Source organism: Mya arenaria, chromosome 17 (genome assembly GCF_026914265.1).
Source record: "Mya arenaria isolate MELC-2E11 chromosome 17, ASM2691426v1".
NCBI classification, from domain to species: domain Eukaryota; kingdom Metazoa; phylum Mollusca; class Bivalvia; order Myida; family Myidae; genus Mya; species Mya arenaria.
Genome location: NC_069138.1, coordinates 25,756,705 through 25,820,466, shown reverse-complemented (window position 1 = coordinate 25,820,466; position 63,762 = coordinate 25,756,705). Strand labels below are relative to the sequence as shown.

The 63,762-nt window shown below is 35.7% G+C and overlaps 2 protein-coding genes across 2 annotated transcripts; both read left to right on the top strand.

Annotated features, from left to right (window-relative positions):
• The first annotated feature begins 17,299 nt into the window (after positions 1-17,299).
• LOC128223310 (neuronal acetylcholine receptor subunit alpha-9-like) lies at positions 17,300-31,832 on the top strand. Its single transcript, XM_052932588.1, has 6 exons — positions 17,300-17,734; positions 23,614-23,770; positions 25,710-25,867; positions 26,814-26,936; positions 29,391-29,489; positions 31,128-31,832. Exons 1-6 carry the CDS (start codon positions 17,300-17,302, stop codon positions 31,830-31,832), a joined length of 1,677 nt encoding a protein of 558 aa, XP_052788548.1.
• A 6,939-nt stretch (positions 31,833-38,771) lies between these two features.
• On the top strand, positions 38,772-46,818 carry LOC128223060 (neuronal acetylcholine receptor subunit alpha-6-like). Its single transcript, XM_052932298.1, has 6 exons — positions 38,772-38,929; positions 41,830-41,986; positions 42,477-42,628; positions 43,039-43,167; positions 44,155-44,253; positions 45,987-46,818. The coding sequence occupies exons 1-6, from the start codon at positions 38,918-38,920 to the stop codon at positions 46,689-46,691; spliced, it is 1,254 nt and encodes a 417-aa protein (XP_052788258.1). The 5' UTR covers positions 38,772-38,917; the 3' UTR covers positions 46,692-46,818.
• Positions 46,819-63,762: the final 16,944 nt, after the last annotated feature.

Here is a 63,762-nt window from a genome sequence, read left to right as displayed (position 1 = left end):
TACATAATTAACTGTTTTGTCGTACAAAGTGTATACTGAGTTTAAATCTGAACAAGAATTCACCAAACACGACTGGCATGTATACAGACGGTATATTTGATTACACTAGCATTACATGTGAGGTTGAGCTCTTGTGAGCCTATTCAACTCTGAGATCTTACTTAGTTTTGACTGACCGTTCCAAGACGGTTACCCCAACACTTTCAAATGGCGATATGTTAATGTTGGTCAATAAGTGTTGTCTCTTACTGTAAAGTTTCTTGTTTGATGTTTGTTTGGTCTTGATACATATCCTTATAGACAATATTTCTGTTAAACTTTAGGTGACTCGGCTTCTCAGGCATGCAGAGGTGGCAGTTTCGACCAAAGATGGCCAAACATATTATGTATAATTATGGTAGTCTCGACCAGAGATGGCCAAACATATTATGTATAATTAAAACAGTTTCGACTAGAGGCGGTGAAATATTTTCATGTATTTGGGGGATTTTTTAACAGAGATGGTGAAACGAAACTGCAATGAATGTATACAAAATAGTATCTTCACCATCTTCTTAACCATCTCTGGTTTTGGTTTTATCGACAAACTTGAGGCAAACACACGAAATCAGTCTGTTTATACACGATTACTGAACAAAAACTCATCAGTGGCGGGTCAAGTATTTGACTTCAACTAGAGTAGGTGTACTTTCATATTCGTGTAGTTGAATATTGTATCTACCATATATACATAAAAGTTATCGTGGACACTTAAAGGAAGGAGGGTGCGCACCGTATGCCGCCTCCCTGCTCCAAATCCGTTTCGACATATACATTGCAAAGAATGGTCCTGGCATTTAAAGAAAAGATGATCGAATATACCATAAACATTATTTTAAAGACATATAACAAATATTAAAAAACAACTTTGACAACCCAAATAATTTGTATTATGTTTGGCGGGAATTTAAAAGATAATATATGGAGAAATATTTGATAATTAGCAGCCATCTAAAACCATTTTCGTGAATATTTTTGTTTTTATTTTGAACAAAATGTGTACATTGTCTCATTCTCATGTTCAATATCAATTATTAAACTGAGTCTAATTGCCCCCCTCAACGGGTCAGTAATTACAATAATAATCAATAAATACCGATTTGCTATCGAAATTTAACTGTTAAAATAAAAGATAAGTTACGAAAGTTAATACACTGTTATAATTGTATTTCTATCATTATTTTTATTATTATCATTTTGGACATGTTTCCCTTTCCCCGAGAGACTAGAAAATTACATAACTAAAATGCATTTGGTGTAATCCCGTGTTACGACGTACAGAAACAACTACCATAAATAGAACCATTCTGAAAGTAAAAACAACAACGTGTGTCGCACTGTTTTGGTATATTTTGCAGTTGCTGATTGATTGGTATCCATGGTTTCATAAAAGGTAAGAAACATAATTAAAACAAGACTTATGCAATCGTCGCTGTCCCATCGAATTAATGTTTTATCAACTTCTATCAACTTTTATGTCACTTATATTCTGTCTGCTGCTGGTAGGGGCCGTTTCAAAAGAGATATTAGTTGATTTTAGTCGTAAATTGAAATTATCTTAGTGTCATAGTTTCATTATTTTGCTATATGTCTTAGTGCATAGAAACTTAACCAGTATTAAGATGGACACAGTTTAGACAATATAAACATCAATTTGTAGCCATTTGTGACGTGCACAGTACAGCTTGTACATACATATTTAAGATGACGGAAGTAACGTTGAAACGCCCCCCTATGTCTTCCCTTATAAGGGTGGGTTCCTCGGACCTGTCTCCCCCTTGTGTATTTTCTATTCTATCAATTATATCTAAAATATATTGGATGATAACCTTTGGCTCAACTTGTGGCTACCCCAGGAAGTGTAAGTAACTAAGCATTTTAACATAACTGTACTAGTTGACTTGTTAAGATTTGAGATTTTCTTTGGAATGTGAAGTTTGAGTCTATTGTTTTTCGGAAAAGGTATACCATGTACTTTTGGGATTGTGAATGTGGCCGAATTTCGGCCCAACTTTCAGTAAATCAACCAGTGTTTTTTTGTGTGTGTTAAGAATGTTCATTTGACTCAATATTCTGACACATGTTGGTAAGTTGCGGTCCCAGAAGACATATTGTCAGAAACATATACATGTCATACCACAACAGACCGTCGCACTTTAGCGGTATTTCCCTTTGTACATGTCGCTCCAACAGAATTCGGCACACATATTTTTGGTGGAAATCAGCGAATGTTTGATCATATTTAATTTACATTCGACCGAAATTGTTAAAACGAAGGCCGCATACTGGTTTAGCATAGTCATACTATGCACAAGTACCCATGCATCTATTTACGGAATTGTATACACATTTCATTTCTAAAATATAGAATAGTTAATACACATATATGATAAATATGTATACGATTGTGTTTACGATAAGTTTATAGCTCGACTATTCTTAGTATAAGGAGGCTTCATGCCCCGGCGTGTGCTTCGTCGTTAGCGTCGGCGTCTGTTTAAACTTTTCGGGCAAGTTTGCATTTTCACTTATAACTCAAATTTCCTTCATACAATTCACGTAATATCTCACAAAATGGTAAGCACATAATAAAAGGAGGTTATATGTATAACTCCATATTATCCTAAATACAAGTTATGACCCGTGAATGACTTAAGGACTTCGGTTTAAGTTAAGGGCACATTGTGTATGGGTAGAAAGAGTTTCTGGAAACCTTTCATGAGGTTGCGTTTGGGGACCCGGTGGCCAATGTCACTGTTACTAAAAATAGAAAGGTTGTGTGAACTAAATTACTTTAGTAAGGGTTGATATATTGCAATCAAATTTGGTATATAGGAACAGTTTATAGAGACCTTTGATGAGATTGTGTTTGAGCCCCTAGGGTCAAGGTCACTGTTACTCAAAATGGAGTAGTACTGAATAACTTAAGTAAAGGTTGACATTTTGCCTCAATATTTGGTATATAGGAAGAGTTTATGGATAACTTTTATGGAATTGCATTTGTTGTCCCGAGGCTCAAGGTTACTATTACTAAATAGTAAAGAATTAAAGTTTGGTACTGAGCAACTTAAGTAATGATTGACATATCGTGACCCAACTTGGTATGTAGGAAATGTTTATAAACGACTTCCATGGTATTGCATTTTTTACCCAAAAGCTCAAGGTCAAGGTCAATGTTAATTAAATGTAAAGAAATTCAGTTAAAAAAGAATCTCACAACGGAGGCTGAAGTTCTTTAGTCAATCATTGAAAACCTGGCTTGATCTCACTGCTGCATTAATTGTTGACTCTTGATTTGTCTTTTTTATTTACTTTTGACAAGCACATATTTCATGATTATTGAATTCATTTCAAAGACAAAGCGGCGTATAGTCGAGTGCGCTGTCCTTCGACAGCTCTTGTTATAATAATTTTACAACTTTGGTAAAGACATATGATTTTTTTTAACATTTATATCCACTTTTACTAATACGATTTAATTTAACGATTTTCATAAATATATTTAGTTCCTGCTTCGTCAAGGATATTGCTTTGTAACGCCGCATAGCAGCATCGCCGCACGAACGTGTTTTCTTTCGTTTATGCGGTGATTTTCAACGCATAAACAGGGCGACCACGTTTATGCGGCGACGCTCAACGCATAAAGCAGAAATTGACTATATGGCGCGCAACTGTGCCTTTTTGCCACATAAAGAGGATTAACTTAACCATTTATTATAAAGCTAAAAAATAGAGTTCTGACATTTCAACAAAAAGATGTTGATGCCGTTGATGATGATGATGATGATGATGATGATGATGGTGGTTGTGGGGATGATGAAGGTGGTGGTGGTTGTGATTGTGTTGATGATGACAGTTCTGATACGGGAAAATTAGGCAGACAAATTGGTCAAATTTTAGGTCATATTTTACAGTTGAGACAAAATTAAAAGTTGAAAATAATTTATTACTTTCTTTTGAGTGTTCACGTCTACATTTTCTTGGTTACAAATGACTAGTGCATAAAACACAATCAATGAAAGAAAGACGTTCATCATGACCCTATATCAGTGATCTGAGTCCTCTTGTTCAAGTGCCCAAAACCAACGTTGTGTTGACACCCCGGTTACAATATAAACTTCAAAAACTTTCATTTCGTTGCCCTGGTGACCAGAGATATAAGCTGATGCCCTGGACGTGCATAAATTTCACAACCTCACAATTAATAGTGGTTCTTGACAAGAAAATAATTTAAAGCTCATCTGAGCACATAGAGCACAAGTGGAGCTCTGAGGATTGTTGGATTTCTGTGGTTTGACTTTTCTAGAAACGTTTGGAATGGTGTTGAAAGTGCGCATTGTCAAGGGTACATACCCATCAGTCTGACAAAAAGGCGAGTATATATATGTTACGTCATACGACGATTCAATTTTCTGATTGTCCAAAATGACGGAGTTGTTCGTTGTCGTAACATATATTCCCGCCTTTAGTCGGGCCAAACGTCATTTCAAACATTTTCGCAGAAAGATCAATTGGTTTGGTTCACATCAAAGATGCACTCTTACTCCCAAATAAGATTTACCAAAATTAATAATATATTTTTAGTATTCCAAAAAGGATGAATAAATGTCGAAAAAACAATGGTTCTTATGAAGGATACCGAGTTAAATTTGAAAGAAATGAGCATAAAACACGCTATCTCTACCTTATGAGACTATAGTAGACCACAGTAAATCTTTTAGCATTCACCAATCATTTAATAATCATTGCGCTTTCTGCTATTAAATTCACGGTTACAATATTGTTATCAGTAGGTAATATTTTCCATAAATGAATTATTTAGTTAGTAGTTAATGGTTTATCAGTAATATTTTATGTTTGTTATACATGTGTATTTATTGATTTTGAATAAGAGTGTCACTTTAAAACCGATCGTAATAATTTTTTGTCAGAGTTTTAGTCTCTAAAAGTCTAGTTCAAAGCTTGGTTAAGTGGACATAAAAAACTTAGTCCGAACTTGATGCAACTTTATCAACCACTACTGTACTAGTATGTGTTTTAATTGTTTTTTACGCTGCGAAAGTGTGCCTTTTTGCCACATGAGAAAGTCGTGTTTATACGTTGAAAATCACCGCATAAACGTCGTCGATTTCGTTTATGCGACAATGCTGTTACAGTGTGTGTATACCACGTGATAAATTACGTCATATATGCTACGTCGGCAGGCAATATTTTGCTTCAAATGAAGACTTAAATCAAAGATAACTTTTCTTTTACTACACCTTTTAAAATGAAACAAAGGGCAGTTTATGCCGTTTAAAGAGCCACGCCATCGTTTCATTACTGGAGTTTGTTAAGGTGATTAGTTTCATCAAACACTTCGACAAACCTGTTTCCAAAATAATATGTTGGCAGTGCTCCGTCAGTCTGCCGTATTGTGAAAAGGTTTGTCGAAGAAGCTAAACTTTCAATCAATCTCTGGTAAAGATCGAAGGCGTGGCTCCGTAAGAGGCGTAGACTGCGCTTTGTTTCATTTAAAATAGTGAAGAAATAGCTAAGTTATCTTTGTTTCAATGTTTCATTCGAAGCAAAATGTTGCCTTTCGACGTAGCATTTATGACGCAATTTATCACGTGGTATACACTCACTGTGTTATGCGGCGTTACATATCTTCATTGTTCCGACTCTCGGCGTCTTCAGTGAGGGTGTACAATTATTTGCTTATAAACTGTGAAATATGCTTGTCTTATCAACAAATTGCAATTATTGATTTTGCGGTCAATATGAATTGCATATCTGATAGTAAATCTGTGAAATATGCCTTTTATGTCATATTCACCAACAAATCCTTATTGACCAAGGTCAAACAGGACTGTGCGGTCAATATGAGTAAATATTCACATTCGCCTAGTCCTTTGTATAGATAAAACTTGATGATCATATTGTATAACATGCAAGGAGTTATGAAGTCATTGTTTACTTCAATATTGCGCTCCGATTGGATAAGTGCGAATTCATTTAACCAATTAAATACGGCGTTACAAAAGCAGCATTCTTTTATACAAACGTATGTGGTCGGTTACACTTCTTAAAGAACAAATAATCAATTGCAGAAGATATTGCTTTTTTTCTAATCGCAATTATTTTTTTGTAAATGTAAATAAGAGTATTGATCTCAGGTTTTTTGCGTTTATGCTATATGAACGCAGTAGGGCAAGCGAGCTAATGATTAAGAAGCCCAATCGCACTTCATGTAATTTGCTCGCGTGACCTACTGCGTTCATACAGCATAAACGCAAGAAACGATGTGATCAGTCCTTAAATGAATGTCTTCTTTAATGATACCGCATAATATATAATGACGTCATATGCTTATCTGTTTCCGGTCTTTAAGCAGACAGGGCCGTATTGGGAGAAGGCCGTAACTGATCTGGCATAACTCATGGCCCAATCCCATTGTCTGCTTGATTTTATAATGTCGGTTTAAATATTGTGCTGAAACTTGCATTGATATTCTCATTGTCAAATGTGATCTCATGCAATTAAATATTATTAAATCAAACAGGTTACTTTGCGGTTTTGAAGCGATTTTTCCAGCGGTATTTTGACTTTATATGACTATCTATTAAAGACAGGCAAACATTGATTTTCGTTCAATCATGGACAGTTTATTTACAGAGCATCAAAAATTACTTGTTACCAGTTACCACACAGAAATGGTTAATTATTATAATCTGTATTTAGCATTTAAAAAACAACAACCGATCTCATGTTGTCAAACAGAACAGCTCTGCATAGCTATTATAGCATTATATTATTTGCAACATGAACCAATGTGTACCTGTTCCTTTATTAATGTCTATTAATTAGGCTGGTATGACGACACAAGTATGTGAAACAGTTTGGATGTATTATATAAAGGTCATGAAAATTCATGAAATGTTTCTTTTTTCCAGAATTGCCGAACATGGGTTGTCACTCGTCCAAGGTTTTTAGCAGACAAGGAAAAAGGGTGTTCAAAGTCCAAAACGTCAATGACTTGGGAGCTGAGATAAGCGCTGGCAAGATTGAAGTCACGGAAGCAGATCTGATCTTTTTCCAAAGAGGATCAGAACCGGTTAAATGGCCTTTGAAATGTCTGAGACGTTATGGGTTTGACGAGGAAATCTTTTCTTTTGAATGTGGTAGAAATGTTCCTACTGGGGCAGGGATTTACGCATTTAGGTGTCGTCGGGCTGAAAAATTGTCTATGCTAGTCCAAAAAACTATTAATAATGTTGGTGCAAGCTTGTGGGGGAGTCAGACTATGCCTGATCATGATGTCAGCCGACCTACATCATTGGAAGATCTTCATGAGCCGAATGTTGTACGTCTTCCAAACACTGGCCGTGTGAATGCGGTACCATCTGATCAACAATCGTCCATAAACGATAGTTTAATCACGCCAGTGAACGCTCCTTCCTATGTGAACACAGGTTCAAACAATCCAGCTAGAACGACTGTGACGCTGGATGCTGCTGTTGCACTTTTTGACTTTTTACACGACCCTCCAACTACACCCGCACCTCAAAGACCAGATCTTGTGAATTCTGCAGTCTTGGACCTGCTTAGGACAAGAGAGAATATATTTGAGGCATGTGAAGGAGCATCAGCCAAGTCAGGGAATCAACATGTCTCAAAACGATGTGCAAAAGCGACTGCAAGTTGTTCTGGCTCGAGTGATGCTCATGGGTTGGAACTTTTGAGCTTGAACAAAGCTAACTTGGATGTTCTTCAACATATGTATGATGACACAGAGCCGCAATACATTGATATGGACTGCGCTGGGAAAATAAAAAAGAAGGATAAAACTAGAAGATGTGAAAAAGTGGTTGCAAGTTGTTCTGGTTCGAGTGGTCTTCATGGGTTGGACGTTTTGATCTCGAGTTATGCTTCCTTGGATGATGAAACAGAGTCGGAATACGTTGAAATGGATGCCAACTGGAACTTGAAAGAAAAGGATGAAACTAGAAGTGGAAGTGGTGACGGAATAATCAGACTTCCGGAGAGGAAAATAAGTATTGGACAAAATTATGGCAATGTGGATGCTGCACGTTTTACAAACAACCCAGAGAACTCAGTTGCATCCAATCTGAGTATGGGATCAAATGACGGGAATATGAATGACAGTGCTAGTAGTTCTGCAAACTGTTCGTCAAATCCATGTGAGCTGAATTACATTGAAGTCGATTTCAACATGACTGAAAGGTATAGCGCTCAAAGGAGAACAGGCTCCTCTTTGTCTCTTCACGATTTGTCAAGAACGAAGACGGAGGTTGGGTACGCAGACATTGATTTCCTCAGGACAAAAGCGCTTTCCAACTGTGCTCGACCACAATTCCATAATGATGAAGGGACGAGAAAGACACGGCACAACAGTTGTTTTTAACTAACAAACCCTAAGCACAACATGTCAATGTTGTTTAAGCACCTTAAAGTGTTGTTGTTATTTTGTTTATTTGTTTTGGTATATATCTTTCAACCATGGGATCGAACAGAGCCAAGGCAGAAATTGTATGTTGTTTTAGCACTACGAATAGTTCTGTTTGTTTTGTTTTATTTAAATATGTTCACCCCTAGGCTGGGCTTTGCAATAATTGTTAATGAACCTTGAGCCGCCGTTGTAAATATTTTTAATGCTCAAGGTTATAGCGGTATTGTTGTTGACTGTTATATGTTTGTAAGTAAAGAGAAATGTCGTGTTTTTTTCATTGGACTTAAATATTTTTTCTACTATGCAAAACATTTGTTATGTCGGAGGGTAAAAATAAGTTTCTGATGTTCCAAGTAAAAAAAAGGGGTTGGGGAAAGCAGAGAGTGATTCCAGTCGGACACTGGCGCTGCCCAACTGTACTCGACCACCCGCCGGGAATGACGAAGAGCTCAGAAAGACTTTGCTCAACAGCTGTTATAAATAAACTACCAGGGACAAAGCATACTTTGTAAATATTGTTTTAGCACTAAGAAGTTGTTTTGTTTTCTTTTGTTTACTTCATATACTTTTGAACTAAGTATTGAAACTGCACTAATTGTTAATGATCTTGTCATCGCCGGTGTTACTGTATAGTTAATGCCTTTGGAAATAGACATTTGTTGCTGGCTCTGATATTTTAGTACGCTGTCAACCTGTAATCGACCACCCGCCGGGAATGACGTAGAGCTTAGAGAGACTTTGCTCAACAGATGATATAAACATCCAGGGTCAAAACTCAACTTGTAAATGTTGTTTTAGCACATAGACATTTGTTGCTGGCTCTGATATTTTAGTACGCTGTCAACCTGTACTCGACCACCCGCCGGGAATGACGTAGAGCTTAGAGAGACTTTGCTCAACAGATGGTATAAACTTCCAGGGTCAAAACTCAACATGTAAATGTTGTTTTAGCACTATGAAGTTCTTTTCTTTTTTTGTCTGTTTGTTTCGTTTTTATTTTATTTTTCAACCAAAGAATGGGAACTGCAATAATTGTTTATGATCTAGTCATCGCCGTTGTTACCGTGTAGTTAATGCCCATGGAAATGAACAATTTTCATTGGCACTGATATTTTTGTACGCAAAAAGAAATATCGTTCATTATCTCATTGGACTGAAATATTCTTTGTACTATGCAAAACATTTGTAATGTGGTGGTGGGGGGGGGGGGGGGGGGGTGCTACTCGACCACCCGCCGGGAATTACGAAGGGCTTAGAGACACTTTGCTCAACAGATGTTATAAACTTTCAGGGACGATACAGAACTTGTAAATGTTGTTTAAACACTATGAAGTTCTTTTATTTTTTGTCTATTTGTTTTGATTTATTTTATTTTTGAACCAAAGTATGGAAATTGAAATAATTGTTAATGATCTTGTCATCGTTGTTGTTACTGCATAGTTAATACCTTTGGAAATAGACATTTGTGGTTGGCTCTGGTAATTGTGTACCCTTTAAGAAATTTCTTTGTTTTTCATTGGACTGTAGTACATTTAGTTCTGTTTCACCAATTATGAAAACGGGGTTGAGCTTAGCAGAGAGTGATTTATTTCGGACGCTGTCAATCTGTACTCGACTACTCGCCAGGCTAAGACAGACTTTGCTCAACAGCTGTTATAAACGAATAGAGCCGAAGCAAAACTTGTAAACGCTGTTTTAACGCTAAAGATGTTTTTGTTTTGTTTTTGTATTGTTTTTTATTTATGTATAATTTTCACCCATAGGATGGGAAACGCAATAATTGTTAATGAACCTCGCACCACCGTTGTTACTGTTTAGTTAATACACATAGAAAAGGGAGTGTTTTTGTTGTTTCTGAATTTCTTTGTGCGCATACTTAAATAATATCGTTGTTTTTCTTAGCTCTGAAATACATTTTGTACCATGCAAAATGAAGTGTAATGATGGGGTGTTTAAAATATGGTCTGTCTGGTTACTGCAACACACGTTTATGTTTCGGCCGTAGACAGGGCTACCTTACGTTACATGTACGTACCTAATGTAGCTTTCATGTAATTTAGACCTGTTGTTTAAAGAACAGCAAACACCCGTTTTTTTCTTTTCTTCCATTCTTCTGTGAAATGATCATTCATTCAGGAACGCATCTATCGAGCGCGAACATCTGTACATTTGTAATTTATACATGGAATTTTGCATGTGTATTGTAGTCACATGTACTAATAAAAGGCGGATCCACAATTTGACGTTAAAGGGGACGTAACTTTGGGGCGTTTTCTATTGACTTGCGCCCGAAACTATAAGGTTAAAGTTTTGGCAGGAGTTATGGTGAACCCCAAGAAAGTCTTAACATCTAGTCCGTTTGGCGATCTGCCAGTGCTAATGTTGAATAAGTATACTATAACATGTAGTCATGGTCCTGACCTCCAGTGTCACATAATAGCAATATTAATGTCATTTTTGGAGTCTAAACTATTTTTAATATGTTATGTATTTAAGTGGAAACACGAGCTATCACACACAGCTCTTTCACAACCTTAGCCAGAATTTCTATGGCTAATACTGAAGGGCCATAATTTGAATTACATGCTAAACATTTATCTTACTAGTTGATTAAGAAGGTAAGATGGTTGAGAACCATTTACAAAGATTCAATAAAGTTATCAAGCAATTGCTGAGATATTGACTTAAGGACGCTTACATACTAAACCTAAACAATATTTTTTTAGTAAAAATAACGGTCATAATTTGCATAATATGTAAAACGATGTATGCTTAATTGAAACATTCAGTAAGTTATGGCCCTTGTTTAAATTGTCAAGGCAATACGTCCAGAAGATGCATAAATACTGACTTGTGTGTGCTTACACGCAAAAAGGTAACTTAATTAATCATGTCGAAAAAACAAAGGTTAATGATTTGCATTATATATAAAATAAAGAGATATTAATTGAATAATTAAGTAGATTTAATCACAGTGAAACCATTGCATGAAATTTCATGGCAATACAGTCGAAACTCGCTATGTCGAACTCTGATATCTCGATGTTCTGGTTATATCGAAAATCCCGAGATCAAGACGACGGATCCGTGCGTAGTGAAAGTTATTCGCGTATAGATATGTGATAATGTGTGGGGTTCTCATAGTAATAAGTGCAGTGATTCAAAATAGTCCAATCGTTCTTTAAATAGGTCTGAGGAGAATGCAACATTATTGGTGCCATATGAAGCCAGAAGTAATTTATTTCGATTTTAAATATTGCGTCGAGACAAATTTTCCATGGTGCTACCGATGTCGGTCTTCAACAAGGGAGATAATTGCGTGATGACAATAAAGAGGAGTTCATACGGGTAGTTTACCTTAGCCTGTGGGCAAGATAAGGATTTCAAGCATGACCAAATACTTTGGGTGGGGGGGGGGGGAAACCTTTTTTGCATACCGGCCGTGTGTTTTCGGTCATGTAGACAGTGCTTACATCCCCATCTAAGATAAGTCACGCGCAACAACGCGCCTCTTCTTATATCATTTAGTGTATGGTTTATGAAAAGTACTTTATGCCATTTAAATTGATCGCAATCATATATATATATATATATATATATATATATATATATATATATATATATATATATATATATAAGTATGCAAGACTATTAATTAATATTGGAAAAACAATAATAATCAAACACGTGATTTTAGAGGAATTATTTGACGTCAATAGTTATGTAAAATTACAACAAGACATCAGAAAACAATGTCTCAAGCGATTTTTGATAAAATGAACAAAAAAATAAAAGTTGTTCCAAGGGTGAGGCCAGGACTTGACTACCGTGGGGGCGTAACAGAGGGGTGCAACCGTTTGGCATGCACTCCTCCCACCTTACCGAAATGTATATGGTTTGAAAAGATGGTAGGGGATTTTGGGTGTGACCCCCCAAAAAATTGAACACTTCAAGTATGAAATAGTGCTCTGTGAGTGATTTTATAACTTATTCTCCGATATTGACAAAATGAATTTGGCGGGAGGATGGTGTACATCCCCGCCCACGACTCCGCTAGTGGTTCTATGCAAAAAATCACAAAACTGTTCCTTAAATAGAGGACCCTGTATAAAATTCCTTCACCCCATGGTGTTTCGTAAAAATAATTTCATAATATTCCTTATGTGGGCATATATTAAAGTCATTCACCCTTTTTCATTAAAAAACACGGTCGTCTAGTTTTCACTATATGTCTGTATGGAAAATATTGAAAATCTTCTCTACAGAAATCGTTGGCCCGATTTCAAAATATTTTCACAGAATTATAATTAAGATGACCTGTCTGTCTTTTTTAACTGTTTAATAATTATTGTCTTTTACATTCATTGAAGTTATCAACTTCATGAACTTATTCACAGTAACAACATCGTCGGCAACCACGATACTTTCTTCCGTTACACTTCATACTTACACAACGAAGCATAGCCTAGTGTGTATCGGGGGTAAGCGACGATGAATATCAATATGCTCTTTTGTGACAAGTTATATAAATCCAAGTTAAAAATTGTTAAAGTTAAGTCCCTTTGGAACGTTTTAAACAAATATATGTCTTTATGTTTTAGGTGGACGGGCGGGCGTGCGGGTGGGCGGCATCCAGTATGTTGTCCGATCAATAACTAAAGACCCTTTGTCCAATCATGACCAAACTATGTGAATGGGCATTATACCCCGTATTAATTGGATAATAACTAATAAGCCAAATGGCTGAGGTCACCCGAGAGCAATTGCCCTTCTATTACAGACATTCCTAGAGCACCATTCAAGTTTGACTCAGGTGAGCGATGTAGGGTCATATTAGCCCTCTTGTTAAGAAGAGTGATAACATTTATGAAAATTAAAATACAGATCAAGCTTCAATTTGATTACAATGTACTCAACTATGAAGGAGTTATGGCCCATTTTGTATAAAGGTATTTATCGTGTAAGTCTTAGTTTACTTTAGAATATAGATACTACTTTTTCACAGTACTAACACAGCTTGACTTATTTTGTATGTCCATTTGATGTTTACCTCCTTTCACATCCCATTTAGGTGCGTGAGAGTGTACAATAAACTCTAGCATCCATTGGCTTTCAACAATGGAGTAGTCATACTGTAAAAATATCCATTTGTCAATTCAAAAGAAATTTTAACAGAATTTAAAAGATTTTTCCAAAATATTTCCATTGAATCATGTGACTGCCTAAGGCCCATAAGGCAAAACGCTTAGAGTAAAACCGCATCAAATTCAATGTAAGATTTAATTCTAGTATACCTAAAGACTTTTAAAATAAAGTTCATTTATTTTTATAAATAGTTCATTTGATTCTACATTTTTCTTACATTTACAGTCAAAATATGCTATGTCGAAGTCGTTTGTACCTCGGGAGTTACTTCGAGATAACGATTGTTCAATATAACCGAATACAAAATAAGACAGTTTTCGACATTTTTTCCTTTTTTTTTCGCTGTTTTATCATACGGAGTACAGTCCCTTTAAAGCGTTTCATCAGCGAATAAAATGGATAACATAATTATGCCATGTTATTTCATAACCTTCAAAGGGTTATTTTGCTTAGGGATTTATGGCTAAAATAATTGTGCAAATATAACCCAGTCAATATTTACTTATCGTTGACCAATTTCCAATTATTGTAACTGACCTGCCCTAACATATGCTTTTGTAACTGTCAGATATAGATTTGGAATATTTAATGGACTAATATTATGATAACCTTGTTCAATGCCTTATACGAACAATAACGGTTTACCATTCATATCATGTCCATCGACCAAATCTAAAATATGAGATCGGAAGTTTTCTTATCCCTTATTTATTATTGTACTTGTTTTTCAAATGCGATTTTACCAAATAAATATGCTTAAAGCTGCACTCTCACAGATTGAACGCTTTGACAACTTTATTTTATTTTTTATCTTGGAGCGAGCCAATTTTTGCGAAAATCCATGGAAACAAGTTGTATAAGACTTCTGACAAAAATAAGATGGCAGATTTTAATATTTAAGTTCAAAAATGATGTTTTATGCATTTTTCTTAAACCGTTAGTAACGGCTTAAGCCATAAAAATTGATTTTCAAACGGAAATATGAAAATCTACGATCTGATTTTTTGTCAGCAATCTAATACCATTAAGTTGGAGATATAACCGCAAAAAAATGCTCTTTCAATGACAAAAAATAAAAAAAAAGTGGTACATCTGTGAGAGTGCAGCTTTAAATTTATAATAAGATACATGGGAAATATTTTGTCAGTATTTTAACTAGAGCTATCTCAAACACGATATATAACCCCAGAAGCCGCCTGTCATGGGAACAGGGTTAGTTAAAACTTAAAAGTTGGGATTTCGAAATAACAAAATGAGCCGGTGCAATGCCAATGCATTATCAATCTAGCTTTTGGTGAAACCATCAGCATAGCATACCACTTTATAAAATGTTAAATGTCCGTGCACTTTATCAACTTTGATTTTGCTCATTTTCCCCTTCGAAGTAACTATTAGAAATACAACCATAGCAGTATAAACCTTCCAAATGCATAAAATTTTCTAAAATATATAATTATCGTATGAATTACTTACGGGTAACCCCAACTTTAGTGTCAGGAGCCGTGTACTTTGCCGAAATTTTCAACTCCAAGAAATCAGTTGGTCAAGAATTTCGAAAAATGTTTAGCATTTTAGAGCAAGTTCTGTATAACCGTGGACGTGTACTTTATAATTGCGGGTTTTATTGTCGTTATATGACAAAACTCTCCCAGTATTAAGAAAGTTATCTTAAAAAACTACCTGAATCCAGATCGTTTGTTTAAAAATTTTGCCATGCACTTGACCAATAAGTCACATGGGTTCTCCACCGTGGCATATACTTTATACAGAATGCTGCCAAATACTAAACTTATTATGACTATTACACCCTGACATTGGTACGGAATGGTTTCCACGTGCGTTGTGAATACATAAAGGTGAATATTGGTGGCCAATGAGAGTTCATTGAGATTTGAAAAGGAATGGTTGAAATGTGCAGTTGCAAAACCATTTCAAAATAAAAGTCCATGTACGAGTTACTCTCACAAGGAATGATTGTCACTTGAGTGGTGAAGAAAAAAAAAACAAGAAATTTTCGCTGTTTGTGTTTGTTGTGAGACTAAGACTGATTGGTTGCGGTTTGCGGGTTGCAAAACATAGACAATGTTCGCTGTGTGGGCTTGTGACGAGACTGACACAGAATCGTTGCGGTTCGCGGGTTGCAAATCATAGACAAATAATGTTCGCTGTGTGGGTTTGTGACGAGACTGACACAGAATCGTTGCGGTTCGCGGGTTGCAAATCATAGACAAATAATGTTCGCTGTGTGGGTTTGTGGCGAGAATTACATGGAATGGTTGTGGTTTACCGGTTTCAAATCATAGACAAATAATGTTTGCTGTGCGGGTTTGTAACGAAATTGACACAGAATGGTAGCGGGTTGCCGGTTGCAAAGCAAAGACGAATACTGTTCGCTGTGTTGGTTTGTGACGAGACTGGCACAGAATGGTTGCGGGTTGCATAGCAAATACGAATATTGTTCGCTGTGTGGGTTTGTGGAGAGACTGACACAGAATGGTTGCGAGTCGCGGGTTGCAGAACATAGACGAATAATGTTCGCTGTGTGGGTTTGTGACGAGACTGACACAGAATGATTGGCGGTTGCCGGTTACAAAGCAAAGACGAATAAAGTTCGCTGTGTGGATTTGAGGCCAGCCTGACACAGAATGGTTGCGGGTTGCGGGTTGCAGAACATAGACTAATAATGTTCGTTGTGTGGGTTTGGGGCGAGACTGACATAGAATGGTTGCGAGTTGCGGGTTGCAGAATATGGACAAATAATGTTCGATATGTGGGTTTGTGGCGAAAATGACATGGAATGGTTGGGAGTTGCGGGTTTCAAAGCAAAGACGAATAATGTCCGCTGTTTTTGTTTGTAGCAGGAATGACAAGGAAGGTTGGGAGTTGCTTTTTGCAAAGCAAAGACAAATAATGTTCGCTGTGTGTGTTTGTGGCGAGAATGACATGGAAGATTGGGAGTTGCTTTTTGCAAAGCATAGACTTATAATGTTCGCTGTGTGGGATTGTGGCGAGAATGACATGGAATGGTTGGGAGTTGCGGGTTGCAAAGCAAAAACAAATTATGTTCGCTATGTGGGTTTGTGGCGAGAATGACATGGAATGGTTGCGGGTCGCGGGTTGCAAATCATAGACAAATAATGTTCTCTGTGTGGTTTTGTGGTGAGAATGACATGGAATGGTAGCAGGTTGCCGGTTGCAAAGCAAAGAAATATAATGTTCGCTGTGTGGGGTTTGTGGCGATAATGACATATAATGGTTGTGGGTTGCCGGTTGCAAATCATAGACAAATAATGTTCGCTGTGTTGGTTTGTGACGAAATTGACACAGAATGGTTGTGGGTTGTGAGTTGCAAAGCACAGACGAATAATGTTCGCTGTGTGGGTTTGTGACGAGACTGACACAGAATGGTTGCGGGTTGCGGGTTGCAGAACATAAACGAATAAAGTTCGCTGCAAGGGGTTTGTGACGAGACTGGCGCAGAATTATTGTGTTTTGACGGTTGTAAAGCAAAGACGAATAATGTTCGCTGTGAGGGTTTGTTGAGAGACTAACACAGAATGATTGCGGGTTGTGGGTTGCAGAACATAGACGAATAATGTTCGCTGTAGTGTTTGTGACGAGACTGACACAAAATGATTGCGAGTTGCTAAGCAAAGACGAATAATGTTCGCTGTGTGGGTTTGGGAAGAGACTGACACAGAATGGTTGCAGGTTGCAGAACATAGACGAATAATGTTCGCTGTGGTGTTTGTGACGAGACTTACACAGAATGATTGCGAGTTGCAAAGCATAGACAAATACTGTTTACTGTGTGGTTCTGGGACGAGACTGGCTCAGAATGGTTGCGGGTTGAAGAGCAAAGACGAATACTGTTCGCTGTGTGGGTTCGGGCAAGACCGACACAGAATGGTTGCGGTTTGCGGGTTGCAGAGCAAAGACGAATTCTGTTTGTGGGCTTGTGACGAGACTGACACAGAATGGTTGCGGGTTGCAAAGCAAAGACGAATAATGTTCGCGTGTGGGTTTGTGACGAGACTGACACAGAATGGTTGCAGGTTGCCGGTTGCAAAGAAAAGACGAATACTGTTCGCTGTGTGGGTTTGTGGCGAGACTGACACAGAATGATTGCGGGTTGCAAAGCAAAGACAAATAATGTTCGCGTGTGTGTTTGTGACGAGACTGACACAGAATGGTTAAGGGTGCCGGTTGCAAAGAAAAGACGAATACTGTTCGCTGTGTGGGTTTTTTATGAGACTGACACAGAATTGTTGCGGGTTGCGGGTTGCAAAGCAAAGACGAATAATGTTCACTGTGTGGGTTTGTGACGAGACTGACACAGAATGGTTGCGGATTGCAGGTTGCAAAGCAATGACGAATAATGTTCGTTGTGTGGGTTTGAGAGACACTGACACAGAATGGTTGCGGGTTGCAGGTTGCAAAGCAAAGACAAATACTGTTCACTGTGTGGGTTTGTTACGAGACTGACACAGAATGGTTGCGGGTTCGGGTTGCAAAGCAAAGACGAATAATGTTCGCTGTGTTGGTTTATGGAGAGACTGACACAGAATGGTTGCGTCGCCGGTTGCAAAGAAAAGACGAATACTGTTCGTTGTGTGGGTTTGTGGCGAGACTGACACAGAATGATTGCGGGTTGCAAAGCAAAGACAAATAATGTTCGCGTGTGTGTTTGTGACGAGACTGACACAGAATGGTTAAGGGTGCCGGTTACAAAGAAAAGACGAATACTGTTCGCTGTGTGGGTTTTTGATGAGACTGACACAGAATGGTTGCGGGTTGCGGGTTGCAAAGCAAAGACGAATAATGTTCACTGTGTGGGTTTGTGACGAGACTGACACAGAATGGTTGCGGGTTGCAGGTTGCAAAGCAATGACGAATAATGTTCATTGTGTGGGTTTGTGGAGACACTGTCACAGAATGGTTGCGGGTTGCAGGTTGCAAAGCAAAGACAAATACTGTTCACTGTGTGGGTTTGTTACGAGACTGACACAGAATGGTTGCGGGTTCGGGTTGCAAAGCAAAGACGAATAATGTTCGCTGTGTTGGTTTGTGGAGAGACTGACACAGAATGGTTGCGGGTTGCAGGTTGCAAAGCAATGACGAATAATGTTCATTGTGTGGGTTTGTGGAGACACTGACACAGAATGGTTGCGGGTTGCAGGTTGCAAAGCAAAGACAAATACTGTTCACTGTGTGGGTTTGTTACGAGACTGACACAGAATGGTTGCGGGTTCGGGTTGCAAAGCAAAGACGAATAATGTTCGCTGTGTGGGTTTGTGGAGACACTGACACAGAATGGTTGCGGGTTCGGGTTGCAAAGCAAAGACGAATAATGTTCGCTGTGTTGGTTTGTGGAGAGACTGACACAGAATGGTTGCGGGTCGCGGGTTGCAGAACATAAACGAATAATATTCGCTGTGTGGGGTGTGTGACGAGACTGACACAGAATGGTTGCGGGTTACAGAGCAAAGACGAATTATGTTTGCTGTGTGGGTTTGTGACGAGACTGGCAGGGGATGGTTGCCACGTGTGGGCTACAGTTATATAGAAAAAATAGGCATCGCTGTGTGGTGTTGAAGTAATTTTTAAGAGTGTTCATGATGTAAGAACAAAAAATAAAATATACAATTATATTTAATTGACCTTTCCTGTTTTTAAAGTAAGTATATGGGATTGCATCTAAATCAGTAAGATATCGCATGGAAATTCGGATGTCGTAAACAATTATATAAGTGTTTATAATCGAAATTACCCACACTTTGGGAGAGAAACGTTACATGTAAGATTGAAATGAAATGGTTAACCACGAAAAAAATATATGCGGCTATTGCGGAACATTTTAAATCATCAAAGACCATTTATTAATATGTAAATGTTTTATCTAATGGTAGAAATAACAACGCAATTAATTAAATGTCACGAGGTAAAGTAAATTGAAACATCACGTTAAACGTTACGTTATTACAAACTTAAACTATGCATACATAAATCGGCCAATTTTGACAGACTTATGCGGCGTGAATTTTTATATTCATACTTTTTCTGCAAAAATGCCATTGCGCGAAATAACAAGCCGCAAATACAACGTTACATTGATATTGCTAATTCAGACAAGGTTATCTTCTCGTAAAGGAAAAACCAAGTCTTACATTTCACATTTGATAGTACATGTACTTTTATTTCTAAATCTGATTTTTAATATTTTGTTGTTTTTTCCTATTCACTTCACAGTAACGTTGCAATTTCGTAAATAGCTATATAAAATATAGATAAAGCAATATAAAAACAATAACCATACATCCACAATCATTTCAGATGAAATGGCATCCATATCGTGGTCGATTCCCATTGCATTTCTTCCATCCCCACCATTTCCTTTATTGATGCTTTTACATTTTGGCTTTTTAAAGTGACCCTCTTATTCAAGATCAATACATACACGTGTATTACATACATAAGTTTTGAGTTATAAACCTTTAACTAATGACTAATTAATGCATTTATGGAAAATATTAATAACTGATAACAAGTTGTAACCTTGTATTTCATAGCGGAAAACGCAAAAATGTTAAATGATTGGTGAGTGCTAGAAGATTTACTGTTGTCTATTATCGTCTCAATAGGTAGAAAAACCGCGTTATTCAAATTTAACTCAGTATCCTTCAAAAGAACCATTGTTTTCGACATGAAGTAATCCTTTTTATTATATTTAAACACTTGTATTAAGTGTGGTAAATCTTATTTGGGATTAAGAGTGCATTTTTAAAAGTTCAGATTAATAATGATTATTGGCACAAATTCAGACGGCTTTTAATCAGTGGTCAGAGAGGGAAATGTCCAATAATTTGCAAGCTCATTAAAGTTAGCGTGGTAATTAACAGAGACGAGGAGATTTGCAGAATAAAATGAAAAAGGGATAAATCGGAATACATTTTCGCAGTCAAAGAAGAATCATTATTTCTTGAAACATGACCAAAACAGTAAGTTTTAATATTTCAATGTTTTCTTTGTGCGTGCGTGCGTGCGTTCGAGTTAATAAAGAGACTCGTTTTTAGATTGCGGGTGATATTTTTAATCTTTGGCGAAATCTTGGAGTACTCATTTTCAGTCTCAGTTGAAATTAAGTTAATAAAAATACGTATTTTTGTTGATTTATAACTGGTAGGTATTCATTTGAATATACACACTTAAAATACTTCAATTCGTATTGGTAATTGCATTTTTGTGTTGGTCAATGACAATCGAGAATTTTCATTTTTTTCTTTTCAGTTATTGAACGTAAATTGATACTGACGAAGCACCAAGAACTACAAATAAGTCAAAATTTGATGATTTACAGAATATTGCCAAAATTGAACACTTTCCTTTAATAACAAAGATCATTTTCAGTCACGCTTTTTAAATATTTTTTAACAGCCCAGCTCTATTTCATACTTTTACATTCATGAAAAAACGTTTTGTTCATGTGACATTATTGAAGAATAAACACACGCAGTATGTGCCAGTACTGAGACTTTTAACAAAATACTCCGAGTTTTGCTGCGTATTTTCTAGATACTATGCGGTTGAATTTAGAATGAAAGCCTTAATTTGTGTATCGCTCCTGAATACCTCAGGGCTGGCAATGAAAAGCTCTATGTAAAAGGGACTAGTATGGAAAAGCTTTTAGTTTCAACTTCAACTTCTATTTTACAAAAACATAAGGTCCCCACATAGGACAGCATTAGCATACATACTATTTAAAGCATAATGGGTAAGGCTATATGAGATATTAAGTTTTTTAACAAGGAGGTTTTTCTTATGTCTTATTTTCTAATGATACCTTATAACTTCTAAAAATGATTAAAACAATTTGGGTTTTATTTTATGTGTTTTTTTTTTAACATATTGTTTGAAATAGTGCATGGTGTCGACAGAGGATGAGTAACGCTTTAAATAGTCGAGTGCAACCGGCTATGGTACGGCTGCTTCTCACAACTAGCATAATGGGCGTCCATTCGGAGCTACTCGGCCATTTTATCGAAAACAACCCCGGATGTATGACGGTAAATCAGTTGAAGTAGTTCGTTAAGTTTTGAATTATATCATTAATGAAATGTAATGTTTAAGAATTGTATTTATTGATCTTAGTTTAAATTGATTATCAGTGAAGTATATTATTGCGAACATAATTCAGATTCCCAAGAGTAAAGTCATGAAGTTTAACTGCAAAATCAAATTACTACGCGATTTACTTGCAGCGGACTTAAACGTACCAATTTTTGAGTATGTAAACCGTCCAAATACGTCCGAGGTTGTTTTTGATAAAAATGGCCGAGGAGTTCCGAACTATTGGGCGTCAACAACCGCCATAAGTCTAACACCGCGACGAACAAAGGAAAATAATCTTTGTCATTGCGATTTCCTCTTGTTTTGGGACATGTTTTACTTAAATTTATAAACATAAATAAAACAAAATGTGTGATTGTTTACAGCGTACTGTAAATATGTAAATCTGACGTTGTTTTTTTTTAACTGTTTAAAGATGCACTATTACTCCCAAATAAGATTTACCACACTTAATACGATTGTTTTAATATACCAAAACGGATGAATAGATGTTGAAAACATTTAGGTTCTTATGAAGGATACCGAGTTTAATTTGAAAGAAAGGCGCTGAAACACGGTTTTCTACCTTTATATGAGATTATAGTAGATCGCAGTAAATCTTGCAGCATTCACAAATCATTTAATACATTTGCGTTTTCAGCTATTAAATACACGGTAACAATCTTGTTATCAGTAATTCACACTTTCCATAAATGTATTATTTAGTAAGGAGTTAAAGGTTTATCACTCAAAATATGTATTTGTTATGCAATGTATGTATTGATTTTGAATAATTGTGTTACAAAGACAAATACAGCAGTACAATACCTTTTATGGAATAAAAAAAGACTTATACAACACATTGCAGCATCGATCTTCAACTGATTTGTGATAGTGGAGCAATAGATTTAATTTTACTTAAATTCTATAGACTATACAAATATGTATATATCATAATCATAATATTATGATCATAAGCAGATTAAAAATTGTGTGAGAACAAAATTGTTATTTATGTTCTTTAAACACTGCACTTTTAATGCGGTCAAGTTCTACTTAAGCAGTTCAATTACTTTTTGTATAATGGGAAACACAGCATGTAGATGCAATAACACCACTTCAGTTGTTTGTATGCTTGTTGTTAAGGCAAAATTTAAAAGTCTTATTTTATTTACATACATTTTTAAAATAATATATATTTCATTTTTTGTTTGAGCGTTTCCAGTTTTCCAGGCATCAAAATACACAGTAATAAATTGTTGCACATGTTTCGTTAATGTTAAGAGTGCAATAAGTAGTTAAAGGTGCTCATGAATCTGGTTTATGATAATTGTAATCATAATTTAAAGAAGTAGTTCTTTTTTAAAGCTGCACTCTCTCAGATTTACCGTTTTTACAACTTTTTTTGTCTTGGAATGAGCAATTTGTGCGTAAATCTGCAAACCAGTGATATAAGACTGCTGACCAAAGATCAGATCGCAGATTTACATATTTCCGTTCGAAATATAATGTTTTCTGGCTGAAAGCATTACTAACGGTTTGAAAAAAATGCATAAAACATCTATTTTTTGAATTTATAAAAATCTGCGATCTTATTTTTTGTCAGCAGTCTTATTTGATTAGTTTATATGCATTTTCAAATAAATTGGCTAGTTCCAAGACAAAACAAATTTAAAAAAAGTTGTCTGAACGTTCAATCTGTGAGAGTGCAGCTTTAGTAAAAAGAGCTGTTATACATCATTATCATTATTCCTTATTATTCGTCCTTTAAACTTCTGATACATGTTACATTCAATATGTATTTTTCATTTGCCCGTTTCCATTCATGAATTTATTTAAGTGAACCGTTATAACCACCTTATTTTCAACAGGCGAACTCATTGGCGACCATTCTTACGTTTGCGTGGCTGATGACGTTATGTCAGTGCCAGATTGCAAGTGACGCCAAAGGACTGCATACGGAGCTTTTTACTACCAATGATTACAACTACAGAATTCGTCCTACGAACAACCAGTCCATTGCCATTGGTTCGTCTGAATAATAATAATATAAAAGATGTAGATTGTCTTCAATTCGCTAGGGTCCTTTCGAATTTTGGCGAATAAATTAATTCGTGAATTTTAAACCTATTAAAACTTCTTTCATGACTAGAGACATCGTTCATACCAGAAATATTATACCTCGCGAAACTGGTATAATCCTGACGTCCATGGAAGTCGAAAAAATGCTCTCGGGACACAGTTGTAATATGTATGAATACAGCAATTCCTCTGATTTTCTTATATTTTAAAATTGTGTTAATCAATATGCACTCGGTGGTATTCAATATTGATCTTACTTGGATCTAAGAACGCTGTAGCTTATCGGATTACTCAACTCAACTCAACTCAATTTTATTTATTTTATTGGCCCAGAATACAACAGCATACAATAATGTTAACAGTAATAATATGATAATGTCACCGTACTTTCTGGCTGTTATATCCACTTTCAATCGCACTTATTATTTGCGAAACAAAGTATGTTACATGTTTAATAGAACACGTCTCATAGTTATTCATTAGATGATAAAATGAAAATTGACAACACTGACCACTGTACCAATTGAAAATATAGTTTGCCTTATGACCTCATATTGAAAACACTTGGAAAAAGCAAGTAACTCATTTTATAATGACTTGTGAAATTAAATGTGCGAAATAATGCAGACAAATTCTGTCTTCTCGTTGTACGTTGTAATATCAGCCAAGTTCTATATTTAATTTATTATTAGAATGCCTGTGGACGTCTTATGTTAAAGGGTAGGTTACTTGTAAAATACTTTTCAGGAGTTAGCAGTAATTTGAAATATATTGTAAGTGTCACAGCCTGAAGAAGTATCTATATCGATGTGCCTATTTTTTGTTATGCAATCTGTTACCCGCTGCTTAAAAGTATGTATAACATATTTATGCCCCCGACTACCTGAGCGACTCTCACATATCCAAAACCGTCCTTAAATAGCAGATCTTTAACACTAGTTGTCCTCCTACCCACATTGTGTAACGCTTGAGTGGATATCTTATTCGGCAGTTGTTATAAAGTATACCAATAGTTGATACATTTAGAATAGTATATAATGAAAAGCGGGTACGGCCACATTCCCCAAAGCCCTTCCTAATATAAAATTTGGAATTCACTCCCAAACAATATTTTCAAACTTTAACATGGGACCTTTCTATGATTTCACAGTTATTGCAGCCCCATATTTCAGACCCATAATGCAAGTATAGGGGTTACCAAACTATCAAAGAGTTTAAATGTATCCGAATGTGAAAAATAACCAAATGGTTGTTGGTATCGTTTAATGGAAAAAGCAGCCTTGCGTGCTTGTGCTGATAATTAAGTTTTAGGTGCGGTTTATAAATAACTGACTAAAAGTCTGCGTGGAGTCAATGATGTATGACCACTAGAGTACCTTAAGTTGTGCATTCATATTGAAAACCACCCCTGATCTTTAATGTGTTATGAGGAATGGACTTTTAATTTGATGAAACCTTTTACGACATTTATCGGGACATTATATCATGGACTGTCGCAAGTTTATGGATTTTTTTGTATGTACACATATATTTTGAACTCATCATACGTCTCTTATATTCAGTGCTTGCTAGTACATTTCATCTAATGAACGTTACATGATTGCAAACTAGACTCACTAACAATTTTCAAGTCCACTGTACGGCTCAAATTCCTACTTCATTAAGTTTATAAACATGTGGAAAACGAGGACTTGGAGAAACAAGAACTCGTTCGGCAGCAAAGGCTTCATTTTGCAGAAAAGCACTAGTCACACCATTGAAATGTGATTAATTTCGGGGTTGGGTTCACACAAATAAACTACATTGTTCAAATTGGATACCTTTATGTTGCTATTTGGATGTAAATCAGGAACTCATTCGAATTTTCTTGTTCTCTGTCATACAGATGTGTATATCGAATTCTACCTTTTGGCCATTAACGATTTGAGCGAGACCACCGAAACGCTCAAAACCACAGGATTCTTGTCGGTGAATTGGAACGACGCCTTTCTACAGTGGACCCCGAGTGACCATGGAGGCATCGACCTTTACCATTGGCCACAGGTTTACTAAGTTTAATGGCTAAAGTTATTTAATATACCACCTGAAATGCATGTTTTACCCTCATATTTCAATATTTCTTAAAGGCCTTCATAATAACCGTGAGGGCCTTAAACAGCGGCTGGCCAGCCGGGGAAGTAATCATGCTTAACTTCCGTTAAGCTAGCTAGGCCTTTAAGGGAATTGATCGTTTGGATTGAATGGACAATGACAGGTTTATACAGATAATGCTAAGGACTAAGCATACAGCATAACACCGTGGAGGAGAACCTGTATTATCGCACATATTATGTTTAAATTTTTTAAAGTTTTGAACACATCCCTTTTTTAAGGGTACTCGCTTATGTTTTGTCAAATGTATTTTGTATGACGAAATAAAGTGTTCAAATTACTATGAGTGTTAAAACTAAGATAACAAAAGCTGGAGCCCTTTAGCAAATATTAATATTTGCTCAAATATCGTCACTGCAGACCATAATGTTTATTAGCGTTATAACAACCTAATGTGTCACTTAATTACGGCTTGTTGTGGCATGATTTGTTGATTGACATTATCATGTGATGTTATCAATTTATTGTTAAGAGGTGAAAATATCAAAAACTTTTGTCCCGGTGGCCTAGTGATGAATTTGTCCGTTTTCTTTTTTTTGCTTGACTTTACCTGCGTGGGTACGCACCCCACTAAAACCAAAATACATTTTTATACTATAACTGTTTCTTTACTGCAATTTCGATATCATACAATGATGAAATAATAATAAAATGAGTCTTTTCGGACGCATTACCAGAAAACCCTAGTATTGGTTCAAAACATGAGCAAGTAACTTTCTATGGGAACTTACTGGTTACAAAAACCATGGATAGTGTACTGATTCTATCATCAATGGTGTCTGCAAATGTGTTTTTGACTTAAAATAAATCCTATCATTTGTTTATTTTTTCTCTCCAGAACGAGGTTTGGAAACCGGACATTGCGCTGAAAAACTCGTATCTCGATTACAAGTCACTTGGAGTGGATGAGCTTAACGTTGAGAACTATTATGATGGTAGCATGAATTGGTTCCCATTTCAGGTAATAAGAAATTAGCACAAGCTTTGTTGATTCCATTTTGCTTACAACATTATCAAGGATCCGGCCGAATGCATTTCTACAAAACACTCAAACAAACAAATCCAGTTAGATATATACTTTAACTTCTTTAATTTCATGAATGTTAGAAACATTATTCAGCCAATTGTACACAATTTGTCCAAATACAATTTTCCGGATAGTAATTTAAGTATTATTTGATAAATATTAACCAATTAGTAAACGCTTTGGTTAACAAAGATGATCAATCAAAAGAATTAACCACTTTGTTCACATCGGACCATGTGGGAACCCCTTTGATTCACATGATTCCTCTGTCTGTAAAATGAAAGCATTAATTATATAACATCTAGTCATGAACGCCAAGACAAGAATGCACATTTATTATAAACCCATCATAAGTCCACACGCAATGCAATACGCAAAATACTGAAGTCCGTATTTCAATCGAGTGCAAAACGACCGTATTACGCCCCGCTTACGTCACGTTATAACAAGCAGCGATGAAATGGCATTTTTTTATAAAAAAACATGTGACTTTAAACCAGTAATGTATAAATTGAAGAAATTACGAGTATTGTGTTTTGATTCGAATTGTCGTATTCGACACTTGTGGATTTTTGCAGATTATGTTATCATTCGACTAGCGCATTTGCAACAATCCGACCAAGCCAAATATAACCACTGGGTTTCAAAAGTTGTATGTATAACCATGAGATTGAACGTATTAGCTAACATGCTTTATCAATGTATCTTTAACGTTCCTGGTTATATGGCATATTCTGTCTTGTACCATTGTAAATAACTGCAGTTTCGTGGAGTTTGTGATTTCATTGACCGTTCCAAGTCGGAGGCCCCAATTAGTATTGATATTGTTGTGGAAAGTGTGTTTTCCCTGACCTTTTAACAAAACAAATATCAAAAAAGGAAAAGGTAATTAGCTTTTTCCGACTGTTTAAAGGCGGCTTTAAGACGTTTTGTTATTATGTAGATCGTGTGTTTTACTGACCTTTCTGAGATAGAAACGCCAAATTGCATTGATAGTGTTGTGCAATACATGTTGTTATATGAACAGAAAAGAACACAAGTTTATTTCCACACATTTAATCACCCATATTTACATCAATGATGTAGACTATGATAGTCCAAGATCATTTTTCATTAATAAACAAATACTTGGAGCTTTATATTAGTTTTTTTTAACCATTTGGAATTCTTTATAGTTACATAAACAGTAGCAAATGCTTAAACTTTTTTTTGAGAAGTAATCTTACGTACGAATCATTTTACAAATATTTAACAGTTTGTACTTTAACATATAATAGTCATGAATGTAAAGTAATGACATATTTTCTCTGAGCAAATGCTTACTCGAAAAAAGAAAGATTCTTTAACACACCAGTACGTTCTGTATTCAGCAATTATATGGTTTTATACGTATTTGGATGAGAACGACAACATCATGGAATATATTTGGATCTAATATTTGTTTTCAGACTGCATTCAATGAAACTATGAAATTCGTCTTCTAAGGCAATACGATGTAGGCAAAGTCTTTCTTCAAAAACTGTATTATTACAAGCAACTTCTACATTTAACCGATGCCACGATAATCTGACCTAGATTAAAGCAACAATTAAGATAGGGTTTCAAATAAGAAATGTTTCTATAAAATAAAGCTCTTGAAGCTCTTGAAGCTCTTGACGAGTCGGACAATATACTGTTTTAATTTTGAACATAAACGTCTCGTATTCTTTGCTTCAAAAAATACACAAAACTTGAAATATCACCAACTCCTTGTGCAAGCCACACGTCCTGAAACCCAATATTTCTCAATATAGTGTCATATGTACTGCCCAGTTTGTTTTATTCGGAAATTTACAACATTAACCATTACATTATAAATGGTTCATACATATTTATCACTTGGCATACTTAAAACTTTAGCCAGCATTTAATTATATTGATAATGCAATGCGACCGTCCATATAATCTGCCCGTCCCTGCATATATAAAAGTCATTTTTGGTTGTTGTTTTTTAACAGAAAGTACACATTTTATCAATTGGGACTGTATCCTTACAATTAGCAATGCTATTTAAAACCACCGAACTTCTGAACCATATAATAAAAAGGTCTTATAAGTTTGTCAAAAGTTCAAAATGATGTTCAGGTGTTATATAAGTAAATTTGTATTTTCTTAATTCAAAAATGCTCTTTGTGCTTGTTTTATACTGTTTGCCATTTGATTGAAGACTCTGTGTGTAAATCTAGCGGAAAGAGATGGCAGGCAATATTACCACAGCAAGCGCAATATTTGATTGGAATATGGCTTTAATAAACTACTGTACGTAATTTGTATATGTTATACGTACATATTCAATGGTTCTTTACTCAAACCATTCATGACAGTAAGTTTAGAACTTTATTTTGGCAGGTTTTCCAGACAACGTGTTCCATTGACATTACTTACTTCCCATTCGACAAGCAAACTTGCAACTTGGAGTTCCAAGCATGGAGTTACACTAAAAGCCAGGTATACAAACAAGCCATAAAGTACTATATATTTAGTATATGCAGTTATTTGTAGACAAATAAGAATTAAGTATAATCTATAATATAGTTTTCGCACGCAGTTTGTGTGCTTCCATATTGTGTTCTGCCCATAGAGTGGGCCCGTGCTTTCAAGTTTACTTGACATTTCACGAGTTTAAGTCGATTTCAACTCAACTTGTTAAGAAGATCCGAACAATTTGCCCAAAATAATGCCCCTTTTCCGATGGCTCTTGCTACATGTCATTTGTTGTTATAAAATACAAATTGCTAGTGTTGGCTTCAGACTTGTAAAAATGAATAATTCAGCGTCATATAGTTAAAATCTCCGTCGCGATAAACTATGCTAAAAACGCTTGAAACATCCCATCAGGTAATGTTATATATAATGAGTAATTTATCAGAAAAAAAGCTTTTATATAGGTTTCGAAAGAGATAACTCTTCTAAGTTGCCATATACCTAGGGAAAATCCTTACCGATTGGTAGTCAACCATCGTATCACCAGTAATCATGGAGGGAAATCGTCCAACTACCGTGCAATAGTTCCGAAAAAGATATGTTACAAATAGTACCTTTTATAACAGATGGTTTATGCCAAAACAGTTGCAGTAAATACATAATTTAACAATTATCTTATGAAAAAAAAAACCTCTATTAAATTGTCTTGTGTCCGGTTAATTGTCAAAGAATATGCTGAAGAACGGTGAGTACATGCATATGTTTGATATGATAAAAACGTTTCTTTGTTTATCTATCATAAGTTCATAGAACTAATGCCACACTAAGTGGTCACTTCCGATTTAATGGAATTTTCCGTAAATAATGGCAAAACATTTTTAAGTCGGAACACCTCGGTCATTATCCAACAAATATTACCTCGGAAATAGCACGGGATTTCGAGAAATCCATCCTGCCGGCGCCCATAATAACAAGGTGTTGCATGTGATGTTTGTTTTGGCTAAGAGTATCAAGGTGCGATTTTTACAATGCTGGGTTTCATCCATGTATCTTTGGGACATTCTATTGGCAATATCACATTAGGAGCAGACGAACGCGAACGCGGAGCCGTAGGTTTAGAATTTTAACAATGCCATAGCATATTTGTATATTTAGGGTGTCAACACCGGCTTGGCCAATAACGATCGAGGAATTTCAAATTTTCTGCTCAACAGGCTAGCGTAGGTCGATTCTAACAATCGCGCCAAACATGTTTCGTAGAGTAATAAGAGAGTTTGTTCAGTAATTAATTTGCTGGGTCAATGCTTACTTGTTAAACTAGTGCCAGTACTAAAACGTAGCATATTCGTGGTGTTCGAACTTGGATTGTTTCTAATTTTCTGTTCATTAATTTGACGTAGATCGATTCAGACGAATGTAGCAAAAATTAATAATTTAGAGTTCTTTTTTGACGATCTACAGATGCGGCCGAGATAGCTCGCTCTTTTTAGTGTTGATCGTCAAAAATGACTTCTAGTAGAAACTATGTGGACCGAAGATTAAACGTCTGTCAAGCAACGTTCCCTGGTACCCATTGCGCCTTTCGTAGCGATCATTATGATAAAGCATTCCGCGATAGCGCATTTAATAGCTGACATATAACCTTTTTTCTTCACTTTTAAGGTAAATATGCTGAGCGGGGCGAAAGGTATCGAGCTGTGGAATTTCCAGAAGAACTCCGCCTGGAATGTTATTGACACAAGTTGGAGCACCAACGTCGAAACATACGAAGCCACAATAAGCTTTACGCTAATAGTGGAACGTAAACCTATGTACTTTATCCTGTCGGTTATTCTACCTATATCCATGCTGGCCATCTTGAACATTTGCGTGTTCTTGCTGCCTTGTGAGAGTGGAGAAAAAGCCAGCTACGCGATGACGGTGTTTCTCGCGTTCGCTGTATTTATGACGATCGTGTCCTCCACTCTGCCGCAGAATTCCGATTCAGTCGCGATAATTTCAGTGTTTCTCATAATTCAGACAGTCACGAGTACTTTGATTACGATTGTTGCCCTGGGCATGCTGCGACTGAATAGCTTCGGGGAGGAGGTGAAGATTCCTGGGTGGTTTGCTGCAGTCATGCGGGTTTTTAAGTGTCGAACCTGTCGGCAGAAACGGGATCAAGTTGCGCCAATCGAAGACGCTAACGAAGAGATGAAAACTGACTTTGATAAGAAAGTTACACATAGAAGTGATCAGAAATCAGTTGAACCAGAGTTTACATGGAAAGAAGTTGTTAACTTTCTAGATGTAGTATTTTTTGTAGTTTTTACACTTGTTTTGCTTCTATCGTCCGTTATCACTTTTACATTGGCGTCAAGCGGCTAAGGCACACTAACCCACTGTAACCTTATTTTATTGTTGAATGACTAGTGCAAGTGTTTCCCAGATGTAAATGTGTTGCCCATCATTCGACTGGCTTTGGTGTGTACGTCTATTATAAGTGTTATTCACTTTAATAACACTCATGGCAGTGAACACTTTAAACCAGCACGGTTGTTGCACAATGTTTTACTTTACAATGGAATTCTTTGTTTCGCTTTTGTCCATGGTTTTCATTTTAAGACTTTTACTCAGAAAAGAAACCCACATCAGAATAGAACAGATAGGATAAGAACAGAAAGTTTATTTAAGCATATATAGCTCAAAACAAACTACAAAAAAAAATATATATATAAATATTGGATGCAGATTTTTTTTAATAATTTTCCAAATATATTATTTACAAACATTTTATACAATATCGTGAAATATAGCTAATTTTATCAGTTCTGTATGCGAGGATTTCTTTTAGGGTGATTTTATATATTCAAGTCTCTTTTTTCAAGCTTTGATACAGTAAATAGCTAATCTTATTAACAGAAGTTTATCAGAATTAAGCAATGATATCAGTATCAAACTTGTATTTCTAACATAATATCCAGGAATATAATTCTGACGTATATCATTATTAAACAAACTAAAACAAAATGAGATCCATCTTCAATATCGTGTATATAACACAGTCTATGTTTACTATCTCGTCTATGAATAATGACACGTCTCTTTAGTTCAATATTTGTATTATGGTAGGACAAGCTGAGTTTAGCTAAAATATTTATATTTTTGAAATTTTCCAGTAAAACATGTTGACAATTTGAACGTTTACTTAGTTTTCTTATACGATTAAAATGATGAACGTGTTTTGTTAGTAGCACGACATGGTAGCACATATATACATCTCGTTATGTATCTCTGAGCATGGAGACAAATGCACGAATATTAATTGACTCTTGAAATAGCCATACGTCCGCAAACCTGGATTTCTGAAGGATATATTTGTGGGTTATCATTTAATTTCCGGTATTGCTCCGCAATTGTTGCCCTGAGAATACAATTACCTCGTTCTAGTTTTTCATACTTGATAATACGAATTTGTCGATCAATTTATAATGGAAATCTACCTAGCTCTCCATAAAGTACAAGAATTAGCAGAGCAATAAACATACTGAGATTTCATCAATTGCCAGACCTGCACTTGTTGTAAATGAAATTCGATATCGTAGAAGAAGAAAGAGAAATTAATCGGGGAGGTTATTTTTCTTTCGAACAACCCAATGGTTACCGTGATATTTTTTACTAAGAATATTTATGCGAAAAACTACAGAAACAAGCTCAGTAGCAAAACATTTAAACATAAAACCGGTTTAATGTCACTGTTTAATAAACCCAAGTAATTTATTCACATTTCATGCGCTATACATCGACCGCAATAGGGACCAAAACTTTCCATCGACACCAAGTTCGATTACCTTATACCAGAGGCACCCCCTATCAATGAAACGAATACGGTACGGTAGACAACAAAACAACAGTGCAACATTTAGTTATACAAAAGAGGCATATGTTATGTATGTGTAAGTCGATATATAAAACAGTCCTGTTGTACCTCAGATTGTGTACCGATAACCTCTGAGTACCCATGTTTGTCTGTGATTATACTTAGAGGTTGCATGGCGTACCAGATTCGATCAAAGCGAGATTTAATATGACTATATAAGAACAGTTGGAACACAAGATGTCGCTACACTAGCAGCTGTAAATAATACTTTTGCTGTTTGGTATATACAGTAGAACCCATCGGTTGAGACCACCAATGGAACTTTAAGATAATGGTCATAATAGCGGGTTGGTTTCATTACTAAGATTGCGCTAATTAGTGTTTATCCTTGATAAACACGCCTAGTATTTTATACAGTATATATAAACTGTGTTGTTTATGGAGTTTTGTGCTGTTGTTCCATGTTTCTTGTTTGCGATTGTTTATTTTTGTGTTCTTTGTCTTTCGCGTTTACCCTGTGCCATTAAACGGGATTTATGTTTAAACGTTTGCTTACTGGAATTGTTTCTGTAGTTTTTCATATAAATATTGAGAATTGTCTAGTGGTGGAATAAATTTGATTATTACTATGTTTTGATGGGGAAATACTTTAACGTTGTTGAAAATGAAAGGTTAGCCTTAGCCAAACAATAATAACAGATGTTGTACAATGAAAAGTGTTAGCAATTATATTTTAAAAGCAACGCAGTATTATTTCAAATAAAAACAATAAATTCATCATATCTTTGAAAAGGGTTTGCGTTTGATACTCTGAATTGTATTCCTTCGTCCGCAGGTAGTGCGTTGTTTGTGGGGTATTATGTTGGTTTTCAATGTTTATGGTGTGTTTGGGTGTGTGTTTTTTCAATCTATGTGATTGGCGTTGACTTTGTGCCAGTGAACGGGGATTTATGTTTAAACTTTCGACTGCTGAATTTGTTTCTGTAGTTTTTCATATAAGTATTATAAAATATATATATAGCTTCTATAGAATGTCGTAATAGTTGTAGCTATATGTTTGTATGTTTGCATTGAATAAAAGAAAAGTACGATTTGATGATTAAAATTATGAGCCCACTATCTGTATAACTACCATATTATTGAGTATTGGATTTAACACTACATTTTTCGTATCGATGCACAAGCAATACTGTATATTTATAATGCATATTTACGTATACAGCAACGTGGTAGAGGCTGCATGGAAAACAAAATTTGTCAAAAGAACTTGCTCGTTTATCATTTCCAGCCCAAAATTTTAAGAATGACGACGAGGGGTAAAAAGCATAAATGTCCTAACCCCATTCCCCCCTTTTAAAAATATCATCTATATAAATACATGTACAACAACAACAACAACAACACAGCAACTAATGAAGAAACAATAACAACAATTACATAACAACAACAACAACAAGTTTGGAAAAAGCGTTGTAACCTCTTTTATGAGTATATGTTACATGCGTTTATGTCACGCTATGGTGACGATGTTGAATCCATTAGATGAAGAATACTTACAAAATAGGCAATATAACTAAAGTATTGTAAATAACGCACTTGAAACTACAGCGACAAACCCGACACCAAAAAAAAATCCACCTCTGAGACATTGATTTGTAATTAAGAAAAGTAAGTATTATAAACCTGTGTTACCAGTATCGACATGGGACTCAATATCACAAAAATGCTAACGCAATTACTCTTATGCAATCTAAATCTAATTTTATCACATACAATATACATTAATATATCAAAGGTAATTCAAATTTGATGATGTTTCACATTTTTGAAAGACCGTCTCTCATAGAAAATGTTGATTGAAAACGTTTATTTCGAATTCCAAGAAAAACATATACAGCAAAGAATGTAATTGAGTACAACTCAAGTTTATGCTTCTCTCTTTGAAATAGTGACAACGTGTTTGTATGAGCAAAATTAAATACTCCAAAAGAAGGGAAACATACACGGTTTTGAATCATTCTTTGCTTTTATGCGGTAAAATGAGTTGAGATTGAGTTTGAGATTTAACCTGAGTTTTTTTTGTAATATTTGGGGCATGGTCTCGAATATGTGTTGTGGGTTTTCACTAACATTGGTTTAAAAGTGTTTTTATGTTAATACAATACAAATAAAATTTCCAAGGACACGCCAAGAGGTCAAACAAATAAGACAATAACCCTGCCTAGAGACACCAGGCAATTGAGCCCGAACGACAATAAACTTGAGACTCAAACGTTATATCACCTCAACAGATCTGTAAGTGTCAGTGAAACACGAAGTGTCTGTCAAGAAAAGGACAGTCACAAAACAGCAAATTTTAATCATCGAATGCCACTTTAGAATAATTGAAAAGAGTAAATATAAAAAAAGATAAAGTATAGTTTATCTTCATGTTATATATTTGCTTATTGCAAACTCCATAAAATAGAGACAATTTCCATTCAAAGTGTTTCCCTGTTAAATGTGATCAATGATTTCTATTTAAGGAAGATTATGACCTTTCAGTGTAAACATGTGTTGTATTATTACATTTCATACACAAATAATGTACATATGAACAAGAATATGGCTTTTAACATGGGGGAATAGTTCCCGGTCGGTCAGTAAATTTACAATAGATTCCCGATCGGTCATAAATTGACAAAAAATCCCTTTATGACAGTAATTTGACAATATTTCCAGATCAGGAGGTAAATCGACAAATTAGGTGACAATTGTGTCCGATCGGACATACTGAAAGAGAATCACCCAAATTATTGATCGGAAATTTTCCTCAACTGTTGAGGAGGTATATTCTGCCTTGGATTATTCGTCATTCAACAGTAAGATATGGCCGTATTCATCAAAACATCACCGGTGTAATGCAACCAGACATTGTTAAATATTGGTTATAATGTACGTTGTAAATACATATAGGGAAATTATGGTTGCTGTGAGGGTTCTTTGAGATATTGAAATATATAGTGGTTGCAATATAAGGAAAAGTAGCGGTCCCTGTGATATGGTATGTTAAAATATTGACAAGGAATGTTTGCAGTGCGCGGGTGGCAGAAACATTGACAAGGAATGTTTGCAGTGCGCGGGTGGCAGAAACATTGACAAGGAATGTTTGGTGTGTGTCTTTTCGGTAAGATTGGCAGGGTATGATTGTCACATGCGACCTGCAACTATAATGCAAATAGAAGTCCCTGTGAGATTTTGTTTAGAGAATGTACATAAATAAAGGGAAATCATGGCCCCTTTTTGGTTTGATAAGTTATTGTCCAACAATGTTTGTTGTTTACGGACTGCAGACACATAGGGAAATAATGATAGCTGGCTGGCTTGTTTTCAAGACGTTGGCGAGTATAAGTAGCCGTTTGCAGGGTGCAAAAACAAAGGCAGATGATGATAAGTGGTTCGTTTTAAAAACAAAGCATTAGGCAAGGATTGGTAACTGTTTGCACGGTGTACAAACATAGGCAAACAATGATATCTGGTTTGGGTTGTTTTTAAGACGACCAGAAGCATAAGTGACCGTTTGCAGTGTGTACAAACATAGGCAAGTGATGGTAGCTAGTCTGGGTTGTTTTTGAGACGCCCGGAAGCATAAGTAGCCGTTTGCAGTTTGGACAAACAAAGGCAAATGATGGTAGCTGGTTGGTTTATTGGTAAGATGTTGATAACGATTAGTATCGGTTTGCAGGGTGCATACACATAAGCAAATAATGGTAGCTGGTTGGTTGGTTTTATGACGTTGGCAAGAATTGGTAGCTGTTTGTAGGGTGCACAAACATAGCCAACTCATGGTAACTATGAAGGCTTGTTGAAAGGTGAATAAAAAGTCGCCATGTGCGGGGTGCAGTAACATAGGCTTATTGTAGTTGCATTTAGGGTGTGTTGAAGGGACGACATTGAATGGTCTCCTTGTGCGGGGTGCAGTGATATAGGCAAGTAGTAGTCGCATTGTAGGTGTGTTGAAGTAATGGCAAGGAATGATTGCCATTGGCAGTGTGCAAAAACATGGGTTAATAGTGTTCGCTGTGTTGGTTTTTTGAAAGATTGATAAGAAATGGTTGCCATGTGCGGGGTCAAAAAATATATTCAAATAATGGTCTTAACGGAGGTTTGTTGAGACATTTGAAGGGAATGGTTGCCATTTACGAGGTGCAAAAATATTGGCAAATGATGGTCGCTGTGTGGCTTTGTTTAGAGGTTGGTAGGGAATGGTTGCCATGTGCTTGTTGTAGACCGTTCGGCATTCATGGTCACTAGTTGGTTTGATGAGAATCTGGTAATGAATGGTTGCCATTTCCCCAGTGCAGAAAAATAGCAAATTTATAGTCAATACTGAGTTTCAATAGAGGCTGCCATATGTGTCGTGCAAACAAATATATGAAAGGTGGTCAGTCACTGTTTGGAATTGTTAAGAAGCGTCTCGTAGAGATAGAAGACATACCTTTCCTGTGTCAAATTGATCGTGTTGGACAACACCAAAATCGTTCAGTTCTCGCATGGAAATTTTCGACTGACCATTTTAACAACGTGATTTTTAATTTAAAGTTTGCCAAAATTAAATAGAGAAACGTTGCATGTAAGAAATTAAACGGTTAATCACGAAAAAAATGTAAACAGATATTGCAAAACATTTGAAATCCTTATGTCCATCAATGAAAATTAGTGGTTAACATAATATTTTGTCCTAAGAGAAGGCAGTTAGACGCAAATATTCCAATACATTTATTACAGTAAATCAGCAGCCAGCCATTATTGGACTTAATCAGGCGAAGCGGTAGCTATAAACACTGAATGGTCCAGTGAGCAGGTAGTTAAAACAATACAATGTAGACCACACAAACTGAGTTGTATCATTCGTCTTTTAAAGATGTACTAACAATCTTTAACCAATACCACGTAAACATTAATTTCTATCTAAAGACCAGTCTTTATTTTCATAGGCGATAGAGTTCATACCATTTATATTTGATCAAATAAAATTTTAGTATACTTTCTTTTTTGTCTCTTTTTATTGTCTTGTTTAGTTTCTAATTACTTCAGCGCGGCGTGCCATTGTCGTGCGGCGTGCCATTGTCGTAAACACAATTTATAGATATACGAAATATAGAATCATGTAAAAAGCAATAAAAATACAATTAACCACACAATCAACAAAAATGTTTGGTTTAAATAGCATGCGTATCGTATATCATATTAATTAATGTTTGCTAACATGGCTGGATCGATATTCTGTTCTTCCAGCCTTTAAATTTCTTCATTGGAGCTTTTGTATTTTGTCCTTTAAAAATCAGTCTTGAGGTTATAAAAGAATCTATAAAAGTTGAGGTATCTATCCATTGGTATCCGTTAGTGACCTCTTTATAGCAGCCGTTTTAAGATACATTGTCAGAAGGCTTTCAAGCGGTGATCAGAGGAAATGTCCAATAATTAGCAAACCTGAATACTATGTCGGTGCGGTAATTTGCAGAAACAAGAAGTGTCGCACAATTGAAATGGAATAAATCGGAACACGTGTTACTTTTATCACAGTCGGAGAAGAATCTTTATATCTTCAAACATGACCAATACGGTAAGATTTTTTATTTCAACGTTGTGTGTGATAAAGGGACATGCGCACGTGTTTTAGGTTGACTATTATATTTTTTTAAACTTTTTGAAATCTGGTAGTATTAATTATTGGTCGAATAATAAGAACAGTTGAAACTAATTTATTTTATTAATTTTATGTTACATTTTTAAATGATTCATTTACATCTCAATCTGTTCATATCTTTGTAAGAAATATTTTGTTTACAGTTCACGCGAACTTAGCAAAATCGATGTCTGGCCCTACAAAACCTTAACGAACGTCGCAGACTTGCACTCTCACAGATAGACCATTTTGACAACTTTTTAATTTTTTGTCTTTGAAAGAGCAAATTATTGCGTAAATATCTGCAAACCAATGATATAAGATTGCTGACAAAAAAACAGATCGTAGATTTTCATATTTCCGTTCGAAAATTAATGTTTAATGGAACTTAAATATAACAGTCTGTGATCTGATTTTTTGCCAGCAATCTTACATGATTGGTTTCCATGGGTTTTCGCAAAGATTGGCTCGTTCCAAGACAAAAAATAAAAATGTTGTCAACATGTTCAATCTGTGAAAGTACTGCTTAAAGGTTGTATATTATTTTTTTGGTTTAAAGCGTCTATGCTTGTTAAGTCGGATGGAATTAACACTGTAAAACTTGTATGGCTGCATGTTGATTCGAAAAAAAAATCACCAAAGTAATTTATATATCAGTATCATTACATTACTGTATATGTATTTTGCTACCGATAGGTTTACCATATCCCCTAAATTATTTCAACTTTTTAATATTGATGTAAGTGCATTTTGTATATTAAATCCCTCAAAAAAAGAAAGGTAAATATAAGTGTACTTGCTTATGAACTTTTGAATAGCAAAAAACATAAAAGACATTATTACCACGATTTCAGACACAGGCTTTTTATTTAGAATGGCGTATTCGATGTCTTACTATGAACCTATTGAATATAATCATGAAGATTTTGACATCAATTGGTTATACAATGCAATACAGTTCATACACAAGTTTACAGGAGAGATCGTTTTTAATACAATGAACGGAAATACAATTTTGTAAAGAAAGGAATAGGATCAAATCTTGTTAACGTTCGAATCTTCGATCCACAAAATGTTTAAATGAGTTTAATATAATTCAATTAAGAATATGATCCAGTTTGATCCGGATCATGACCAAATTTATATAAAATTGGTAAATATACTCTTTATCTTCGACACTAGTCGGCCTATCTAGCGTGATTTAAATAGAGAAAGAGAGAGTAGAGATACTAATGTAACTATCCAGTAATAATAATAAAAATAATACTAATAATACTAATACTAATAATACTAATAATAATAATAATAATAATAATAAAAATGATAATAATAATAATAATAATAATAGTTATAATAATAATAATAATAGTTATAATAATAATAATAATAATAATAATAATAATAATAATAATAATAATAATAATAATAGTTATAATAATAATAATAATAATAATAATAATAATGATAATAATAATAATAATATTTGATAATAATAAAAAAAGTAAAATAATAATGATATTATATATAATAACTATATAAATGGAAAAAAAATATTATTATTATTAAAAATATGATGATGATATCAATAATATTATACAACCACAACAACAACAACCATAGCAACAACAACAAAAAACAACCACAGCCTCAATAACAACATCAAAAACAGCAGAAACAGTAGCAACAAAAATAGCACTATCAACAACAACGGTAGCCCATCAACTTTATAACAGTGTTTGTCTCATCTATGTTAAGGGGTTCCGTCTACTATCGTACTGTATACACTTCACTGCGGACAAAATGGAGTATTAATAACAAAACTTGGTTTTCTATCCCTATTCCGTTATCAATACCAAGGTCTTGTTATTTCTTGTACGTGGTGAATTTGTTATTTTGAATATAAAAGCAGGTTATGGTTAACGACAATTCAATACTTGATAAATATTAGACAATCAAGTAATTAATTAAGTAATTAAGTAATCATCGGGACTTTAAAATGCTTTTGTAACTAATGGAGATTGAAGAAACACTAGCATGCGTATTTGTTGATTTAATATTATTAACATTTAATTATAGATGAACTGGCATATTTCAACATTTGATGAAACAAAAATTTTAAACCCAAAGGTTTTAACAGCCGCTTGCAGTTTTGCTTACTGTTAATGTGACTGTGTGTGTTTTGTACCCCAAAACCTATTTTGCGCAGTTGAGTTTTCCTAGTGTTTTGGCTTAGGATTACGGTATTAAATCATGTTGTAGAACAAATAATTGTTGGTGAGCCACTGTACACGAAGTAGAAATGTTCAAAGTAAGGAATATGTTTATATGTATAGTATAACCATTATAATCATTAATCTGATTAAAATCATAAAATAGTAACGCTTTGCCATTAGGCCAGTTTGCCAGTTCAAACACGAGAGGTTATTTTGGTGACCTTTCCATCAGCAAATCAGAAGTCAGAATGCGATTAGTCGTGAACAGCTTTGCAGTGAAACTAACCCGATTTTTCGCTAGGATAACAAAGTGTTCTTGCAGATTCCTCCTCCTCATCATCATCATCATTATCATCATTTTCATCATCATCATCATCATCATCATCATCATCATCATCATCATCATCACCACCATCATCACCACCACCATCACCACCACCACCAGCATCTACACCACCGTCGTCATCATCATCATCAGCAGCAGCAGCAGCAGCAGCATCGGCGACAGCAACACAGTTACTGTTTAATATTATTAACAAATGTTTAATATTTCGATGTCATTTGCCCGTTTACTTGCATGTTTTTGCTTAAGTAAAACTGTGGTAACCATCTTATTTTTACTAGGCGAACTCTTTGACGACCATTCTGACGATTGCAAATCTGATGACGTTATGTCAGTGTCAGGACGGAAATGACGCTAAGGGGTTGCGCACGAAGCTTTTTACTACCAATGCATATGACCACAGGATTCGGCCTACAAATGACCAGTCCGCTGCCATAGGTTTGTCTTAAGAAATAAAAAATATAAATGTTGTAGATTGTCTTCCTTTCGTAAGGCCTAAGGGCCATTTTGATTTGAGGCGATCCAATTAAGTCGTGAATTTTAAACCTAGGGAAACTTCTGCGATGACTAAAGCCATTCGGTATAGCCGACGTTAACACAAGACAAGAAGTCCATGGAAGTCGCGAAAAATGATCTCGCGACATAATTATATGTGTAAATATGCCATGTTTGCCATGGATTTTATTTTACATGTAAGTCAACTGATTTGCACTGATTACTCCTCGCGAAGCTGGTCTAAACCTGGAGTCGAGGGAGGTCGCGCAAAATAATAGAGAGCAAAAACGCATCATTATGGACCTTAAGCTTGATTTGGCACGGTATTAATATGTTGATCAAATTGAATACCCGTATGTTGCTATTTGGATATTTTGGTCTAGCTACTCCTTTAGGTATCGGAAACACATGCAAATTTACTTGTCCCTTACAGATGTGTATATCGAATTTTACCTTCTGGCCATTAACGAGTTGAGCGAGACCACCGAAACGCTCAAAACCACAGGATTCTTGTCGGTGAATTGGAAAGACGCATTCCTACAGTGGACCCCGAGTGATCATGGAGGCATCGACCTCTACCATTGGCCACAGTTTAACTTAGTTCAATGGCTACAATTAATATTTTTCCACCACCTAAATTGCTTTGTTTTAACCTCATGCACATGTATCTCAAAAGGGGGGATATAAACTGGGGTTGGTCAGCTGGGGGTATCATGCAAGACATTTCATAAGTTGGGCCTTTAAGGAAGTTGATCGTTTAAATGAGTTATGGTTAGGTTTATATCGGTTAAGACTAAGGATTAGGCTTAAATCAGAACAAAGTGGCAGACAAATTGTAAAATAGCCCTCATTTGTTTATGAAGTACTTGAATGTATACAACAATAGAATTGTACCTACTTAGTTATATACACCCTGTTATACTCACACTAGTATAACATTGTCTGCAATTGTCTTGTCGATTTAAAATAAAGCCAATCTTTTTTTAACTTTTTCTCTCCAGAACGAGGTTTGGAAACCGGACATTGCGCTGAAAAACTCGTATCTGGATTACAAATCGCTTGGAGTGAATGAGCTTAACATTGAGAACTTTCATGATGGTAGCATGAATTGGTACCCGTTTCAGGTAATACGGAATTAATATATTACCACAAGCTTCGTTAACCCGAATTGCTTATAATGTTACCTAAATAGGATTTAAGACAATCTATAAAACACTCAAACCTGCAGGCAAGTTTGTTTTCGCAACATTTTAAAATCTGGTTTGTTTTGGACTAATACTGATTTCTATTATGAATGTTAAAAACATTAAGCAGTAATTGTATAAAACGTTCATACGTTATCCACAGGTTATGTTTTCGGTTTGTTTGCAAATGTAAGTAATTTGACTGGTCAATGTTAATTATTGGATACATATTGACCAATAATAACACGTTTTGGTTTACTATGGCAAATCCAAAGAATTAACCAGAATTATAAAATTGGTGGCGTATCCCTGGTCTAGTCGTAACACACTTGACTATCAATCCAGGGGTCGCAGGTTCGATTCCCCATCGCATCACTAAAACATAATTATCGTCTTCCGGGAGGGACGTTAAATGGGGGCCCCGTGTGACAGTGCTATACAGTGGTGTACGTTAAAGAACTAGGAGGGTTGCTCTAACCACGGTTACATTCTGTCTGTGCACTATGCTCCAAAAAACCTAAAATGACTAACAATCTTAACGGAGCATTCGCCGAATGGGCAAAGCCCGAGTGCTAGTATAAATAAGCTGGCACACGGCCACCGGAATTTAACAAAGACATTTACCAGCGTAATCGTGAAGGTTTACAAAAGGCAGCTGCCCTTTCCTCTGTTAAGCCTGCAAAATTCAAAGCATAAAAACTATAGATTTAGTTAATATGTCTGTGTTTATAGTTCGTTGTCGTCTGTGCACTCTCATTGTGCCCCTAAACAGGGATTATTTTTGAATTTTCGACTTCTGGCTTTGCCCCTGTATTTTTCATTATAGTATTCATATACAACTGTACGTATATTATACAAGTAATAGGCACATGCTCAGCCTTTATGTATTCAAACCCTTAATGATAATTTAATAAAATATGTTGGCAGGTTTTTCAGACAACATGTTCCATGGACATAACGTACTTCCCTTTCGACAGGCAGACTTGCAACTTGCAGTTCCAGGCATGGAGTTACACTAAAGACCAGGTATACACGCAAGCCAAACGGTATATCTATTTAGTAAATACACTTACTTGACAAATAATAATTGAGTATAATTTAGTTTCGTCAGTTTATTTTCCATACAATACTTGCTCGCTGACTATGTTTTTTAAAGAACGCGGTTTCTCATTATGCTTCCATTAAGGTTGAACAAAACGCGCTGAACGATGCTGTGTTACGTTTCTTCCCAAACTAGCTTGGCCACGCTACCTTAAATGTACCTATAAACCTATTCTTGGACGGCCTTGTCCCCAAAATTTAAATATGTATTATTATGGTTCAAGAAGAAATTTGCACAGCACCTACACTTTTTTCAACATGACCAGAACATAAAACGTTCATAAACCAATCTCTAAATATATCAGTGAAACCCACAGTTCTAATTCTATAGCTTTGACCAACTTCCGTCTGTATCACAATGATACAGGCTTTCTAAGAGGCCAATAAGAAACCCCACGGATGTCCAAACCTGAAAACTAGAAGCTGTAGCGCAATGCTCCACTTGTATTCTCCTCGTATCCAATAGTTCAGAAACCGCTCAAAAACTGCACTCTTGCAGATTTACCGTTTTTACAACTTTTTTGTCTTGGAATAAGCACATATCTGAAATCCATAGTTTAAGGCTGCTGACAAAATATCAGATCATAGATATCAATATTTCCGTTTGAAAAATAATGTTTTATGGCTAAAAGCGTGACAAACGGTTCGAGAAAAATACATTAAAAATCTTCTTCTTTCTTAATTAAGATATTAAAATCTGCGATCTGATATTTTGTCAGCAGTCTTATATGACTGGTTTACATGCATTTTCGAAAAAAATTGGCGCGTTCCAATAGAATCAATAAAAAGTAGAACGCATGGACCGAACATAACGTCTTATGACGTCTTAAAGTATATTATTTCATTCCTTGTTGAGACCATTTTTAAGATCTGGCAGGTTGTAAATATAACCTGTCGACCTCAACCTCCGCCCAAATTCGGGCCAGATATATTCTCTTGTAATTATAACTGACGTAAGGGTGGGCCAAGGCAACACATTCCCCCCCCCTTTTTTTTCTTTAGGCCGAACGAGAAATCGAAAATAAAACGGTCGTTTACCAAAACATTTGATTAAAATGGAGATATCATAATTATGAAAAAGTGCTAAATGTATTTGACATCTGGGTGTATTATTTCACCTTTGTTATTTTATACAGATTCATGAACATAAACGTAATCTCAGGTTTTGTGTCATTGAAAGCTTATTGAATAGAAATTAATTATAACGTATCCTAGATCACTTGGCCCGCAAATCAAAGAATACCATTGAACAGGATGAAATAAGTTTTAGATTAATTTACTTTTTAATCCTATGGGATCTAATTTCATTCACAATGCAGTTATTTTATTGCCCTACGGGTTATTCGACGGTAATGCTAAGCGCTATTTATTTTTGCTTCATCCGGGTACCTTGGGGATATTCCATTGGCAAAGGTAAAGACATATAATAGTGCAAAAACAATTGTATTTACGTTGGGTATCAAAAACATAATATCAACCGGTTTAGTAAACAGTGGATCAAACGCCTTTTATCAAGTAAAAAAGCGTTTCGTTATCTCCTACAGCGCATTTGCGGGTAGCGTTTATTATGATAATAAAAGTATTAAGGTATCCCGACAGCGCATTTAGTAGCCCACATGATATGTTATATACATGTTTTAGTTTTATTCACATTTTAGGTGAATATGCTGAGCGGGGCAAAAGGTATCGAGCTGTGGAATTTCCAGGAGAACTCCGCCTGGAGTGTTGTTAACACGAGTTGGACCGTCGACGTCGAAACATACGAGGCCACGATAAGCTTTACGCTAACAATAGAACGTAAACCTCTGTACTTTATCCTGTCGGTTATTCTACCTATAACCATGCTGGCCATCTTGAATATTTGCGTGTTCTTGCTGCCGTGCGAGAGTGGAGAAAAGGCCAGCTACGCAATGACGGTGTTTCTCGCGTTCGCTGTATTTTTGACGATCGTGTCCTCCACTCTGCCGCAGAATTCCGACTCAGTCGCGATAATTTCAGTGTTTCTCATAGTTCAGACAGTCACTAGTACTTTGATAACATTCATTGCCCTAGGTATGTTGCGACTAAATAGCTTCGGGGAGGAGGTGAAGGTTCCTCGGTGGTTTGCTTCAGTTATGCGAGTTTTTAAGTGTCGTACCTGTCGGCGAACTAGTGTTGAAGTTGCGCCAATCGAATGCCCTAACGAAGAGGTGAAAACAGGCTTTGATAAGAAAGTTTTACATAACAATGATCAGGAACTAGTTGAACCAGAGTTTACCTGGAAAGAAGTTGTAAACTTTCTAGATGTGGTATTGTTTGTGTTTTTTACAAGTGTTTTGTTACTATCTGCCGTTATCACTTTTACATTGGCGTCAAGTAACTAGATCACAACAACCAAATTCACAAAGTAGACTAGCGATTATTCGATGACTTACTCGAAAGCTCGAGATATCCAACGTTTCGAAAAATCGCCAGTCTGATGGAATATCCAATTATGAAGGTGTTTACGAATGTGTGCACGATGAAAATATTGTCAAAACAAATAAAAATGAAAAATATTTAAACAGATTGTCATTTTTGGGTCTCTTACGTTTGAGTGTTCTGTCATGCTTATTATGTTTCGAATCTGAAAGTAAACAATATACAGACAATCTTATTAACGCACATATCATTCGATCACTTTCGAATTGTTTTTTCTGTAAAGTTATTATAATATATATTTCAATATTTATATATTTATTAGTCAATTTCGACAAAGTGTATTTGATTGTTTGAATACCACCAATCTCTGATCACCTGTGTTTATGTACCGCCAAACTCTGATCACCTCTGTTTGTGTATCGCCAAACTCTGATCACCTCTGTTTGTGTACCACCAACCTCTGATCACCTCGGTTTGTGTTCCAACAACCTCTAATCACCTCTGTCTGTGTACCGCCAATCTCTGATCACCTCTGTTTGTATATCGCCAACCTCTGATTACCTGTGTTTGTGTACCGCCATCATTTGATCACCTGTGTTTCTATACCGCCATCATCTGATCACCTCTGTTTGTGTACCGCCATCCTCTTATCACCTGTTTGTGTACCACCATCCTCTGATCACATGTGTTTGTGTACCACCAACCTCTGATCACCTCTGTTTGTGTACAACCAACCTCTGATCACCTGTTCTTCTGTACCATTAACCTCTAATCACATGTGTTTGAGTACCACCAACCTCTGATCACCTGTGTTTGTGTACCACCAACCTCTGATCACCTGTGTTTGTGTACCACCAACCTCTGATCACCTGTGTTTTTGTACCGCCAATCTCTAATCACCTCTGTTTGTGTACCACCAAACTCTGATCACCTCTGTTTGTGTACCGCCAACATATGATCACCTGTGTTTGAGTACCACCAACCTCTGATCACCTGGGTTTGTGTACCACCAACCTCTGATCACCTGTATTTGTGTACCACCAACCTCTGATCACCTGTGTTTTTGTACCACCAACCTCTGATCACCTATGTTTGTGTACCACCAAACTCTGATCACCTCTGTCTGTGTACCGCCAACTTATGATCACCTCTGTGTGTGTACCGCCAATCTCTAATCACCTCTGTTTGTGTACCGCCAAACTCTGATCACCTCTGTCTGTGTACCACCAAACTCTGATCACCTCTGTTTGTGTACCGCCAAACTCTGATCACCTCTGTTTGTGTACCGCCAAACTCTGATCGACTCTGTTTGTGTACCGCCAACATCTGATCACCTGTGTTTTTGTACCATCAACCTCTGATCACCTCTGTGTGTGTACCGCCAACATCTGATCATCTGTGTTTGTTTACCGCCAAACTCTGATCACCTGTGTTTGTGTACCGCCAATCTCTGTTCATCTCTGTTTGTGTACCGCCAATCTCTGATCACCTGCGTTTGTATACCGCCAACATCTGATCACCTGTGTTTGTGTACCGCCAATCTCTGTTCATCTCTGTTTGTGTACCGCCATTCTCTGATCACCTGTATTTGTATACCGCCAACATCTGATCATCTGTGTTTGTGTACCGCCAAACTCTGATCACCTGTGTTTGTGTACCACCAACCTCTGATCATCTGTGTTTGTTAACCGCTAAACTCTGATCACCTGTGTTTGTGTACCGCCAATCTCTAATCACCTCTGTTTGTATACCGCCAACATCTGGTCACCATTGTTTGTGTACCGCCAATCTCTGATCATCTGTGTTTGTGTACCGCCATCATCTCATCACCTCTGTTTGTGTACCGCCAATCTCTGAACACCTGTGTTTGTATACCGCCAACATATGATCACCATTGTTTGTGTACCGCCAGGTTGCAAGGCGAATCAAGTGCGTAAAACCAAGTCTAATATGAGCAGTTAAGAACAGCAGGCCATAGCATACTCCTGTTAATAATAGTTTGTTGTATGTTATAAAATTTTGTGTTGTTGAAAATGAAAGGTTAACCATATAGCCATACAATTAACAACTGTTGTACAATGAATTAAATAAACATGTGTAAATTATGTTAAAATCAACATAGCTTTATATTAAACCATAGTGATACAGCTAGCTTCTACAAAATACAAAAGTCATGGTAGATGTAGTTAATATGTTTGAATTGAATAAAAGAAAAGTACCATATTTGTTTTAACCAATTTTTCGTACTGCTTCACTTCCAATCGTGTATATTTCTGGTGTGTATTTGCGTATATTGCAAGGTGGTGGTGGCTTTATAGATAATAAATGTTTGATACTGTCGTTATGATTTTTAGCCAGGAACTTGCTCGTTTATCATTTTCATCATTAATTTCCTTCACCCCACCCACCCCACAAACAAATGACTAATAATAACTAAGAAAACTGCAATAACAACAACAACTTTGTAATAAGTGCTGTCATTTATTTAATGAGTTTAACATTAAGCTACATGCGTTTATGTCAGGCAGTGGATATCATTAGCTTGATACTACTTACAAAAATAGGCTAAAACATTATTGTGTTGGAAACAATGCAATGGAATCTACAGAGGTAGCTCCGACACCAAACAATTCTACTCTGTGTGGTGCATGAGGTTAGCTGGATAGATGAATAGTTCTCCGTACGGATATTTTTTTTCTGGCGGGAAAATATATTTGAAGGTAACTACTCTTGGAAAAGGTTCAAAACACTCCCGAAGTAACGGCTTAAACGTAGAAAATCGTTTTCCTTCTGGGTCTATTACTCACTAGTAGGCGGAGTATCACCTAGTAGGTGATGTAGAGGACACGCCCACTTACCATCCCATATAGATGTACTCTCCGAGAAAACTCTGCGCATTAGAATTAGATATTTTGCGATATTTAATACATGTCCTTTGCATACGTTTCTTTTTGTGTATTAATATAGATTGAATACTGTAAAAGATTATTTTCATATCGTATACAACTAAAACTGTTTTACTAGTTATTTCTTTGTATTTTAAAACTAAAATAAAAACAGGCGACAGCAACATTTAAACAATATGTTTCATAAACATCGTACCTTAAAGAGTTTCATAAGCGGATAAAATGGAGAACGTAATATTGTTATGTTATTTCCTTTCTTTCAATTTGTTATATTGCATATTGAAACAGGCTAATGGGTTCATGGTTATTATTAATTGGGTAAATATAAGCCAGTTAATATTTACTAATCATTATCCAATTTCAAATCTTTGTAATTAACCTGTCCAAGCTTTTGTTACACGAAGATGAAAATGGAGGACAATTTGTTTGATTAATACTATGATAACCCTGTTGAATGCATTGAACGAGAAATTACATTTTATTATTTGAATAATTTCCATTCAAGCAAATAACAAATATGAAATGCATATAGGATCCTCATACAGTACACGAATTTATTCTATATACATAATTTATACGTCCAATCGTAGACTCTTATAAAATACATTTCTGTATCGGGTCGCACACGAACAAACATTGTTTTTTTTACGAATTGTACGATTGACATAATAATGAATAAATAAACCTATGATAAAGACCGTGAAAATGTTCCAAATAATAATCGAGTTCGACAAACACTCTAGAGTTAGAGTGACGTAAATCCTCTTTAATAATCATGATCAGTTCTCGTTTGTTTACATACAAAACGTCTTTATTATTGAAATATTTGGAATCATGAAGGTAAAGAATAAATAATTAATTTAACATTGTTCTGTACAATACGGTATATTTGGACTCGCACATAACTGAGAAAACCATATTCGACTCGCCTGACGGCTCGTTCAATATGGTTCCCCCAAACCTATAATTTCATTCAACAAGTTCAGGAAATATGTTAGTGAGCGAGCCTTTTGGGAGCGTACTAACACATTTCCAGGTCTAGTTAAATACAATTGTGTATTTTATGATGACGAGTGTCAGATTATTTTATCATATGCTTTTTTCAGTTAACAAAAAGCAAAAACGACCTATCTATTTTACCTGCTCTAGTGACGAACCGAATTCCACAAAGCCGTGCCATTTCTCGCGCTGCATGAATGGCACAAATGTTGTACCCGGAACAATTCAAAGCCACGGATACGTCTGATCAATTTTATTCTGTTATATGTATATATATATGAAAAGATATTAGCAATACTTTGGCGCTTTTTTAACAAGTGAGTTTCTGGCTACGTCGATATTAATTAAGAAAAAACATTTTTAAGGTTAATATTTTCTATCTGTACCTAAACCATATGCCTCGTTTTGGTATTAATCATTTAAGTCAAACGAGTTAATCATTAACATGCATTACAATTAAAAAAATGTTCGCATCTACATAATTACATTGTGGCCTTTAACATCTGAGCTTTAGTTTAAACACTTTACATTGTTTTATCATTGAAACAAACAATTTGTTCGCAGTTCACAAGAACTAGAAATATCGATGACTGATCCAATAAAATCTGAACAAATTCCTTCAATGTATTTCATCTATCTTTTTTAATCGGCTATGCCTATTTTAGGACGGATAATCGACCTGCACCGTACCATTTCAAATGTAAACAAAAACCGGCCATCTTGGAAGTAAAAAGGTAAGTTTTTAACTATATCTCCGTTTTTAGAATAGACTTGAAGAAGAAATAAAGTTATGAACCTGCTCCTCATCGTTTGGTTCCTTTCTTTTAGTAGCGTCGAAAAGATGATCTCTGTAAAATAAATTGTACCTGAATGTAGGCCTTTAAAAAAATTGAAACAGGCATGTAGACTAAAAGTTTGTGTCAACAATAGACTCAGGGCATATTGGATGTTATTTTTGTTAGCTGCATACATTGAGCCAGACTATTACCGGTAAGGGAATAATATACAATTCATCAATTCCGAATAGAAATTTTTAAAATTCAAATATTAGCTATTTATTGAAAGGAGTATTTAAATAATTACTTTTAAATGTTCAGGTCGTATATGTACGTATATATGTACGGCAATTTACTGGCGATCGGTGCTGGTCTGTGCGTATTGTCAGTCTGAAAGATACGACGACAATGTCATTTGGTTATACGGGGAAAAAGTTCATTGCACTTTATCATTTATTTTATAGCACTGCGCCGTACCAAAAATTAAATACGACAATTTTACTGAGCACTAGTGCTTTGTTTGATTTCGAACTTTGTCATTGACCATGAAATAAAAAATGGCACTACCTATTTGGAGAGATTACCAACAAAATTACTTTCTTGGACAAAAGAACAATGAGAAATAGCAAAATGCACTGCACTTTATCATTTATTTTATAGCACTGCGCCGTACCAAAAAAGAAATACGACAATTTAACTGAATTATATAACTTGATTCGATTTGGAACTTTGTCATTGAACATGGAATGTAAATTGGCACTTCATATTTGGAGAGTTTACCAATAAAATAACTTTCTTGGACAGAAAACGGTGAGAAATAGCAAAATGCACTGCACTTTACCCTGTCAAATCGTGACCGTTTCACGTCGATTCAATTTTAGATGCACATGTAACTTTTGTTCTAAAATGAGTTTCTACTCTACTTAGGTTCCAAAAGATGTGGAAAAGTAAGGAGCAGGTTCATAACTTTATTTCTTCTTCAAGTGTATTCTAAAAACGTAGATATAGTTAAAAACTTACCTTTTTACCTACAAGATGGCCGGTTTTTGTTTATATTTGAAATGGTACGGTGCCAGTCGATTACCCGCCCTGTATTTTGTCTCATGGACTGAACATTGCAAAGTATATTGACATCTTTTATAAAAAGTCCAATACGCCCGCAGTTGTGTTACCGATAACGTTTTGGAGATAGCAGCTCGCGGATGCATGTAATGGTCCGTTGAATGCACGAGTAATTCAAATGCGAATGCTTTCCCACCATATTGTAAGATCCAGGAGACGAGCGTTAGGACGACATCGCAGCGTTTAAAAAAGCAAATCTTCTTCGCTTACCCAAGAGTCAAACTTGATCTCCGACCGGCCTTTCACCTCACTAAATATTATAGGGTCAATACATCTTTTTGAGGTCCTTACCACGTGCAAAGACCCGCAAAATGGTTTACAGCCCGAGTGCGTAGCAAGTTTGTGTTTAAAAAGCTGTTAAATGTCACGAAAATGCAAAAACAGTTAGTTCAAAATAACCTCCATAACAGGTACTTGTGTGACGTCACGAGTGATGTCATTGAAAAAGTTTTACATTAAGCTATATAAGGACCGCAACATAACTCGGCAGTTGCATTTTTGTTTCGACGCCATTTTTGCAGTGTTCATTCATTTAGAAAGTGTTGTTTCTTTTCTAATTGACTGGATTACTTGGATTATTTACACACAATACCTATAAGGTAATCGATTAATTACCGATATATTCCTTCTTTAACATTAATTTGTTTTGACAACTAATTTAAGCCTGAAAAAAAATGTTAACATTTTGATAAAATGTACAGCATCTTCAGCATCAGAGGAGAAACTATTTGAAATTTCTTTGTTCATTGCATACGACGTAAAGGAATCGTGTCCATATAAGTCGTTTGTTCTGAATCAAATCAACAGAATTAACTCAAGTTTGGAGGAGTTAAACGTTTTAGACTTTATTAAGTGATTTTAAAGCAAAAAATTAGTCAAAACCACTGCAGAAAGTCCTATCTAGTAAACACATATCAGCTTGCCAAGAAAAGACAACTCGGAAGAAAATGTGTAAGTTAAATGCGGTTTATCTCATTTGTTGATATTTGTATACATCTATATATGCTGAAATTTATTTCTGTGCAAAAGTTGGCATCGTTGACCCACTTTCTGTCACAGTGGCTTGATGACAAAGGCTCATTAAAGTCACAATAAATAATTTCAACTAGCCAAAATTATATTTTATACATACTTGAACATGTATATCATCAATATAATACATTGCCATACACATAAAATGAGATTTGACAAAATTAAAAAATACTCTATACTGTAATATGAAACAAGTGAGGAATGTTCGCCCTGCGAAAATGTAAACAAAGACCAATTCTCGTTGAAAATTATAACTTCTTTGTAAGCTACAAACAAAATACCTGGCTCATAGATGCAGTGGCCCGTTATATACACGTTAAAACCGGTATTCTTGTCGAAAGAAACAGTATACGACGAAAATGCTTCAAAATGCAAATTATCACAAGCACTAGCCAAACATTGTTCTGTCAAAATGACAGAGCGGCCGAAGGACGGAAACCATCGGATAAGGGTCCTCTTCCTTTTGTGTTTATGTCCTTTAAGACCAATCCCATATATCCCCAGCTAATTTGGGCCCCTCGTTCATCAATAGCATATCTTCTACCGTCCATGTAAATGATCAATTTGTCTTGATCGGCTTCGATGATCATCGACTTCAAATAGGCACGGTGACGGGGATGTGTTTTCGTGTACATTCTAGCATTTCGGTGTGTTGATCGTTTACTTTTTTTAACCACGGGAATGCCTCTTTCGGGACATTAATATCAAACTGCTCTAGTAGGTCGAAAATGGATTCTTGTCGTCGATGAAACCCCCCGAAGTACACGTACGTCTTGTTACTATTTTTTTTTATCTCGATGTAGCTAAAAGGAGCGTTTGAAATTGGCGATTGCAGGTCTTACAACTATTCTTTTGGGCGTACTGGGAGAAATCTCGGATATAAGATAGATGCATCTCGTATACATCGATGTACAATGTAGATTCTTGCTGCTGGATTTGTAAATGGATCCGGCAAACCCGTCTTCCCCTAGCTATATGCCTCGTAATTTACTCCGAAAATTGCTCAAACTTGAGGCCTCTAAAATCATATTTTTGTTAAATATTCGTTTTGCCCGGTTCCTCGATACAAAGAATTCATTGTCCCTTGTGCAATACGATCTTTGTATATCTTTCCGTTTCGCCAATTGTATACAAACGGGTACACACTATCCTTTTTCATGGTGTAGTCTGGAAACTACGTACCTATGGAATAGTTTGTTGTGAAGACCGCAAAGTGTACGTTGGTTACAAGCACGAGTCTATTTTGTTGACGGTATGTACTCGGTAAAAATATCCATTCTACGTAAACGAACACAGACCTAATTCATATCTTGTCGTTTCGAAGTGTCAAACGATTTGTCTAACATGCCGTTGTTGTTGTAGGGCACGAAATATCGGTACTGTCTCGTCTCTCTATTCTGAGGAATAACGCCGAATGTAAATTTGATTCGAAAGGCGATTTGTTTCCACCTGTAAATTGCTGTCGCGTAATCTATTACTTGATTCAATTTAACGTCGTTATCTAACGGAAATATATTGACAGAATGAATCGGTCCTCGACGATGGACCTCGAGAATAAAGGTACATTGACTTCATAAACATCTCGTTGGCTGTTATCCTTGCATTCACGCGTCCACGGGGCATTCTCTTCGTTCCAAGGTCGACGCCCGTTTGATTGTTATGGACCAGCAAGCCGTGCAAATACAATTCGTGGCGCTTATCGAACGTTTACGTGCATCTACTGCATCTGTATACGGGCGAATATGCCTCTGACGTGGTGAATTTTGACGAACTAGGTGTGTATCGGGGGTTTTCCGTGCCATTGGATGTGTCTACAATGACATCGAGTCGTAGAACAACGTTTCTTACTTTCTGAACGGATGTGCTCAGTCCCGACGCACGTTCTCTCGAGTCGATTCGTGCTGTCTATTCGGGAAAAACATTTCTGACACTTAGAGCAGACGAGTGTAGTTTGACTATGCCTTGATATTTTATGATACTGAAATGCCAACCGCGATTCGTTATTCTTAGTACAACCGTCGCACTGTAACTCTATGCCAGTGCCCTTCAACGAAACAAAAAAATAGAGATGTAATAATGTCAACGCAAAATGAAAATAAAATAAAGATATAATGTATATGTAAGCTCTAATCGCGTCTGATGGTATTGCTCGAACTATGTTGTAGTAACTGAATACAACATGGACCTGGGAAAAAGTGCCGTTGTGTTCAAGTTGAGTTGAGTTGAGTTGAACAGTTGAGAGTCTGTAGCAGTTACGTCACAGTCTTACGCGGTGGAATACATTTTCTCTGCTCGAGAAGGGAGATCACTGAGTGGAAGATTGCCAATTCCATCTAACGCAATGTGACTGTTGATTTCAACTCTAGTCAGTTACCTTTCGCGATCGCTTTTATGATAATTTAGGTTTAAAACCTTAAATTGTTAAATGATTAAAATGACATACGTGAGAAGTAAGAGAAGAAATACCGGTAATACAGCGCACGATCTTGTAATAAATGACAATAAAAGCGAGTGACCTACAAAAGGTTTATACTTCGGATATAACTATTTTTGTGAGCGAAAGGATTAAAAAAGTGAAAATACTACAAGATTTAGAATCTAATAAGTAACTTAACATTGTATTCGATTTACATCAATTTAACGTAAATTGCCTCAACACAAAGCAAATACTTTCGGATATAATCATTTTAATTTAGCAATAAATATAAGTGAAATCCGGAGACCTAAATTCGGATTGGAAAAATGTTCATCGGGTGAATCGTAATGGAAGAGAAAAAATACCTTGATGTATCTGGGGGTTTTCCTGCGTCAGTCGAGGGGAAAAATTATGAAAAGGCATATTTAAATGTCATCTTTAAAACTTCATACAAGTAAGGAAATGGATTTGTTTGTACGTGATGTAAACCATGCTTAAAATTAAAGGCGCCAAAACGTGGCTGTATCTTTTCAAAGACTAACCTTAAGTTGTGTTAAAAGTGTGCATTCGTAAAAGGGGTAGGATTTGCTCCCTTTTCATTTTATCGGAATTTGATAATAGCTTTAACACGAATGCTCTTATTTCCGGACTCCAAAACAGTTCAACAATAAAAACACATTCAAACTGCTTCTAACAAAAATCTAAAACGCAACTAAATACAATCTCTTTTGCTTTTTTCTTCTCTGAACGTCAACTGAAATTTAACTGATACGTACATCAGTTTCCTTTTTATTCCCGATTTATACACTCAACGAAACATATAAGTGCGACACTACTAAATTTACATTACTTTGTTTATTTCTTGTTTTTAGTCAATTAAATTTGAAACACATATATATCAAGTATACTGATACCAACATATAATACGCTATTCAATTGTTAAGACAATTAATTGCATTAGTGCGTTAAATAGCCAAACTCATTTAATGTACGAGGAAATCGCTCTGTGGCGCAAAATAAAATCGCACGTGGCTAAATATACAGTAAACTCGCGTGCCCATAAAAAATAATAATAATAAAATGGCGAGGATGTCTCGAAAAGAAAGAGGGTAGCAGTTGTATTGTTTTGGTTGGTGTCTTCTATAGTGAGGTATGATCATTTTTTTACATTTACAAGTAAAAGATTTCCTTTGAAGTATTAAAATTAATATTAAACAAACTAAAACTGTCCAACTACTTAGCTATTATTTTTTTTGCATAATATACCACTTAAGTACAGTTAACTTAAGGTTTTACCGTTCCCAAGTGGTACAGCTTTATACTTCACAGAGCCTGCAAAGCTTGTTTTAAATCATTTCTACAATATTTTAAAATATTATTTATTGTATCCTTAAAAAATAGGTTCATAGAAACATTCGTCGCATTAATGATTTCAGGTCGCTAGAACAATGGGCGTTCATAGAATCACAATTGTTAAACTTATGAACAACTACCGGAACATGGTGATGATACAGAAGTCGAGTAACCAACCTCGCTCAGGACCATTTCAAAGTCACATCCAGAAATGTATATGGCACAGACGCGAGGAACATTTCGGCAAATACTGTGCGCAGCAGGCTCCGCAACCATCGCTCTTTACGGGCTAGTTTCCCATTTGAAGGTACAATATAAATCTGTTTTGTGACAGTTCCTCATTGCTCATTTTATTGCATAAATGAGTGCCACTTTGAAAATGAATGAAAAATACCATTCTGCTTATTCACTTGTCACAATTCTTTTCTTCAAGCATTGTTTTACACTGACAAACTATACTTCGATGGGCTCGCTTTTCGCAGCATTTTCGCTTTACCCGTGCTGACTTGACAAACGTCTTTTTTACTGATAGAAAGAAATTTCGACTTCATAGTCATGATGGCCGCGTCCGTGTTTAAAGACAAATAGGGGAACGTTACAGTCACCCATGCTTTGGAGAGAGAGATTTGTAGGGCGTTGGTGTGATGTTGTGGGCAAGTGAATCTGTATGAGAAATTTGACGGCAGACAGGTGCCAGGCAGAGAGACTTCGCCAACATGTTGTACCTGCGGTGAGGGCCTATCGAGGACTTAGATAATCAAATGTCGTGATGACAATGTTTAATACGTACTAAATAATTGACTTCCTTATCAGATAAATGAGTATGCTAATTACGATGTTTGCAAAATACGTAGTAAATGAGATTTATAACCTATATAACATTGGCGCCCCGTGTTGAATTGCTTATCATATTTCTATGTGATATTGCAAAATACGTAATAAATAAGGTTTTAAACCTACTAGTACATCAGTGACCTTTTATGGCGAGCTTTTCGGGGTGGCAAACTTTAACGACAACCACAAATGCATGTACAGAACTCTCTCTCTACTACTACTTTATCACAGTCATCATTTTATCTTCAAGGACCAATACGGTAAGATGTTATATTAAAACGTTGTGGATGTATTGATATTAAAGGGACTTGTTCATGTGTTTTAGAATGGCAATGATTGTTTTAATACTTTGTTGAAATATGTATTAATTATGGGTCCCAGTTGAAATTAAGTCATTTTACGTACTTTGATGAACAAACACCAAACTAGCAGGCTCTCGTTTGAACATCCAAGCCTTAAAATGATTAATCGACAATTTAGCATTATGTCACATTTTAAATGATTCATAAGCCTCTGAGCCCTATTCCAAACTTTGTACGATGTTTTATCATTGAAGCAAGCACTTTGTTCACTGTTGAAAATAACTGAAAATTCGAGGTCAGACCCTTTAAACCTGAAACACAATGACTGAAAAGAACATTTATTCAATCTCAAAATACTGAACACTAATTTGACCTCCTCGTAACATATTATTCACGACTAACATACTGGGCGTCCAGCAACCGCCATAGTAATATTAGGGTGCTGAATACCCCCAGACGTTCCCTGCCATGGGTACAGGATTCATTACATGTCGTGATTTAGATTTAACAACATGCGCCGGTGCAATTAATGATCTTGCTTGTGCATTTAAGTTCTTCATTTGGCACACCATGTTCGTTTCATGATCTGTATATAGAAGTCTTGCAAATATTGGATATCTTTTGAATATCACACTCTGACGTTGGTCAGGAATGAGTGTCATGGCCGTTACGAAAAAATATAGCCAAATAAATGGTCGCTATGAGGGCTTATTGAGATATTGAAAATAAATCGTTAAAATATGCGGGATGCAAAATATATAGGCAAAGTGTTATGTTAAAATATTGGCAAGGTATGGCTGCCGTTAGTGGTGGCAAAAACATAGACCAGTAATATTCGCTGTTTAAGGTTTGTGGAGAGATAAGGTAGGTTGCCGTTTACTTGGTGCAGAATCATAGACAAGTCATGTTCGCTGTGTGGTTTTATGGGGAGACTAACAGGAAATGGTTGTCATATGCGGTCTGCAGTAATATAGGCAAATAGTGGTCGCTGTTAGGGTTTGTTGAGATAATACAATTCAATAAGTGTTATGTGCGGGTTGCAAAACTATAGGCAAAAATCTTATCGTTGGTTGGTTTGTTGATATAAAGCAGAGAATGGTTGCTCTGTATGGGGTGTAGAAATATAGGACAAAAAGGCCTTCGTTTGGTTTGATACGTAATAATCAAAGAATGGTTGTTGTTTGTGAGCTGCAGAAACATAGGAAACAATGGTCGCTTGCTTTTTTTAAAGAACAGCGTTAACAAAGAATGCCGCCGTTTGCAGAGTGCACAATTATGGGCGCTATGTGGGTTTCTTGACAAATTGATAAGAAATGGTTGCCATCTGCGGGGTGCAGTAACATAGGCAAAATGTTGTCGCACGTGGGTTTGTTGAAAAGATGGCAATGAATGGTCGCCAAGTGCAGGGTGTAGTAAAACATACAAGTAGAGATCGCTGTGTGTGTGTTGCGATAATGGCAAGGAATGGTTACCGTTTGCAGAGTTCATAAATATAGGCAAATAGTGGTCGCTGTGTGGGTTAGTTGAAAGATTGACAAGGAATGTTCGCCGTGTACGGAGTGCGTAATATAACACCAAATAATGGTCCATGTGTGGATTGTGGAGTCATTTGTAGAGAATGTTTGCCTTGTTCGAGGTGCAGAAATATTGGCCAATGCTGGTGACTGTCTCGCTTTGTTGGGAGTTTAGTAGGGAATGGTTGCCTTGCTTGGGGTAAATGCTAGTGGCTGTGTGGTTTTGTTGAGAGTTTGGTAGGGAATGGTGTCTATTTGCAGGTTGTAGATCGGTAGGCAATTTATAGTCACTGGTTGGTTTGATGAGAGATTGGTAAGGAATGGTTGCAATATACCTAGTGCAGAAAAAGGCAATCAACTGTCACTGCTTAGTTTCAAGAGAGAATGCCATTTGCGTCGTGCAGAAATATATGAAAAGTGGTCATGTGTGGAATTGTTAAGAGGCGTCTCGTTCATGCAGAGAAACAAAATAAAAGATACATTTCCTATGAAAATATAACTACCTGCAACAATATCCAAATCGGTCAGTTCTCGCATGGATTTTTTTTGACTTACGTAGAAAAACTATTATATCATTTTTACAATTTGATCTTAAGTCTTAATTAGTCAAATATTTGAAAGAGAAACGTCACATGTAAGGTCAAAATCAAACGTTATACCACGAAAATAATATATGCAATTATTGCAAAACATTTGAAATCATATATATATTATCGATTTTAATCAGGTAAAGCGATATAAACAGTGGCTGGACCAGTTCGCGGGTAGTTTGCACAATAAAATGAAGAACACTTAAAACTGCGTGGCATCAAACCATTAATTTTCGTAAGGACACACTTACAATTCTTACCATTATGTAAATGTACACGCATTTACAAAGGCAAGGTTTTTACTTCCTGAAAAGGGCGACCAAGTTTATGTTATTCACATTTGATTAAACCTAATTTTCAATATCAGTTTATATTTCTAAATCTGATTGGTAGTTTATAATGTTTATTTTCTTTTTACTTCATCGGAACCTAGTATTGTCATTAATTAACTTGAATAGCTATATGAAAATAGATCATGTTAAAGCAAAAAAATAGAATAACCTTGCAATACACAAATATTAATCAAATAGCATACGTATTGTATATCGTAATAATAACTATTTGGCGAAATGGCTGGATTGACCAATGCTGTTCTTCCAATCATTCATTTTTTTAATTTGAGCTTTTGTATAATGAGGAAATGGAAATTTATTTATTAATTGGTACCCGTAAAAACCTCTTATACTACAGCCGTTTCAGGAAATAAGATCAGAATGCAATTATTTGCAAACAATATCAAGTTAGTTACAGAGACAAGGAGGTTCGCAAATCAGAAAAAAAATGGAATAAATCGGAACATTTTCTACTTTTACGAAAGTCGGAGAAGAGTCATTGTATCTTTAAACATGGCTAATAATGTAAGATTTAATATTTCAACGTTGTATGCGTGTTATTTAAAGTGGCACTCTTACTCTTACTGAATAATGCATTTATGGAAAATATTAATTACTGATAAAAAAAATTGTAATCGTGTATTTAATAGCAGAAAACGCAAAAATATTAAATGATTGGTGAATGCTAAAAGATTAACTGTGGTCTACTATAGTCTCATAAGGTAGAAATACCGTGTTTTATGCACATTTCTTTCAAATTAAACTCGGTATCTTTCATAAGAACCATTGTTTTCGACATTTATTCATCCTTTTTGGAATATTAAAACACTTTTATTAATTGTGGTTAATCTTATTTGGGAATAAAAGTGCATCTTTAAGCGAATCGTTCACGTTTTAACGGTGGTCATGATTTTTGCAGCTTTGTTGAAATCTGGTAGTATTGATTATTTGTCCCAGTTAATATTAAATTATGTTTATGTACTTCTTTGAACAAACACAGACAGTATCTGGCAGATACTCATTTTAACATTTGTTATTACCACCTGAGCTCGAGTATAAACGTTGTACGATGTTTTATCATTGAAACAAACATTTTGATCACAATTGTCAAGAAAGGGAAGCGCAAAATACTTCGTTACGCTGTTATTGCTACTAAAAACCAGGTTTTCCACTCATTAAGGGATGACCAAGTAATACAATTCACATTTGATGATATTTAATTTTCAGTAGTTGTTTTCATTTCTAATTTTGATTTTAAATTTCTTACGTTTGTTTCCATTTTACTTTACCGTAACGGCGCATTTTTGTTAACACACTTTTATAAGTATATGAAAAATAGAGCATGTATACTAAGCCTAATATAACACATGAAAACGGTTTGAATGTGTTTCTCAAATGTTGTGTGACTCAGACTGCCTCTTTGTAACGTCTATGGTGATTGGTCGTAACGATCTTATAAGGCTAATGGAATAAAGTCTAGTTATGTGCGTCTATGATTCTACGGAACATATATTTCTACAAATAATTTGTTCTGAAACACAGACTTTAATGTATGGTATAATAATATTGCAATGAAAACGTTAAAATGGTATAGCGTTACTAATGAACACATAACACTGCGTTAGAAATTTGGTTCAACGGTATACCCCTCCACACAAATTAGTCCGAGTGTTGCTGTGTATTTTCAAGATTAATTTGCAGTTGACTTAAGACTGGACAAACACAAAAAGAAATGCGTTATTATCTAAAATTCTATATAGTGAGATTTACTAAAGACATGTACCGAATAATGAATGCGTTCCATATAACTTACAAGCTAGTGTCTTGAAGTGCATGTCCCTCTAAATAAAGTTAAAAATAGCAAAAAAATAAATAAATTAGTCTAGCCAGTATCTGAAAAAATCCATTAAAGTCTATAGCATAATAATCCTTCTTTAAAATGAGAGACCAATTTTATATGAATTTACCTTATCTTCCGTATTATGAATGGAATACCTTGAAGGTCAATAAGATGTGGTATAGAAATTCTCAGTTTAAACTATTATCGTTGTGTGTTTTTTTTTAATAGATCTACTGGTAAGAAAGTTAGAAATGACATCTAAACTACCGTGTGATCACCTATATATTTCACTAGCTATATTTCACGAGTGGCGTTTTCGTGAAATATTAGCTTTGGTGTTCACGAGGTGAAATATATTGCAATCTTACAATGATAAAAAATATCTTGTATTTCACTGATAAATCTCTATTTAGTACATACCACTGAAAAGTATATACTGAAAAAAAAATACCAACCAAAGTCGAGGGAGGGGCTTTGAAGCTACACACATATTGACCGTTTTGCCACTACTTTTTTGTCTTGGAGTGAGCAAATGTTTGCGTAAATGTCCGGAAACCAGTGATGCATTGCTGCTGACAAAAGAACAGAACGCAGTTTTTCATATATACGTTTGGAAATTGTTGTTGTTTTACGGCAAAAGGCGCTAAAATCGTTACTAACGCTTTAAGAAAATGAACTTTTCGGAAGTTTTCAAAACTATTGAGATATGTTCTATTTTGAGTTACCTTATATGACTGAAACGAAGGCATTGATACCATAATTAACTGACTCGAAGAGAAAAGCTAAAAGATGTCAAAACTATCAATATGTGAGTGTGCAGCTTTAAATGCGCTGTTACACGTTGTGTCGTTTATATCTTCCAGGCCTAGTTTAAGCCTTCTATAACTGACCCCTCCTCTCCCCCCCCCCCCATCAACAAAAAACAACAGTGAATTTTACACAACTTCCGTGTTTTAATGTTATTCATTTTATTGTCCCCTGCTGTCTATCAGATTTCTGTTCTAGGTGCCCTACTAAT

What these genes read in the sequence shown, in the direction of transcription:
- LOC128223310 (XM_052932588.1), top strand. Translation starts at nt 17,300, where the DNA reads ATGTTCGCTGTGTGGGTTTGGGAAGAGACTGACACAGAATGGTTGCAG. An exon ending in CAACCAGTCCATTGCCATTG is followed by an intron (nt 23,771 to 25,709) that starts GTTCGTCTGAAT and finishes TCTGTCATACAG; the next exon opens with ATGTGTATATCGAATTCTAC. An exon ending in ACCTTTACCATTGGCCACAG is followed by an intron (nt 25,868 to 26,813) that starts GTTTACTAAGTT and finishes TTTTCTCTCCAG; the next exon opens with AACGAGGTTTGGAAACCGGA.
- LOC128223060 (XM_052932298.1), top strand. An exon ending in TGACCAGTCCGCTGCCATAG is followed by an intron (nt 41,987 to 42,476) that starts GTTTGTCTTAAG and finishes TGTCCCTTACAG; the next exon opens with ATGTGTATATCGAATTTTAC. An exon ending in TGAATTGGTACCCGTTTCAG is followed by an intron (nt 43,168 to 44,154) that starts GTAATACGGAAT and finishes ATATGTTGGCAG; the next exon opens with GTTTTTCAGACAACATGTTC.